The following is a 72,089-nucleotide window of genomic DNA, read 5'->3' as shown; positions in this document are numbered from 1 at the left end:
CAAACACAAGGCTGTATACACTATAGGACATTTCTGGAGTAGTTTGTACAGTATAACATACAGTACATTAATTTTGCATATAATTTTAAATTCCACAAAGGTGGGTGTGTAGTGGATGGGGATGGGTGGACAGTGTTATTTTAAGTACAGTATTGGGGGTGCTGGATTGTTTGAGGGAGGGGTGCCCTAAATCTGCAATTTGATTAGGGCCCCGTGAGGTCTACCGTAGAGAACTAAACCTACAGTATAGTGCAAAACAAGGTGAATATAGATACTATGCTCAGTGCGCATTAATAGGAGCAGCTTGGTGATGTATCAAAGTGACCTAGAGGTAACTCTCTAAAAAATACCTCCAACCCAGCAAGTGGGATAAACATGCAAAGAAAATATGGTACCAATACGTACAACCTTGCGCATCAAATGGAGATCAGAGAGCCACTGTAGTCAGTAGTCCTCATGTATGAATTTCCCCAGAAAAAAACAAGGAAAAGTGCATATAGTGAAGCACAGTTTCACAATGTACATGGAAGTTTTTTCTAATTAAAAAACATTTATTGTGCACATATAAAACATTGATCCACACACAATTATAAGTGTGATAGCAGCAGCAAGGATAACACAAAGTGCAATGTGTCTATCAGAATATATTCTTGGAAGCCTTGATAAAGACCCGATGTACAGGGGAGAAACGCGTTGGCTATATATATTTGACCATTGGCGGTAGATCCTGGACTTCTTATCGGACGGAAGGTGAAGGAGCCGCTGCAGTTGCTGTGGACTTTATACCTTATATGCCTTCTTTTCTTCTAAATCTGGTAATTGTCCATTTGGACTCCCTGTGTGGATATCTTAATTGCTGCTAGACACATTGCACTTTGTGTTATCCTTGCTGCTGCTATCACAATTATAATTGTGTGTGGATCGATGTTTTATATGTGCACAATAAATGTTTTTTAATTAGAAAAGACTTCCATGTACATTGTGAAACTGTGCTTCACTATATGCACTTTTCCTTGTTTTTTTTCTGGGGAAATTCATACATGAGGACTACTGACTACAGTGGCTCTCTGATCTCCATTTGATGCGCAAGTTTGTACGTATTGGTACCATATTTTCTTTAAACCTACAGTATACCTCAGAGTACTGAACTGTACTGTGCAGTACCTTCTCTACTGTAATTTAAATAAAACACCACATGTGCAGTGTACATTATTGTAAAGTGTATCTCATGCCCCGCCTTTACCTTTTCTATCCATTCACTGTATTGTGTTTGTTCACATGGGTTCGAGGTACAGTACTGCACAGTAAACTGACAGTGCACTATTTTTTTACAGCAACGCCTGTAGAAGAGGTAGACCTCCAAGGTACAGTACTGTAATTATTAATAACTTTCAGTATTAAGATCCCTCATGGCTGTTTACAGTATCAACTGGGAATAATCTTCAGACTTCTGCAATGCTTGCTGAATCCAGTACAGTACAGTACAGTATGTTAAAATCTACTACACTAAAGTACAGTATTTTAATGTACTGTATTCGCCATTCACCAGGTCAAAATCCAGTAAATACTGTAAGGTTGCCATTCATGTATAACTACAGTACCCCCAACATTGCCTAGGATTTTGACTTCTAAAATACTATAGCCCTAGTAATGTACAGTACTGTGTATTTTTTCCAGTGGGGAGTGGTAGGGCATTGTGGGGATTTCCTTGTTGCATTTCATATGTACTGTATGGTTATTCATGACAGGGTTTGGGGAGGCACAGTAAGAGGAGGGTGGGACAAGCTGCCTCAGTAGCCCTCTCCTATCTGTAATTACAGTACAAAGTATTAATGTGCTGTATATTGTATTATGCTAAACTACCCCAATATTTGCAGCCATGCAATGCTTTTGTACCTACTGTATGCTGGGGTGTAGGGCCAGACATGCTGGGCGTCCTCACGCATGTCTGTGAAACTGATTGTAGAACTGATCGTAGATGTGCTAAATGTAGCACATCTACAGTACATCTACGATCTGATCTGAAATAGGCCACAGGTGCGATGTGCACCTTGTGAAATTTAAACCATGTGGGGGTGAATGCTTCTGTTTGATCACTCCTGGGGACAATGTGAATGCTGTGGCCAATGTGTTCGATACAGTAACTACTGTACAGGGGCCAATGTGTTTTATTATTTTTCACCATTGACAGGCCTCCAGGAGGGTGAGGGCCAAACATGGTCTAAAGGACCCCCCAGCACTCCCGCTACTACCACCACCCGACCACCCACCCACCCACTTCATGATGACGGCACATCTGTACCATCAATAAGTAAGCATTCCTGCACTGTACATTGCTGTACATGTACTGTACACGGAAAAATACTGTAAAGTATAGGAAAAGTCTACATTACTGTGTATGGACACCTCTGTCCAGTAAGAACTTTACTGTCCTGAAAGAATCCAGCAGGACCATTGTTAGGTGTGGGTGAGCCATTGATAAACTTGTGGAGAAAGCCAGAGGAAACAGTAGTCATTTTAGGGGAGACTAACTTAAAAGAGGCAGGTGCGATCAGGTTAGGGTTAGGCTGCAAGGGTGGGGGGTTTAACATTGACAGTAGATGCTACGATAACTGGTGAGGGTTAGTATTACAGTGTAAGGAGAAGAGGGAGTTTAGGGATAGGCTGCAGGGAAGAGGGGTTTGGGTTAGTCACCGCCAGGGATGGATAAGTGTAGGCATCGCTGGTGGAGGTTAAGGTTAGTCTATGGCGTGGAGGGTTAGGGCTAAGCTGTGGAGGGGTTTTTAGGGTTAGGCTGCAGGATTGTCACCATTGAGTTGCCTAGTATTGTACAGTACTGTATTCTACTGGACTGTATACTGTATTATGATTTACTACTACCCCAAAATTCCCTCTGAGTGACACTAACAATACTGTAGAAATGTACTGTACATCCCAAAATGACAAAAAATGTTTTGTTTGTTTTTTGCAGTCCCACCACAGCCAGAATCCGGCAATCCACCTCCTCCCGGTAAGACATTTTTTGTTACATTAAGGTTCATTTCACCACTGTTTCTCAACCTTATCTGTATCTAGATCTTATCTGTATCTTATCTGTATCTGTACAGTACTCAACCTGTATTACTGTACTAATATAGTACATTGTTTTTTATTTTCACAGAACTCCGAAGACTAATTTCATTGGCAAACACCCTGTTTGACTACATTTATCGTTCTTTGTAAAAAAATATTTATTATTACTGTACAGAGTTTGTTGTTGTTCATTTAGTGTATTACAGTACATCTTTATCCCAGCCAAAAGTGTTTGTTTATTTTTTGGTTTCACATCACACCTGATGAACCTCTTCAACTGTGCCCAGACTAATTCAATAGGATTCCTGTCCAGTGACCTACAGTACACTAATATACAGTATATTAGCATACTGTACAGTACAGTAATACAATCAGTACAAAGTCAACTACAGTATATACTGTAAATACTGTACATACCATACTGTATTGTACAATAATTAGTGACTACAGTAGATTAGAATGAAGCTCTGGCGGTGTACATTGCCAATGTACTGTATTTGGCGGTGTGTGGTGCCAATTTATTCCTCTCTTTCATGAATTTTGCATTTCTTACACCCAACAAACTGCATTTGGCTCAGTGTACAGTAGTTCAGTGCATGGTGTGAAGAAGATAATAGAAATACAGTATCGTTAGTACAGTAGTAGTATTTGGATGTTCACAACATGTCACAACAATGTTTAACAAAGTGTCTCTCTAAATCTGACGTTTCAGATACAGCCTACAGTACAGTACAGTATACTGTAGATGTCTGAAATTGAGTACTGCCAGGCAGGGGCGAAAGTAAAACTTTGATTAGCCCCATAGCAAAACCTTGAAAGCCCACCCTGCTGGTGTTAATATCAAATCCCATGCAGGAGAGAGAGGAACAAGAAAGAGAAGGGGGAGAGAGAGAGGGTTTCATGTTAAAAAAGAGTCAGGAGCGAGAGAGATGGTGTCTTTGTAGGAGGGGCCGGGTGTGGGCCGGGTATCTATTACACTTTCCAAGGGTGGACCTTCTGCTCCCCTTTGGATGCCCCGGGTTCCCCTCGGGGGTGGCTCTGGCTCGCTAGACTGGAATGGCTGGGAGTCCTGGATGGTACCTGTAAAGGAGACAACAACCTACATACGCACGGATTGAGAGGAAGGGAGGAGGTACACCCACGGACGAGCTCAATAATAGGTCATCATTGGCACTTGTGGCCTCAGACTGGATGCCCATGAGGTGCAGAAGCACCCGGTGCAACCACGGACGGAAACGCCCACGAACAGGGGGAGGGGTGGGGAATGGGGTGACAAATTTACGTAACACACACGGCATACAGGTTTGCTCACCTGACTCTATCTTGCCCACTTGCATGACGAGCGATCACACTTCTGGTACCTAGGACAGGAATACGCAAGAGAAAGCGCTGCGGGCGGAGGCACACACAAGCGAGCAGCTCTGTCACTGACTGGAACTTTGCACAGCTAACAGCTTACCTGCAAGGGGAGCCTGACTGGGAAGTAATGCGTGGAGGCGGACCTCGACTGGGTACCTGCTGCCTAGCGCCTAAGCGATGCCTGCGGCCTGACCAATCTACAGCCCCCTAACCACTATGAGGTGGAATATCGCAGAACGCTATGCGCACAGGAAATACTGTACAATGCAGAAACATACAGTGACATATGTACAATACTGTACCTACAGTCTATAAGAATACAGTGACACACAATACCTACTTTAGGAGAATAGAGTGAAACACAATACCTGCAGGCTATGACAATACAGTGAGACAATACCTACTCTAGGAGAACAGAGTGACACACAATACCTGCAGCCTATGACAATAAAGTGAGACAATACCTACTCTAGGAGAATACAGTGAAACACAATACCTACACTGAGAGGGAGCCTCACTGAGGGCTTACCTGGACCACCGGACAGCAGGGTCAGAAGTAGTGTCAAATGCAGCAGCAGCCGAACTCTGGACAGCAGGGATCCCAGGGCAAAGTGCTGCAGAAGCCCGAGGAGGAGGAGCAGCAGCAGGATGGTGTCATGGAGAAATATGAGCGAGGGAGAGAAAGAGTAACATGGGGAGAGAGGGGGTGGTAGAGAGAAACAGTTTCAGGGAAAATAGAGAGAGAGGGTGGGAGAGAGATACAGTTTCAGGGGAGAGACAATGTCAAGTAGAGAGATACCAAAGACTGTTATACTGTATATGGTAACATCACAGTCTTATGTTCTTCAACTCAGCTCTTCTTCCTTCTTCTCAGACCCTTCTCAGTGTGAGTACTGTACTGTACGGAGTGCTGAGAGATGGATATTTAAGGTACTGCAGGGAGGAATATACAGTATGTGATGTCGACACTGAAGGGAGGGAGATGTGTTGTGAGGTGGACAGTGAAGGGAACATTGAGTCAAGTGAGAGGTACTGAAGAAACTACATAGCAGTGGCATGACCATTTCGTTCAATGACGACAGGCAACACTCTGTCCAGATGGTTTATGTAATTATTACACTGGGCAGGTGTCAGTACTTCTTCCCAAAAGTTCTTTATCCCAGCCATAAGTTCTTGTTTATATCTTGGTTTCACATCACACCTGATGAATCTCTTCCATTGTGCCCAGACCATTTCTATAGGATTCATGTCCAATGACCTACAGTATACAATAGTACATAAAAATAAATTATTAGCATACTGCACGGTATAGTAATTCAATCAATACAAAGTCAACTATAATAAATGCATATTGCACAATAATTAGTGGATACTGTTACTGTACATTAGGATAATACTCACTCTGGCGGTGTGCGTTGCCAATTTATTCCTCTCTCTTCCATGAATTTTGCAGAAGCAGAATGTTTAGGGTCGTTATCTTGGAAAACTCTGTGTCTAGATGGATAGTATTGTCTGATAAATGGCATCAAACACTTATCTACTATGTGATCTTGGAAGATCTTATCTATAATCCCTACAGAGATAAGAAATGTTTGTCACTAACAAGAACACATTGCAGTATTGTATTGTATACTGTCATTTACAATACAGGAATGAAAAAATATTATTTGTTCTGCATTGTTTAGAACTAACACTGTACAGTACCTTCAAAAATGCACATAGGTCCAGCATCCATGCGAGATATACCTGCCCATACGTGGACCTTTAATGGAAATTTTGCACGTGGTTTCAATGAGATAAAGTTACGTTTGCGGAAGGACATTCTTGAGAACCTCTCCATAGAAACAGAAGTTTCATCTGTGAAAATTACACCATGAAATTTTTCACCACTGTCATTCCACCGTTGAGCTTGTTCAACTCGCTTTTCTTTATTAACATCTCTGTTCATGGGATTTATCCTGTGCAAATAAAAATGTGGACAATGCAGTCACTCAGTGTATTGTTAAAGACTTACAGTATTACTAAATTAATTAGGGTTGGTGTACAGTATTTTACAGTACCTTGTCTGACCATAACTCCATCCCATTTCTCTCCGCATCCGTTTGATACTGGAACATGAGATGTCCAGATTATATTCTGAATGAAGAATGCGTCTTATTTGTCCAGCAGTACGCTCATCATTCGCACAAGTTAATTCTTCAACAATCTTTTTGACTCTCCTACAGTAATACACAAAAATTATTGTACAGTATACAGTAATTATAGAATTATAATTATCCCAGTGTCCCCACAGCAAGCGGCACTGGGGAGTGGGAAGAGCAGCACTCCAGGTGGTCATTACATGTACTGTAACTTGCGCTACAGGAACAGTTCATGTAACTGTCACTACTGGAACAGTACATGTAACTGACACTATAGGAAGCATTAGGTGTACAGTAACTGGCACTACAGGGGGTCATTACGTGTAACTGGCACTACACAAGGCATTATGTGTAAATGGCACTATAGGAAGCATTACGTATAACTGGCACCATACTGGTGGCATTACGTGTAACTGGCACTATACTGAGTCATTACATGTAACTGGCACTACAGTATACTTGGGGCATTACGTGTAACTGGCACTACAGTATACTGGGGGCATTACATGTAACTGGCACTATACTGGGGGCATTACTTGTAAAGAGCACTACTGTGTTCATTATGTGCAAGGCTGCCAATTGTGTGTGTAGGGTGGTGTGATAATGTGGTATACTGTATATATTTATAATGTAATAACATAATACTGTATACTGTATACATTAGTTGTGAGGCCCCACCCACTTTTCTAGAACCATGTGCACCTTCGACTCACACATTGGGGAGATTGGAGGGCACTTCAAAAAATCTTGCTCAGAGTGCTAGTAGGCCTGGAGTTGCCTGAGTACTTTGGGGTCTGTCATTTAATCACATTATACAGTACTGTATACACATACACAATGTCATCAGTAGCAGCCCCCCCCCCATGTACTCTAATGTACTGTACTGTTCTGTATCTGAAGTTCCTAAAAAAGTGAGCTGAGGTTTGCGTTCTTGTGCTGCTGAGCATGTACTGGAGAAGCCAGTGCCTCCCCAGCCATTGACCTCACCGGACATCACTGATCTACTGTACAATGAATCTGTCAAGTACAGTACTGTATCTACAGTCTTCTACTGTACTTACCATGTGCATTTAGAAGGAGTTCTATATCTGCGGCACATCCTCATAAAAGCATGATTGCGCACAGTCTGTAAATGAACTACAACACCACTTTCTTTAAGCCAAGCCTGGAGCTGTCGTGTTGTCTTGTTTTCTTTTTTCATCTTTGCAATTATCTGGCTCATAGATTTGCTGATTTTTACTGTCATGTTTCACGTCAGGAACTATGGAGACAAGATAATGTACAGTAAATATTGGCCTGTACTGTAATTTTTGGCACTCCATTATATATATTTTTTACAATATACTGTACAGTAGAGTACAGAACTGTGTTCAGTATTATGGATGTTAAAACAATTAGAATCGGTGTTGCAGTTTCTTGCACACAGTGCTAAAATGTCTACTTGCGGCACTGCAAATTACTGTACATACTGTACAGTAGATGTGCATCTATAGACATGGCTAGTGTACAAGGAAGGAATACACGGACATACGGTACAGTGCGGGGCTTAGCTACTGTAACAGGAGAGAAGAGAGGCATGTTCTGGGACAAAATGGACATTTTGTCTTCCTACGAACCTGCACATGGCTTGCTCTTAGGACCTGCTAGGGTCAGTAGCGGCTCTTGCCACGGGCAAGCAGGCTTTTTACCCAGGAGCACCGCTGCCCTGAGGGTGCCACCGCCATGGCAAGAGCAGCTACTTCTGACCCCCTCTCCCTGGCTACAGCAGGCGCCGTGGGCTGTGTGGATGCCGGCTGCAGCCAGCGTTGCTGACTGACTGACTACAGAGGGCACTGCTACAGGGGGAACAGCTACTGGGGACAAATCAATTGCGGGCACAGCTACTGGGGACACAGCTACAAGGAGCACTACTACAGGGGGCACATACTAGGGGCACATCTACAGGGGGCACAACTACTAGGGGCACAACTACAGGGGGCACATACTGGGGACACTGCTACAGGGGGAACAGCTACAGGGAAAAATCAACTGGGAACACAAGGGGCACAGCTACAGGGGGCAAATGTACTGGGGGAAAAGCAACAGGGGGCACAACTACTGGGGGCAAAGCAACAGGGGGCACAACTACTGGGACACAGCAATAGGGGGAAAAGCAACAGGGGCACAACTACTTAGGACAAATCTGGGGGCATAACTGTGGCCATGCCCCTCCCCTATGAAGCCATTCCCCATGTTTTTTGCCTAACTGTTTTCCTTGGGGGGGAAGAGGGGGTGGGAGGGTGCCAGTGGAAACTTTCGCACTGGGCGCCACAAGGTGTGGAACCAGCCCTGCACGTATGCTCCCACAGTGCCAGATAAACGTACTGTACAGTATGCCCCCAAAGTGCCAGACACACATACTGTACAGTATTCCACCATGTTTATTTTACTATTAAAGGCAGAATTTTTAGGTACAGTAAATTCACATTTAGAGGTGGCAGCTACTGTATCCCCTACAGCATACTGTACAGAATGCTGTGTTCCTGGACTTCCCTCTTAATTAATGCTAGCAATCACCTTTGGTGAAACACCTTCATATTCAAATAACTACAGTATCATTCCAGGAATAAAGCATTTTGTCCCTCCAGTGGAGAGGGTCATGTTGGGAGGTACAGTCTGATACAGTGCAGTAGCAGCAGGGGGCTTAGGGGTCTATTTACTAAGCCTTGGATGGAGATAAAGTGGTAGGAGATAAAGTGTAACATGTACTAAGCAGTGATAAAAGTGGAGAAGTGAGCCAGTGGAGAAATTGCCCATGGCAACCAATCAGCATTAACATAACATTAATAAGTTGCATACTATAAAAGTATACAGAGCAGCTGATTGGTTGCCATAGGCACCTTCTCCACTGGCTTTCTTCTCCACTTTTATCACTGCTTAGTAGATGTTCCCCAAAGTACCAGCCAATCAGATCCTACAGTAACTGCCATGTAACTGGATGTAGCATTAGTGTATACTGTAAATGCAGAAATCAGTGGCATACTGTATAATGTACAAATGACCTGTACTTACTGTGCCTACTATACCAGTGAGATGATCCTTCAGTAGAAAAAGTTTGTGGTAGATAAAGTAGAATACAGCAACAACTTGATTTTGAAGTCAGCAGAAGCGGCAGAATGTATCTCAAGGGCTTGTATGGGTGATACGGCCGAAGAGATGAATCCAGTAGCAAGTCTACACTGTAAGATGCAGAATCACAGAATGGATAGCTTCTTGTGTCTACAAAGTGGCTTTATACAGTATGAGGTGTCTATAAAGTGTGTGGCCACTCTGTCTGCGGTGCCACCAAGTCTGTAATACCAATTATCAAAAAGAAAAACTCATTTGTGTGAGCTCTTAGTGGCTGACACCTTAGACAATGCTGCTAACTGCCATTGTGTGCATTGCCGGTGGGTCTGCCCTGCTATTGGTCGAACACAATGCAAATGCACCTGTATCAGAATTTGGAAAATAATGTCATCCTTTGTCATACAGTATTTGATAGCAAGTTAACATGGAGTGTTTATGCTAATGCTACCGGAAATTTGTACACAACATAACGACAATATCCATAGCTAGCGTGATCGGGCAGCAGTGTGCCTGGAGACCACCTGCTAGTCATACTGTGCATTCATGAGATACTGTAGGTACCCAGTTGCACTTTGCATTCAATATTTCTGCCCATTTAAAGCAAATAGACAGAAAGAATGTCTGAAATAGAAATGCTGTTTATGCTAATGTGACCCTGCATTTTGTACACAACATAACGAGTAGATGAATTGAGTGAACAGGGCTGCAGTGTGGCCTTGTATTTAGTAGAAGCTGACTTTTTTTATATAATGAGAAGTAATAACTTAAAAACACCAAATAACTTTATTGTATTAAAAAAGATTAAATAAATAAATTAAAATAAAATAATAAATGGGCGAGGAACTCAGTATCGAACCCGGGACTACAAGTATTGCAGGCGGCAGCTGTTCTCGTTAGGCCACAGCCGATCATGGTAGAGGCAGGCCCTCCGGGTGTATATGTGATGTGTAGTATTTGAGTGCTTAAAAAAAAAAGCTAGCTGCTTTCACTAATGCTAGCCGGCAATTTGTACACAACATAACGACAATATCCATAGCTAGCATAATCGGGCAGCAGTGTGCCTGGAGACCACCTGGTAGTCATACTGTGCATTCATGAGATACTGTAGGTACCCAGTTGCACTTTGTATTCAATATTTCTGCCCATTTGAAGCAAATAGACCAGAAAGGATGTCTGTAATAGAAATGCTGTTTATGCTAATGCTATACGGCAATTTGTACACAACATAACGACAATATCCATAGCTAGCGTGATCTGGCAGCAGTGTGCCTGGAGACCATCTGGTAGTCATACTGTACATTCATGAGATATTGTAGGTACCCAGTTGCACTTTGCATTCAATATTTCTGCCCATTTGAAGCAAATAGACAGAATGTCTGAAATAGAAATGCTGTTTATGCTAATGTGATCCTGCATTTTGTACACAACATAACGAGTAGATGAATAGAGTGAACAGGGCAGCAGTGTGGCCTTATATTTAGTAGAAGCGGACTTTTTATATATAATGAGAAGTAGAAACTTAAAACACCAAATAACTTTATTGTATTAAAAAAATTAAATAAATAAATTAAGATAAAATAATAAATGGGCGACGAACTCAGTATCGAACCCAGGACTACAAGTATTGTCGGTGGCCGCTGCTCTCGTTAGGCCACAGCCGACCATGGTAGAGGCAGGCCCTCCGGGTGTATATGTGATGTGTTGTATATGAGTGCTTTAAAAAAAAAAAAGCTAGCTGCTTATGCTAATGCTAGCCGACAATATCCATAGCTATCGTGATCGGGCAGCAGTGTGCCTGGAGACCATCTGGTAGTCATACTGTACATTCATGAGATACTGTAGGTAACCAGTTGCACTGGGTTGAAACAAAAGAAACACAAAGCTTCAGTAGTCCGAAATACAGTAGGATTGCTGCTTATGCTAATGTTAGCCATCATTTTGTACACAACGTAACGACTAGAGGAATTGAGTGAACAGGGCAGCAGCGTGGCCTTGTATTTAGTAGAAGCAGACTTTTTTTTATATACCGAGAAGTAGCAATACCCCAAAATACTTTATTGTATTAAAACAGAATATCTAAATACAAAAAAAATGGTCAACGAATTGGCCACAACATTAACACTGTCCCTAACAATGATCAAGCACAAATGGGTATCGAACCCACGAGTGCAAGCATTGCAGGTGGATGCTGTTCTCGTTAGGCCACAGCCGACCACGTTACAGGCAGGCCGTCTGGGTGTATATGTGATGTGTTGTATCTGAGCGCTTAAAAAAAAAAGAGTCAGAAATAAGCTACCTGGCAATTTGTACACACTATAACTACAATATCCATAGCTAGCGTGATCGAGTGGCAGTGTGGCTGGAGACCATCTGGTAGTGACTGAAACACAAAGCTAGCTTGAAATAATTCCCATATAAAGGGAAGTGATTAATGGTTCGTCATTGTCACAATAAATGTCAACCAATCAGCAGGCAGCGCTATGAAGGGTCCGTTGGCTATTTGTGGCATGCACTGTAGAGTTTAGGAAAAGCGACATCTGGTGGACAGAAAGTAGAATGCATGTTAAAATTATTACGTGACGTCACATTTACAACGCAACTTATAACGGGAGGTATAGCGCAAGGAGCTGGCGCGAGTTGCATGGCGCCTGCTATACGGTACGCAGCAACGATATATCAGGACACATCTGTATCTGTAATGGGTGCAGTGTGTGCGGTGCACACGGGCCCCTGGGTCCAGAGGAGGCCCACACTGCACACACTGCAACCATTTCTTCTATACTCACCTTTCTGGCATCCATCAGTGACTGTGTGTGGGCCCCCTCCTCTCCCATGGCAGACATTTTTTGGAGTCCTGTGCATGCGCTATAGACTCTGGCACCGTGTCAGAGTCTCAGCACTGAGAGTGCTAACAGCAGCAGTGACAGCTACAAGAGAGGAGGGGGCCCACACATGGAGTCTGCACATGGGTCCCCTCTTCTCTATAAATGCTGATGATGATGGCTACAGGTGCAGCACATATTTTCAGGAAATTTCAGATACACTATTTTTCAGGAGACTTCCCAATGTTTTCTCTTACAACAAGCAAACTTTAAACAGGACTTTACAGCTAAGCTTTTGATAAACTACAATAGCAAAATTTCACAGTCAGGAAATTCCAATCTGTTATTAGCTACACAGCTGACTACTGTACTTTCCCAACTTGATTAATTTTTCAGAAAACCAGAGCATAAAAGTAACATACTGTAGCAGAAAATAACATAGCAGAAAAAATGGAGAAGCCATTTTTATGAAATACCATCACATTATAGGTACTATTCCCTCACCTCCACATTACTTTTTACACTTATTCTCTTAGCTTATCAAGGCTTACATTAATTGCTGCATTTGCACAAGCAGGTTAATGTTGTTGATTTAACATAAAAAAATAAATTAAGGATTTTTTGGATCTGCAAGGTAATATCAGTGCTAATCCTTCCATTTACCACCGCCCTGTCAGATATGAATGTACACATTAGATTTTGTACATTTTAATGCTGCTGGTGTCCTTAGCTACATAGACCTAGGGCTGGTCTTTCACTTTCATATATTTACTTTTTACAATTATAGTTGTATTGTTCAGTTGCAAGAAAGATCTACTCCTGGCTAAGGTCAAGAAAACTCCAACTGTACCTTTATGTATGTTATGTTATGTTATGTTATGTGTCAATACAGGCAGTGTGCAACAAAGGAACTAGGGGTATTTATCTGTTAAGCCCAGGAAAACCATGCATTTGGAGGATAGTAAATGTGTGTCTTGCTTGCTTGTTTAATTTCAATGCAGTTTGCCAGCCTGGGGCAGTTGAAAGCATGTGATTAATCAACCAGAGCAGCTGTGAAGAGCTACCTTTTAAAAGCAAGGTAGGAGTGTGATTTAACTGTCAGTCTTGAAAAGGGAGGAGGAATAAAAGGCTGTCTGGGGTAATTTATGATGATGACCAATGCTGAGAAAGCTAGCTGGTGACTAGGGAGTAGATTTTTGTTAGTGACATGGCCATGGACATTTTACTGTGTAAAGGTTGCTGGTCTCCGGTCATCCTGACTAAATAAAGCTGTAATGGAGAAATTCAGAGACAGTGTGTGCTTCCACTACACAGCTTCTTATAACAGTTGGAAGTCCATCATGTGAATGCAGTCAATGGGCCAAATGTAATAGGGTGAGAATTTCAAAAAGTGAGAGATTTGGTAAGGTTTTGCAGTTTTTTTTAAAGTGGCAATCATTTACACAGCAAGATCAACCTGGTTTTGCAGTGTAAATGATTTCCACTTTTTAAAAAAACCTGAAAAGCCTTGCCAAATCTCTCACTTTCTGAAACGCTCACTTTATTACATTTGGCTTATATCTTTTTTTTTATTAGCCATAAATATGTACTCAGTGATTGCACAAACATATATTTATTATCCATATACCCTAACAAAAATACTGTAATCAGGTAAGATAAATGCAATCATATTATTGATTTTATATTCATTAGATTATAATAAACACTTCATATATTTGACAATATGTTTTAGAAAGAAAAGACACCATGAATGGATGGATGGATGGATGGATGGATGGATGGATGAATGAATCAGTCATTTTATAGAAATTTATGATTAACTAGATGATACTAAAAGTATATTTTTCACAGTAGCAAGTAAATTTAGATTGAAAAAATATATGTAAATAAGATCATTCATACAGTATATAATATGTTTCCTCTGGGTTTATTTCCTTTGTAATACTATAACCCAGCGGAAACATTTGTTTTCTATAAAAAAAATACATGCCCAGTCTCAGTTAATCCAATTAAAGGTCAAGATAAACCTGGACCTATCTGTATATTCTAGAAGCACTGTCCTTTCATAAACAAGTATTGCTCTCCATAAAGCATTTGATATTTATTATCCCTGCTCATTAAATATATATTTATACTGCAAGCTAACTCTTCAAATAAATAAACAGCTTTAGATGATGAACTATAGTACATGCTTCGATATAGGCAGATACAAGTTCAATCAACTGCATGCAATCCTGCCCAACAAAACAGGAGCTTATACTGTATAAATCTTTGCACTATAAGTCGGACACAGACGTGGTTGCACCGGGTTCAGTATGATTTCCTGATGGACGGGATGACGTCAGTCAGAATACCAACAGTGGCATCCCATCCATCAGAGTCCCAACAGCCCCCCCATTAAGCCCCATATCCCTCACCTGTTTCCTACCCTAACCCTCCTTTGTGGGTGCATAACCATAACCTTTCTCGGTGGTTCCTAACAATAACCCTCCCCGCTTGGTGCCTAACCCTCTCTTTCCCACTGCCTAAACCTAACCTTTCCCACTTAGTGTCTAACCCTAACATCCCCTGCTAAGTGCCTAACCCTAACACTCCCTCCCTGGTTCCTAACCCTAACCTTCCCATCCCTGAACCCTAACCCCCGTCTAATGGCTAAACCTACCCATCCTGCTGCCATGTTACACCCACTCAGCCACAAGTAGAGATAAGTCAGTTATTGCTCTAAATTCCATCTGTATGCCCCAACATGTACCGTTAAATAAAATTTATGAGATCTGTCCACAGATGGAATTAAATGCAACTTTGAATCAACCCTAAGTTACCTTTGTGTAAAAAAGAATACATTAACACTGCTTACGTTTCATCTTAAGTATTGTAATTTTTAATAATTATGTTAGATTGTGTAGATAAGTCCCTATGAAGCACCTCTGAATAATGAGTACACACACTCTATAACAGAATGATCCTTGTTGAGCTTTAACCAAGGTATAACTGTTTTGGTATACCTTATGAGTGTGATTTAAACCACAACTTCTAGTCTAATAACATAAATAGTTTATTAATTAACTTATGCTGCTACCTCAAAAAAGGGCCCCTTACCAATATGGGCCTATGGAAATTAGTATGAGAAAAGGTTTTATTTGAGGAGCGCTCTAATTAGAAAAGTCTCAATTGTTTGTTAAACAATTGGAAACGGCAGCACCTCTGAATAATGAATACATATTTTTAATTTATAATTATGTATGTATGTATGTATGTATGTATGTATATATTGCAAATAGAAGCAGCACTCCTGAAGCTCAAATACCTTTCCCGGTGCCTCTCCCTAGGAGCCCTCTGCGGAGCTCCAATGTACATCTATCGTATGTAGGCGGCACCCGGTATAAACACTCTAAACAGCGCAGGTAAGTTATCAACGTTTCGAAGCTTTAATACTGCCTCTTCGTCAGGATACAAATTAACACAAACCAAACGTACCTTTTAAAGACCATCACACGACCACGTGTAGCAGCCGCGGCGCGCGTCCCCAGCATGAAGACGCCCACTGATGACGTCATCACCTGGCGGCCGGTTGCCATGGCTGCAAATACAACAAACAGTGCTACCGCTGTCAATCCAGAAGGGAGCATAAAGGACTCATAGATACATTGTAATCACAAATATATATATACGAACAGTGTAACATCACATGATATTTACAAATACATAATGTCCCTCTCGCTGCAATGCTCCAGACGCCATAGTACACAATCACCATGGCAACTGCAGCAGCCCAGAATCCAGAGAGACCACATTCAAATGCACAGCCAAAGCATTTCTTTTTTTTTCAAATGTGTTTATTCAGTTTTCACAAAATTTCCAAATCACATACTTTTAACCGATAACATATTTTTAACAGCACTGCTTTGTGATATACTTTGAAATTATTACAGTTATGAACATATCGCCAACCTGTTCTTAAAAACAGCGTGTAGTCAATCATGACAATAATTAGGTAAGGTACCATTTTGAAACCTCTTCCGGAGGTGAACTCCTCTGGATCCCTGGAGTTGGTATTATATGGTATATTCACAAGCAGTATGATCAAACATAAAGTAAATATGGACACACATAAACTGCAAAGTGGGAAGAGGAGGAAAGGAAAAGAGGGGGAAAAGGGGGGAAAAGAGGAGGGGGGATTAACTGGGGGGGGGGGGGGGATTTCCTGTATACCTAATAGTTGTGGCATAGAAGTACCATTCCTGAGCATGAGTTTTCTCTGGAACGTAGGGGTCAGGATAACCTTCCGTAATATATAGAATAAAACTGAGCCTGGATAGGAGTATCAGTAAGGCTAGTTCACCTTGGAAAATTGTGTCTGGAACTTAGCTTTTCTAGCTCTCCCTCATCATTCCTAGGAGTCATTTCTGAGTAGATTCTATATATGCACCCCATTTTTTATAAAATCTTACAGACCCATTACAATATTCAGATATTACGTCATATTTATCGAAAGCCATATACTTTTCTAGTAGGTTGATCACTTCTCTTAATGTAGGGGACCTGTGTTTGATCCAAGAATTTAAGATGACTTTTTTACCTACAGTGACTATCATAGTTAATATCGGGGTGAGGTGTCGTCTTTGAACTCCGAGGTCCCAAACGTCAAAATTGGCAAATAAAAGTGGGAGAGGGTGTAATTTCAAGTGCATGTTAAAAGAGGTGTTAATATGATATAACACTTTGTTCCAGAATTTTTTCACGTGACCACAGGTCCAGATGTTGTGTATGAATGTCGCTGATGACATCCTACATTTAGGGCAACTACCATCTTCTTCTTGTACATAGTGACTCCGTTGTCCCTGGGAGATGTATGCCCTGTGTGTGGTTTTCACGTGCACTTCCTGAAGTACCGAGGAACGTACTATCTTTAGCACTGAGTGATAATATTTAAATATGGTGTCATTCTGTATGAGTATGGGAATGTCTGATGTCCACGGTCTCATAATTTGATTCCATGTAGATTCCCTATTGAGTTGTAATAAAGTTTCATAAGTGATCCTTGGTTTGTATTTGTTTTGTGTATATTTATGAAAAATATGTTCTAATGGGTCTAGTGGTGTACATTGGTTAGGCAGGTTAGGAAGTGTGAGAGCATAATGTACCAATTGGGCATAAGCATAGTAACCCGAGTCTGGGAGGCCGTATGTGGTCTGTAATCGAATAAATGGGATAATGTGGCCCCCTGGGTCGAAAACCTGGGACATAGCTTTCAGGCCCTTTTGTCTAAAACGATGGAATGCCGCGTTTTCAATGCCCGGGCTAAACATAGGGTTGCCCCATATTGGTAACCATTGGGAGTAGCGGGGGTCTCTATCCAGTGAAGTGTGTAGAAAACGCCAGGCCACGTGAGTATCTCTGAGAAAAATTTTATTATATACCCGTTTGTCTATGGCCGATTTGGGAGTATGTAGTAGGGCCCCTGGAGAAAATGGAGTGAATAGAGCACATTCCACTTCATAATTGGTGTATTGGCTGCGTTCTAGTAGCCAGTCCATGGCATATCGGAAGTGTATGGCTTGTGTGTATAGTGATAGATCAGGGAAACCTAAACCGCCATCTTTCTTGGGTAAATGTAATTTTTTGAGAGCTATTTTTGGTTTTTTAGATTGCCAGATGAATTTTGTGCAGGCACTATTGAGGGACTTGATATCTGCTTTATTTATTTTAATGGGTAAAAGTTGCATAATATAGGTTAATTTAGGAAGAAGAATTGATTTTATAACTTCCACTCTGCCCAGTAGGGATAAGGGTAGGTCATGCCATTGTTTAAGATATTTTTCCAGGGATGACAGAATCGGTCGGAAATTTAGTTTATACAGATCTGTAAGGGTATGGGGGATCTGGACGCCTAGATATTTTATATGGGGGACAGCCAATTTGATCGATGCCACATCATCCGCTTGGGGTAAAATAGGTGGTGGGCCCTTAAGTATTAGTAATTCAGATTTGCTAATATTTATTTTGTATCCAGAAAAGGAGCTAAATTTTGATATAATCGAGATGGCCGTTGGGATTGAGTGTTCAGGATGTGATAAGAAGAGCAGCATATCATCAGCAAATAATGAAAGTCTGAGGTCATTTGAGCCTATCTGTATGCCCTGGTAAAGGGGGGATTGTCTTAGGGCTATTGCCAGGGGTTCTAATGCGATTGCAAAGAGTAATGGGGATAGAGGGCATCCCTGTCTAGTGCCTCTCAGAATGGGGAAGGGGTCAGATAGCGTGCCATTGCATAATATGTTAGATGCAGAATCCATGTATAATGTTTGAAGGAAATGCGTGAATTGTGTTGGGAAGCCAAATTTGGAGAGGGAATTAAATAGGTGGTCCCAGTGTACCATGTCAAAGGCTTTCTCTGCGTCTAGAGATAGTATTGCTCTCCCTGAGTTTGACATGGCACACTGGGAATCACTCACCGCCGCCAGAACCTTCCGAATATTTGTGACTGGGTTCCCACCTTGGATAAAGCCCGTCTGGTCAGTGTGTATTAAGGTCGGCAGAAGGGGCTTCAATCTATCTGCTAAGATCTTGGTCATGATTTTGTAGTCTAAATTGAGAAGTGAGATGGGGCGGTAGGAGCCTGGATCGGAGAGGTCCCTTCCCGGTTTCGGCAGGAGTCTTAAAAGTGCTCTGTTAAAATAATTGGGAAGTGCGTTAGTGAAGAGGATTTTGTTGTATACTTTAGTTAGGATTGGTACAATGTAATCTGCTAGCAGTTTGTAATAATCTGCCGTGAGACCATCTGGGCCCGGCGCTTTTCCCTTCTTAAGATGCGCTATACCATCTCTTACTTCTTGTTGGGATATCTCAGAGATTAAAGTTAGGCCTTTATCTTTGGGTAACTGGGGTAGTGAGAGGTTTTCCCAAAACTCAGTCTCCTGGTCCTTATCAGAGTGTGGGGCCGAGTATAGGTTTTGATAATAAGCGAGCAACACTTGCGCTATCTGAGCATTATCAGTGGTGAGCCCCCCATTTGCCGTTTTTAGAGGGTGAATCGTTGAGGGGGGACGGATACCCTGGAGCATATTCGTAGGAGCTTGCTTGACTTATTCCCAAATTTGTGGAATTTGGCATCTCTGGAAAAGGAGTAAGACATCTCCATTTTAATAAATATTTGCTCATGCGTCGATTTGGCCTTTTGGTAAGCAGATCTATGTTGTGGAGTGGGATTGGCAGCAAAGGCTAGGAATGTCTTAGAGACTAGATCATGTGCTTCCAAATATTGCTTGGTTAGCTGCTTTTTGAGTGTAGAAGAGTGCGAGATAATCTCGCCCCTTATAGTGGCTTTGGAAGCCTGCCAGAAAAGGATGGGGTGTGTTTGTTTAGTGTCTTCGTTGTTTGTATCATATGTGACCCATGCATCTAAGACTGCTTGCTTCAGTTTGGATGAGGTAGCTAATGTAGATGGGCATCTCCAGTTGATATAACTGCCTCTATCTCGGGAAAGTTGGATTTGTATCCAAATCAGCGCGTGGTCTGATAAATGAATTGGCTCCATGTCAGCCAGGAGCGTTTTTGATAAAAGTTTGGTGGATACTAAGAGATAATCAATGCGGGACATTGTGTGTTTGGCAGCAGATAGGCAGGAGAAATTTCTATCCGTAGGGTGTAATATACGCCACAGATCCAGCAGCTGCAGTTGTTTTGCTAGTTCTGGGACCCCTAAAGTTGGTAATTTTCTCCTGCCTGATTGCGATTGTTGTCTATCTAGGTGTGTGTTTGAGATCAAGTTGAAATCACCTCCTAGCAGAATAAACATGTGAATTCGTGGTGTAAGAATGGTTATGATCTTAACAAAGAACTCTCTTTCATAAATATTTGGTGCATAAACATTCATGCAATAAAATAGTTGTTGCTCAATCTTTAGAGTACAGGCGACATATCTACCAAGGGGGTCTGAAATTACGTCAGACACTTCCGCAGGAAATTGGCGTCTCGTCAGTATAGCCACCCCTCTTGCTTTAGAGTTATAGGAGGCCGAAGCTAGCACCACCCAGCCTAGCATATTAAGTTTCAAAGTTTCAGGGGGGGTCAGGTGGGTTTCCTGTAAATACACTAGGTCTAAATGTAATTTACGGAGATAGATTAATAGGCGCTTACGTTTTTGGGGCGAGTTTATGCCACCTACATTCCAGCAGCCCACTTTAAGTAACTGTGTCATCTAGAATAAGAAGTGGCGTAAAGCAATACATCAGGTAGTAAGTTAAAAACATTCTCAGGTAATATAGGATGTAAGGAAGGGAGTGAGAGAGGGGAGGAAGGGTTAACTGGGGAAGAGAAAACTTACTAATAAACTTACATTCAATCATTCTTTATGAGGAGACATCCTCATCAAACTGTTAGAAGATGAAATCTATGATCGCGTACACAAAGCAATGTAACGTGTGTACTCCTAAGCCGGGGCTCCTCACGTGAAAGCCTTGTGAGAGCTACCAGCCTAATGTAAACAGCTCCATATCCATAAGTCAGGGGAGGGGGGGGGGGGGGGGAGGGGATTTTAGGGATGCATATCTGACATTACAGCATATCATAGTAAGATCTGATAAATGCTTAAATAGCAAACATTCTTGTATATAACATTAACGGTAAAATATCTTGGTATTGCATAAATCATTCACATTCAGACATGTGTGATCTTGAGCGAGCGGTTTCAGCATATTCTTGGAGATAAGCTTTTGCGTCAGCAGGACTCAGGAAATCTAGGAAGGATGTCCCATCATATATACGCAGGCGTGCCGGGTATAGAAGAGCGAATTTACATCCGTCTTGCACTAATTGTGAACAAATAGGAGCAAAGTCTTTTCTTGCCCTGGATAACTCCGCGGAGTAGTCCTGAAAAATGAGGATTCTGTTTCCATTCCATGTCAGGTTTCTGCATCTGCGTGATGCCGCCCAGAGTAATTCCTTGTGTAAATAGTTGAGGCTTTTAAATATAACAGCGCGTGGGCGTGCTCCCTCATGTTGTCGCTGCGGTCCAAGTCTGTGTGCTCGTTCTATTATTAAATCTTGGCACCTGTCAGATATTTTTAGCAAGGATGGCAGGGTGTTTCGGATAAAATCAAAGAGCGCTTGACCCTTGACCTCTTCAGGTAGACCCACAATTCTTAAATTTTGCCTACGTGAACGGTTCTCCAAATCCTGCATCTTATTGTGTAGCTGGTGTATTTCGTTTGCCTGAGCAGAAACTTGTTGTTTTAAAGAACTGACGTCTGCAAAAGTCTCCCCCAGCCTGTGTTCAGTATTCAAAACCCTCTGTGATAGTGAAGCCAGTTGTTGATTAATCTGAGCAGTCTGGGTCTTCAGGAGGGGATCCATGGCCATTCTAACTGCCTGCACCATATCTCCATATGTAACAGGACTATCCATATGTGGGATAACCCTGTCTGCTGTGTCAGTTAGTGTGGGGGAGCAGGGGGGAGACTCACCCTCTGAGATGTTCTGTGTTCTGTTCCCAGGAGAGCTGACATGCTGAGGGACAGCAGAGGGGGAGTCTGCAGTGACTCTGCTGGCGTCCGGCGCCATCTTGGGATCTGCCCGGCGTTTCTCTTTGTCTTTGGTACCGCGGTTTTTATAGGACGGCATGGCGGTAAGATATTTGTCCATGTAATGGACACTTTCCCCTATATTCGGTGGTGGCTGGTAGTGGTTTGGAGGCGACTAGCGCCGTGAAAACAGGTGTGAAGGGGCCCGGTCAGCGGAGCTGAGGTGATCAGCAGCCGTTCATCTCGCTGCCGGAACCGGAAGTGCAGCCAAAGCATTTCATTAAATGTAAACATCATACAAAAACGTCTAATACCTGCAAATATCAGAGGTTACAAAAACATATGGTAATACCACTCACCGCCAGATCAACCCTTCACAGAGGGTAGAACATACTGATAATTAGGCCTTATAGAAAACAATGCAACCCCAAAGTCTCATTAAGACCTTTGGGGGCCATAGTACCCAGCCGAAAAATCCAACTGGATTCACAGCGTAATAGTTTAAGGCTCCTGTCCCCACCCCTCAAAAACAGGCTAAACTATGTCCAACTTGAGCAAAGTGCCTAGCAACCGGTTGCTCACTGTGCCCAGAGATAATGGCAGCTTTTATAGAGGACCGATGTGTAGATATCCTCTCCCGAAGTGTTCTCTCAGTCTTGCCGACATAGCACAGCCCGCACGGGCAGGTGATCAAATATACAATTTACCTTGTAGTACAGGAAACCCAATGTCTTATATAGTATTTCTTTCCATTATGCGGATGACAAAAATAAGGGCTAACTGTCAAAGCTTTACTGGTTGTACAATTTAGGCAACGATAACAGCCCATTTTTCTTCCAAGGAAGCCTACTTGTTCGCTCTGGGTGTGTTGTATTTTGGTGATGTCAGTTTTCATCACCCAGTCCCTAATATTTCTCCCTCTTGTATAACATGGCATAATAGATGCGCCAGTCAACACAAGATTTGAGTCCGTGGTGACTACCAGCCACCATTTTTTCGCTGCTTTCCATATCCCCTCACTGGCAACATTGTAATGATTGACCCATGGCACTCGCATACCTTGATCATTACTGACTTTTTAGATAATAATTGGCTTCTAGTGTGATTGAGGGCCTTGGCCTTTGCTAAAAACAGCAAATCCCAGTCATATCCCCTTACTAAAAACTTATTAATCATTACATCAATTTGCTCAGTGGCCTTTGAAATGTCAGTACAAATACGCACTGCCCTAATAAACTGCAAATATGGCAAGCCAAATTTCATCGTTTTAGGGTGACAACTGCCAGCGTGAAGCATGGTATTACGTTCTGTCGGTTTACCATATACCTCTGTAGTTATTCTACCTTCATCAATTGACACTTTAACATCTAAAAAGTTGACCGTATAAGGATCAATATGATACGTGAACTTAACAGGGTGTTCAGTGGAATTATACTGTACCATCAATGACTTGGAAAGATCATCTGTATTGTTCCATATGACAAACAGGTCGTCTATGTATCTAACGTAGAACGCAATATTCTCAGCAAACAATGGATTATTAAGAAGATGTCCTGTTCAGTAATAAACATATACGCATTGGTGTACGATGGGGCCACATTAGACCCCATCGCACAGCCAGATTGTTGAAGGAAAAATTTTCCATCAAAAAGAAAAAAATTACAGGTTAACACCATCTCCAGTAAATCCACAACAAGCTCAACATAATTGTAATTTTTTCAAAAATGACGTAGTGTCAAGCAAATATCTTGGATGATTCACAATGCATGGCTGTAACAAAGCATCTAGATACGTAGCTATTGGCTGAAACAGACTACCACGGGCCGCGATGATGGGACGCCCGGGCGGTTTGACAAGAGATTTATGTATTTTTGGTAATGAATATAATAATGGTACTACTGGATGCACCTGTGTCAAAGCCGTCTTGAGCGCACCATCAATCACTCCGTCATTGACAGCCTGTTGTAAACGATTACCTAGACGCTTAGCAAAGATATCGGTAGGGTTACCATTCAATAATCTATATACTTTGGTGTCACTTAATTGATTATCAAGTTCAGCACGATAATCTACCAAATCTTGAATGACAATCGCCCCGCCCTTATCAGTGGGGTGTATGATAATATCTGAACATCGTGATAACCCCATCAATGCATCAAATTCAATCTTACTCAAATTCTTATGTATGGAAAAATCAGACACTTTTGGAATAACCTCAGATGACACCGTAGTGTCCAACAGCCTGTTAAAAGTCTTAATAGCCGCATTATTGGATAGTGGATCAAATTGTGATTTCTTCTTTAGTTTCTTTCACTGTACGGGGATTTTACAACTACCCTGCTCACCAGGGTCTAATTTCGGTCCCTTAAAGAACTCCTGCAGTTTTAATTGACGATTTAAACAATATTTTTCCACTTCCCACTGTAATCCATCAAACTTGACAGTTGGAACATACGTCAGTCCCTTGTTAAGTACACTAATCTCAGCGTCAGATAACTGAAATGATGACAAATTAAAAATTATTTCCTCCATATGTATGTATGTATGTATGTATGTATATATATATATATATATATATATCATGTGCACGGACCAGAGGCAGAGCTGACAGAGACAATGGAGCTACCTGCCACCGGGATCCTGCCATGAAGCGAGCACTGATCCTCCATTGTCTCCGGCTTCGTGTGCAGACCAGTGACATGTGGGTCGAGCGTAGTGCCATCAGAATCAGCAGCCTCCCGCTCTGTGAGCCAGACTAGTTGGTGTTCTAATGACTGTTCGCGAACGTGATGTACAGTAGAATCCGTCTGTGATCCTGAATGAGGTGCCAAATCGCAGTACTGGCAGCGAGAAGATCAGATCACCCAAAACCTTAGCAGGGAGTCAAGAACGAGGACAGCAGTGAGGCCATGGAGTTATCCAGGAACATAATGAGGCAGCCCCATACAAGATAAATGCAGGCAGGTACTGAGGATCGGGAGAGCATGGAGGAGATGAGGGGGACATTTGTGAATCGGATAGCCAGAGTGGAGAGAGAGTCACATGAAAGAGAAAGGATCAGGGAGATGAGAGAGAAAGAAGATGAAAGGAGAATAATGAAAATAAAAGGGTGAGAAAATAGGCAGGATGATTGGCAACAGGAGAGAGAGGAATGGGTAGATAGTAAGGTAAGAAAAGGAAAAGAATTCTGAAGAACATTTTGTTTAACCCTGTTTTTCAGACATTTACTAGTTACATAGCCAGTGTTATTGTGTTGGGTTTGGAATTGGTTAGGCTTCCACTATGTTTAAATAATAAGATGACAAGCTAATAGCTGCACTGTGCATTATAGGGTCTAAACCAATTCTGAGTGGCACTGAATTTTAAAACAATTAAACTAGAATCCAAAATTTAAAATTTGTAATAAGAGTAAATCTCATTACCTTGCACTTGGGAATTAATGCTATGTTTGGATATCCGAGCACTCTGTCTCATTCTAATACTGTACTGTTACCACTGGCACCCCTGCATTGAGGATAATGCTGGCACCCCCTTTATGGCACCCCATGTATTGAGTACACCGCCGGCACCTGCTATATATATATATATATATATATATATATATCCATCCGCCTTCTGACTTCCTCTCTGGGATGATGATTGACTCTCAGCAGCAACAACAGTGGCAGCAGTAGGTGTAGCACTCAAGGATCCTCCAGGGGAATCCCGGATAGGAGAGGAATCGGCAGTCATCCCAGTGACATGGCCTGCAGGACTACTTCTGATTCTGGCTGAGGAGGTTATTGACGATGAGGGAGTTGGTGGTGTGGATTCTAGGAGCTTGGATACAACAGGAAAAAAAGGATTTAGGTGTCAGTGGACTGCTTACTCTATTACCCAAAGTTTCTGAACTTGACAATGACATATGATGAATGCACTGCAGGTGACATATAAGGGAGGATGTTCCTAGGTTGTTAACGTTCTTACCCCTACTTATTATTGATTTACAAAGGCAACACATGGCTTGACACCTGTCATGGAGAAATAGTTCCACACTGAAGAGGTGGATTTTTTGGTATTTTGCCCAGGCATGAAAATGGGCTTTTTCATCCCATGGCCAACAACTGTCTCTACTGGTACCTTATCCATACAAACCACATCACCATCAGAAACCTCAATGTCCTTTCAGAGCCAGCTACACCAATATCCTCCTCATCCTGGTGTACTTCTACAGTGACATCCTCAATCTCAATAACTGAACTGGCAGTGCTCCTCCCAGCACTTGCAGAGGGCGTGCAAATGGTGGTAGGAGCCTCCTCTTTCCATACAGTCTTGGGAAGGTCAGGCCTAGACATCACAACCGCAGACACACTTGGACTCTCCTTGGGGGTTTGTGATATATCTGAGTCTGAATGCACAGTTGTTTTTTCCTGTGCTTAAAAGCTTTATTTTTAAATTTTTTGAGAGGGAGAAGGCCTTTCATCTTCATGATAAGCTGAACCACCAGTCATGAACACAGGCCAAGGCCATAGCCTTTCCTTTCCACTTCGTGTCGTGAATGGCATATTGCCAATTTTACATTTCTCATCAGATAATTTCTTCTTTTTTTTGGTTATTAATTTTTCCTTCTTGGATTTTACATGCCCTCTATGATATTGGGCATTGGCCATAGCAGACGACGTTGATGGAATTGCATCATCAATGTCATGACTGGTGACAGCAGCTTCAGCACTAGTACTAGTAAGTGGTTGCTGATCTTTCACTATCTTTTCCTCTAAATTTTTGTCCTCCATTTCACAGGACAGTTCCCCTTTATTATTACAGCACACAGAATAGTGCCCCTTTATTTTTACAGCAAATAGAACAGTGTTCCCTTATTTTTACAGCAGCCCTGTATTTTTACAGCATACAAGACAGGACCACAGCGTTACTTTATTTTTACAGCAGCCCTGTGTTTTTACAGCATACAGGACAGAACCACAGCGTTCCTTATTTTTACAGCACTACTGTATTTTGACAGCATACAGGACAGGGCAGCAGCAATCCTTTATTTCTGCAGTACACAGAACAGTGCCCCTTTATTTTTACAGCACACAGAACAGTGCCCCTGTAAGGCACAAGACTGTAGCACCCCTGTACAGAGCCCCAAACAGCACAGGACACCACAGAACAGCAACCCTGTATGGCACAGGACAGCAGCTCCCATAACAGCACAGTACACCAGCACGGGACACCACACCAGAAAAGCACAGGACAGCAGCACCCCTGTATGACCATCCACAGACAGACAGAGGTCTGTCTCCCTCACTCTCCAAGTCCAGAGAGAAAATGGTGGTGACACGCGGCTCCTTATATATAGAATACAAAACCTGCGAGATCTGACAGTGGGATGATGACGTTTTGCCTCGATCTGAGATCTTGGTCTGCTGGGAAGTCCCGAGCCGGACTCTGATCTGGACTTGGATCTTTAAGTCCACATCACTAATATAAATAAATATATATATATATATACACACACACACATACACACACTAAAATTCCAGAGTGCACTGATGTATGTATGTTGATGCAGGAATAGGTGTGACCCGGTCTGAATTTTTTTATAGAGAGTTCTTCTGTCTCTTTAGCTTTAATGGGATACTCTGCTTTGAGACCTGTAATAATCCCTCTCACCAAGAAATCACCTAGACAGATTGAAACGATGCATCAGTAAAAGATACCATACATTTTATTCTAAAATGTTACAAAATTTGACAGTACAATGGCCCTCATTCCGAGTTGATCGCTCGCTAGCTGCTTTTAGCAGCAGTGCAAACGCTAAGCCGCCGCCCTCTGGGAGTGTATCTTAGCTTGGCAGAAGTGCGACCGAAAGGATCGCAGAATGGCATCTACATTTTATCAAGCAGTTTCTGAATAGCTGCAGACCTACTCCTACCTTGTGATCACTTCAGACTATTTAGTTCCTGTTTTGAAGTCACAAACACGCCCTGCATTCGGCCAGCCAATCCCCCTTTTTACCAGGCATGCCTGCATTTGTATCTGACACACCTGTGTTTTTCAGCACACTCCCGGAAAATGATCAGTTACCTCCCAGAAATGCCCCATTCCTGTCAATCACTCAGCGGCCAACAATGCGACTGAAAAGCGTTGCTAAACCTTGTGTGAAACTGCATCGGATTTTGTGAAAGTACATCGCGCGTGTGCACTGCGCCCCATACGCATGCGCAGAAATGCCTCTTTATTACCTAATCGCCGATCAACTCGGAATGAGGGCCAATGTTTGTACATAAAAATCACAGATTTGTAATAAAATCTCACGCACAAGAAACAAAGTAAGAGAGGTGTTTACAAAATTCCCCCCTCACCTTCAAAAAGGTGCGAGCTCTAGTGCGGGTGCTCATACAGTTGGGTGGTGCATCAACATACATACATCAGCGCACTCTGGAATTTTAGTTTGTATCTATGTTTTTTGGTTCCCGCTGACAGGGGATCTTCCTGTGGTGATGCTACAATTCTAGCGTGAGATAAGGGTATTTCTTTGTTATATTATATATATATATATATATATATATATATATATATGTGAAATAGTGGTGGTATGGCGCCACAGGTTTATGTGGGTAAAAAAATATATATAGGGTTATCACAATAGACCCAACCGTAGACACTCCTTTATAGATATAAGGTGTCAGCTAGCCTCCAAGCAGATTAGGCAGGGATAAGCTGCCTAAGATTAGGAGATGAAAAAAAAGGGGGATGGGGGCACCAGCGACCAACGGTGTCAAATGGTTTTTTGAATAAAATATGAAGAAGTGGCTGGATACGTTCAGATAAAAATATAAAATTCAATTTAATTCATAAAAGAAAAGGGTGGGATAAAAGTTTACAAGCATAGGGCATAGTTTGAGAATACACCATAAAAGATTCTTTAAAAAATACGGATACACAAAATATGAGAATAAAAAACATCAATATTCTAAAAAGATAAAAACGCAATGCTTATCTTTTAAAAGGGAGGGTCAATTCAGAGGTACACCCAACGCGTTTCGTCCATCAGACTTCATCAACTTTTATCCCACCCTTTTCTTTTATGAATTAAATTGAATTTTATATTTTTATCTGAACGTATCCAGCCACTTCTTCATATTTTATTCAAAAAACCATTTGACACCGTTGGTCGCTGGCGCCCCCATCCCCCCTTTTTTTCATATATATATATGTGTGTGTGTGTGTGTAAATAAAAAGCTGTGCATTTAAACAAACTTTCCTTTAAGAATATCAGTCCATTGTCAGTGTCCTGTGTCCCGTTCCTTCTGATGTACGCTGCCGCTTCCTCCGTTAGGAATCAGAGCCACTGATTCCAATGGATATGTAACGAAAGAAAGATGGAGGGCGCAGGTATAAATAAAAAGGTTTACAATTCCATTTATTAAGAAACAATGCTCACATACATCTCAGCTTAAAATGGTGAACTCGATCCTCCATACAACGGCCAAGCCTCGGAAACCGCTGCCTCCCGTACTCGCTTGTACGTTTGATTTCAGGAACCGCCGGTGCCGCTCGTTCTTTCACCGGGACCCAGGCAAAGTTCAAACAGTATGTCTCTTGCTCCACCAGCCACGCCCAATGCGTTTCGTCGATGGACTTCGTCAGGGGGTGTGGCTATGATCCGTCTCATCATTAATTTATACCTCATCAAACACCTGTATTTCATTAACAATTTGGCTAGTGCAATCTACATGGATTGTGTGGCGAGCGAAGCGAGCCCACGAGAGGATGCATTTCAACAAATTGGGTTAAAAAATGTTTAAAAACACAAAATAACAGCCACAATTTTTCTGTGTTGATCTTTTGACCCTATAGACCCTTTTTACTGTCGACCTTTTGACCATGTCGACCTTTTGACTATAGACTTTTTGGTCCTATCGACCTTTTACTTTCAACCTAATGACAGTCTCTTTTTAATGTGTATCTTCTTTATCACACCCAGATGGTCTGGGGGTAAGTCTGTATTTATATGTCACTTGAGTGCTGTGTCACTATTGTAATGTTCTGAAGAAGGGGTGTGTTACCCTGAAACATTGACTGCTATTACACACTTATTCAGTATATTACACAGTATTACAATGTATATATATATATATATATATATATATATATATATATATATATTCCATAGACCAAAAACCTTACGATTTCACATGTCCCATTAAGGCTTCTTACACATGATCTGGCATTTCAGAAACCTGTTGTAACTCTTCCACTCAAACTCCAAAAAGCAATGAAATTCCGATCATTAAGGCTGACGCCTTAATGGACATGTTCCTTGCGCAATACAGATATGGTATGCCATCACAGCCTGTGGGTAAGTGCAGATTCAGCACTCTCACAGAGTGAGATTGCTGTCACTCACACAATGGTGGAGCTGCTAATTCACAGATTTGTGTGCTCATTGGAATACACACATGCAGTCTATGCAACTGAAGGTCTGTGCGGAAGACAAAGCTGCTCGGATGAGGTAAGAGTGTTGCTGATTGGAGGGAGGAGACAGAGCAGTGTGGATGGGGGAACAGAAGTGTGTGGATAGAGGGAACACTAAGCAGCACTGATGGGGGGACAAAGAAACACAGTGGGTAATTCAGACTGCAGCAATCGCAGTCTGAATTAGTTTGTGGGGTGCGTACGCGCAATGGCCGCACTGCGCGTGCGTACACCGGGAGCCCAGTGAGATGCTATCATCATCTCACTGGCTGCAATCACCCTGCCTGATTGACAGGCAGAGGCGGTTGCGGGGAAGGAGGGTGGCGTGCCAACGGTGTTAGAATGCCATTGGCGGGGCAAGGTCTGCACAACGGAGGCATTTCTGGACCATGTGGGGGGGGGGGGGCTGCGGCGGTTATCCCCCTGCCAAGAGCGCAGGAGCTGCGCTGCCAGGGAGCTACTTGTCAGGTACAAAATCATCGCCGCAGTGCAATGCTTTTATACCTGGGGGGGAGGGGGGGAGGGCCTGACAAGCGGGGAGGATTAGCCCTGTGCGTCCCCCCGCTTGTTGTAGAATAGCACATCTACGATCAACTCTGAATTATCCCCACAGATGGCGGGAGGTAAGACAGAGTACAACAGATGGGGGGAAAACAATGGCACAGATGGTGGGGAGACAGAGCTGTGTGGATGGGTGGACAGTGCTGTGTGGATGAGTGGAAAAGAGCAGAACAGATGGAAGAAACGGCATGGATGAGGAAGGCAGAGCAGCATGGATGAGGGGAATACAGTCCCAACATCGGAGGGGATAAGTATTTTTACCTTCCCTTGGGTTGTGGCAGCTAGGCCTAATCCTTGGGGGGAACGGGGGTTGCCCTATCCAACCCACCCAATAGTGACCCACAAAACTTACCTTCAGGATGTCAGCTACATGAATAGGGTAAGAGTGGTGTGGATAGGGGGTAGATTAAGCAACAAGTATGGGAAGGGAGACAGTGGTGCGGTTGGGGGAAACGATGCAGATGGGTTGAAAACACTGGCCCGGATGGGTAGAAAACTGGTGCAGATGGGAGACAAGACAGTGTGCAATGTATTGGAGGAGGCAGAGTGACGTTGAAGAGGGAAACACTGAGCAGCACAGAGAGAAGGAAATGGTGGTACAGACAAGGCACAGGTGCGGAAAGACAGATGGTACAGATAAGTTATACAGACTAGCACAGATGGGAGTACACAGCAGTAGGGATTGGGGAAGACAGAGTAGCATGGGGATGTATAGGGGAAGTAAGTGTAGATGCATAGACCGTAGATGGGGTATTAAAGTTTTAGCAATTAACCAAGATGTTTGAGGGAGCTAAATGTGTATACTAAGTGAGATGGATGTATGGAGTGAGAAGGCTGTTGTAACAAGGTGGGATTGTTGTGGTGACCGAATGGGACGGTTGTGGGCACTGTGTGGGATGGGAGCACCACATAACTGCTCAGACCTTCAGTTGCATAGACTGCATGGCCAATATTTACTAATATTCGTGTTTGAGTCGGTTTGTGTAGTGTTTAAACTCGTCTTGTATCGGGTGCATTTTTATGCAACTTTTTGAAACTATATACGCCAAGTTACGAAGCAGTTGACTTTATGGTTTTTGTGTTTTCCAATGTCGATGCCAGTCGTTTTTTCTGGCACATTTGCGGCCATCATTGTCGTTTGCGTACGTGTTTTTGTTGTTTTTGCTGGGTTTTTTTCTAAGTTAAACGCGGCAGGGTTTTTTTTTTTTCCGTGGCCACATTTTCACTTAAATTCGCCCCAAACCGTCCGCACCTTGTGGGTTTAGTTAGTGGTGAGGAGGGAGGTTGTGCTGTGGAGGTTGGTGAGTGGTTGATTTGGTGAGGAGTTTTTTGGCCGATTTCTGAGTGTAGTATTGTGTTTGAAAGTAGTCTTGTCATTCTTGTAGTCGGTCCAAGTATTTTTTATTTATAGTCCCTTGTCAGTGTGTGTGTGTGTGTGTGTGTGTGTGTGTGTGTGTGTGTGTGTGTGTGTGTGTGTGTGTGATTTGTTGTAGTGGAGGAGTGTGTTGTTTGTCTTTTTTTTTCTCTGTTAAGTGTTTAGACACACAATTATGTGTGACTCAGAGGTGGGTGAGGTGGAGGGTGTGAGTGAGGGGAGGAGGTTGGTCAGGTGGAGGAGGTGACTGTGAGTGAGGTTAGTGAGGTGGAGGAGGTGGGTGAGGTTGCTGCAGCAGCCTCAAGTGACAGTGATATTGACAGTCAGAGTGCTCCGCAGCCACGCACCACTACTAAGACTGGGCGGAATGTCAAGTTTAGTTATGCAGAAAATGTGGCATTGGTGCGGGAGCTCATGAAGTATCAGCGGCAGCTATTTGGGCCTGAGTCCGCCAAGGTGCCAACACGGAAGAAGACGGTGTTGTGGGCAAAAGTTGTTGCTGCTGTCAATAGTGAGGGGGTGGTCAAGCGGACGGAGGACACGTGCCGCAAACGGTACTATGACATAAAGCGACGTGTCAAGTCCAAAATGGCCAAGGAGGCAAAGACGGCTCGAAAAAACGGTGGTGGCCAGCCCTATATTGCAAGATATCTGGAGTATGAGGAGCCCATGCGGAGTGTAATACCTCCTGAAGTAGTCTCTGCAACCCATGTCCGGGATTCAGATAGGCCCAGGAAGAATGGTGAGCATGTGTATTTGCATTAACAATCTATGGGTTTTTTTTATATTTTTTTCAAATGTGTGTCATGTGATGTTGCATATTACTCCCATCTTCAAGTGTGTGTCAGCAAATACATTGTTTTTGGTAATGTTTTCTACAAAAGCCAATGTAACATCTGACTTTATTGTATGTCATGTGTTTTTTTACGCTATATTTTCCATGTGTAGTTTGGACTTGGTGTGTCATTGAATTGTCCAGCAATAATGTATTCCTTTTGCACATTTTTACGCTATATTTTCCATGTGTAGTTTGGACTTGGTGTGTCATTGAATTGTCCAGCAATAATGTATTCCTTTTGTCATTGAATTGTTCAGCAATAATGTATTCCTTTTGCACTATGTTTTAGATGTAGGTTATCCATGTGCAATGTTGCTAAAACAGTGGTTGTCATGTTAGAGGCTGGAGTAGTGGAAAGTGGTTTGGAAACCACTTACATGTGTAATGTCATTATTACTGAATGTATTAATTTTTATAAAAAACCCACTATTTGTTTGTTCAGTTTGAGTCTGTATTTGTACCCTGACACAACACTGCAGTCTCATTTTTTTTGTGGTTTTATTTTTGGTTGCCTCATATAGTGGTAATGTGTGTTTGGAGTGCCACATCACAGAGCAATTTCTATATTGCATATGTAATATTTTTCCTTTCATTACAAAATTAAGATATGTGTGTTTTTGGTTGTTAATGTATGTATTTTGATTTGTGTCCTATGTCTGTGTCCTGTACATGTTTTCCTGTGTTGCACTTTCCATAGTGCATATGGCTATTGGACAATCTCTATTGTTTTATGTAGTGTTTTTTTGGTTTACGGTCCTTATGTTTGTTTTAAATAAAAAACAAGCATTTTTTAATGAATTAATGTTTATAAGCATAATGGGTGGATGTATCAACAATAGCATGATTACATGATTTCTTATTTTAGTTTTACAGTGTTGGAAAAAAGCAGTACTGGTCGTCCTACAGTAACTCCCATGACATCTGATGATGATGATGACGCTGCGGAAGCAGGTAAAGTGTCCATTGTAGTGTAGGGTATGTTTGTAAAAGAATGGCCATAACAAAATTTAACTTTCAATAATAGGTCCATCAAAAGAAGTCTGGAGCAGCAGAAGTGGGACTTCTGTAACACACCACCAAAAAAAACATGTGGCAGCAAAGAAAGCAAGGTCTGATGTCCAGGGCCAAACACAGCAGGATACCCCGCCACAAAGATTATCGACAGTATGTTCGGTCCCCCCGCTCCAAATTTTGGACACACCTCCAAGATGAGAACCACACTCCCCTCATCTTGATTGTGAGTATCAAACTAAAAAAAAAAATCAGATCGTAATAAATTTTTCACTTAAACGCATTAAGTCAAAACATATAAAAATATGATATACTTACCGAAGTCACTAAAACAAGAAATTGAATCCTAGCAAAATGGACTTGTCCTGTAAATATATGTATGTCCACTTCATCCATACAGTAGCACATTGTGTGTAAGATGCTGCAACAGAAACTCATGTGTAATTTTGTGAAATAGTAAGGTTGTCTCACAAATTTTAACATGTGTGTTTGACCTAACATTGCCAAATACATATAAACACATTCCTATGTTTGTTTATGAAAAACTATAAGGTAACACATTATGGATTACAATGAGTTTTTATGGTGGAGTATGTCTGATCTACAATAAAAATAATGTGTTTGCTTTCACAATGAAGTAACCAGACACATTAGCCACAAACCGGCATATGTATGTTTTTACGTTATGAGTGATGATGTTGCTAGGCAGGATATCTGAAAGCAACAGTCAATGACATGTGTTCCATGTTTAGTGATTTTTTCGAATTTTTCAAACATATGCATAACTAACGGATATTTTTTTAACAATAACAGCTTCTTTTCCTGGTAACAGCATCCCTCCGCAACAACAGCAACACATTGACATGGATGAGACAATCATGTTAGAAATGCAGCCATTAAGCCAAGGAATCAGCCCCCCAGCACCTGTGAGTACACCACCACAGCAAAGCACACCACCACCACAACACAGCCCAACAACACCAGTAACACAAGGCCCTGATCACGTGTTTTGGAACATTTGGGCTAGACGGCAGGCCACTAATGAAGATTGCCTGCATAGGCAGACACAAATGTTTGCAAGCCTACCATGTCACCTCAGAAGATTAAACAGAAATATGAGTAGACAAAATGAACAAACCACAAGAATTGGCAATACCATGGAACTCATGTGTGCAGACATTACACAGGTCATGGGCAACTTACAGCGCATAATGGAAGAACAGCACAGACTAATGGAAGAACAGCACAGACAACAGCAAAGCTATATGAACATTTTTCAAAACAATCAAAAGATAAATGAAACTTTATTCCGAATTGTAGACAATCAAAATGCTGCTACACATGAACTCAATGCCACCCTCACTAACCTCAATGAAACACTCAGATCCATGCACCAACAGCAAACAAGCAGCAGTTCTGGTACGACTACTCCAAATATCACGCCAGTGTCATCACCACCAAGACGCTCCACCAGAGCACGCCAACATGACAGTGCTAAAGGCAAAGGGCAGAACAAGCAGACACCCACAAGAAAATAACAAATAAACCTCACATTTTAAATTTCAGAGAAGTAAATCAAAATACTTAGTAAGTGTATGTTTGTCAAAATAGATATAACACTTAGCTCCTTGACAATTTGTACAACATCATAAATTATAAGTGGTACAAACAACAACAGGAAATTTGTACGCACATTCATTCTTTACCATCTTTGGATGTTTTTTGAGGAGGGACATGTTTGAGCTGCACATAGATGTTAGCAGGAAGTAAACAGACCACTTGATTTTTTTCTAATCATTACTCTTTCTAGATTCTAATCAATCTCAGATCCTGCAGACACAATGGTGGTCATTCCGAGTTGTTCGCTCGCAAGCTGCTTTTAGCAGCATTGCACACGCTAAGCCGCCGCCTACTGGGAGTGAATCTTAGCATAGTAAAATTGCGAATGAAAGATTAGCAGAATTGCGAATAGACACTTCTTAGCAGTTTCTGAGTAGCTCCAGACTTACTCGGCAACTGCGATCAGTTCAGTCAGTTTCGTTCCTGGTTTGACGTCACAAACACACCCAGCGTTCGCCCAGGCACTCCCCCATTTCTTCAGCCACTCCCGCGTATTTCCCTGAAACGGCAGCGTTTTTTCACACACACCCATAAAACGGCCAGTTTCCGCCCAGAAACACCCACTTCCTGTCAATCACATTACGATCACCAGAACGAAGAAAAAAGCTTGTAATACCATGAGTAAAATACCTAACTGCATAGCAAATTTACTTGGCGCAGTCGCAGTGCGAACATTGCACATGCGCAATTAGCGGAAAATCGCTGCGATGCGAAGAAAATTACCGAGCGAACAACTCGGAATGAGGGCCAATAATTGGCAGTAAGCCAGAATGTCTTAAGCAGGAAGTAAACAGAACACTTGATTTTTTTCTAATCATTACTCTTTCTAGATTCCAATCATTCTCAGATCCTGCAGACACAATAATTGGCAACCAGCCAGAATGTCTTTAGCAGGAAGTAAACAGACCACTTGATTTTTTTCTAATCATTACTCTTTCTAGATTCAAATCAGTCTCAGATCCTGCAGACACAATAATTGGCAGCCAGGCATAATCATCCATGACCAATGCAACTTACAATGTGAATTAAAACTGGTTTACATTTCTTCTGTAGACGACTTTACATGAAAAACACAATAGAGTTGTGTAAAAGTGTCCTAATATGTTTGTGTAAATTTTTAAATTTTAATGACCAAAATGAATGACATTATTGTTGTGGCATGTTTGTGTGTGTAAAAAATTAGTAATCATATCTAAAAACCTGAGGCACAACCCACAAAATTAAAAATATTTTAACTTTTAACACTAATGTGTGTAATAATGGATATATGTTGAAAAATGTATATTGACTTTTAAAACTCCAAATTTACTCCACCAAACATAAGCCAATAAATTATTTTGGATGAGACAAGTTTGTGTCCCTTTTATAGGCATGATAAGTCAGGTGTGAATGATTTGTAAGTGTCAACACATGTAAACATGGCTGAAAAAAGCAGCTCTATTTTTTTGCTGATTTTTTAACGATTCGCAAAAAAATACGACCGCAATTGAGCACTCAGAGACTAACACCCAAATACGAATGAATAGTGAATACCCGTGTTGTAGGAAATAACAGCCGCGTTTGACCGATGGTCTATTCATTCGTATTTCTGAAGTTTGTCATTCAAACCATTACGAATAGTCCAAACACTGCCGAGATTGGTGCTTAGTGAATTCCCGTGTTGGGACTTAGAAAAAAAAAAACACAAATCGGACAAACTCGATTTTTTAGTAAATATTGGCCCATGTGTGTATTCCAATGAGCACACAAATCTGTGACTTAGCAGCTCCACCATTGTGTGAGTGACAGCAATCTCACTCTGTGAGAGTGCTGAATCTGCACTTACCCACAGGCTGTGATGGCATACCATATCTGTATTGCGCAAGGAACATGTCCATTAAGGCATCAGCCTTAATGATCGGAATTTCATTGCTTTTTGGAGTTTGAGTGGAAGAGTTGTAGCAGGTTTCTGAAATGCCAGATCATGTGTAAGAAGCCTTAATGGGACATGTGAAATCGTAAGGTTTTTTGTCTATGGAATTTCATCGCTTTTTAAAAAAAAAAAAAAAATTAATTCAGAAATGTAAAAATGTCACTGTAAGAATAAACATTTGATTTTTTAAATGTTTAATGAAAATGTTCGTATAACATCACTGTTCTGTGCAAAATGCAAAAATTATTTTATTTACCAAACAGAATTGTTATACTTTTAACTTTGGTCAAAATACTTTGCTGCCTTTGCGAATGATGCAGGGAGGGGGAAGGCGGCAGCAGCCTGTGACTTAGGCTGGAGGCATGTGTGAAATGCATTGCATGTATGTGTGAGGTGCCGTGCGTGTATGTGTGTGTGTCAGGTGCTGTGCTTTTATATATATATATATATATATATATACATACATACATAAATGTGTGCTTGTCAGGTGCTGTGTGTATATATATATATATATACACGTGTGTGTGTGTGTGTGTTTCAGGTACCGCGCGTATATATGTGTGTGTTTCAGGTGCCGCGCGTATATATATCTCTGTGTCAGGTGCCGCGCGTATATATATATATATATATATATGTGTGTGTCAGGTGCCGCGCATATATATGTGTGTGTCAGGTGCCGCGCGTATATATGTATGTGTCAGGTGCCGCGCGTATATATGTGTGTGTCAGTTGGCGCGCATAAAAATGTGTGTTTCAGGGGCCGTGCGTGTATGTCAGGTGCCGCGCATGTACATGTGTGTGTGTGTTTGTTAAATGCTACGTCTGTGAATATATGTGCATGTGTGCCAAGTGCTGCGTAAATGCTATGTGGGTGTGTGTTTCAGGTGCTGCATGTATGTGTGTGTGTGTCAGGTGCTGTGTTTATATGTGCGAGTGTGTCAGGTGCCGCGTGTATGTGTGTGTGTGTGTCAGGTGCCGCATGTATATGTGTGTGTCAGGTGCCGCGTGTATATGTGTGTCAGGTGCTGTGTGTATGTGTGTGTGTCATGTGCTGCGTGTTTATGTGTGTGTGTCAGGTGCTGCGTGTTTGTGTGTGTGTGTAAGGTGCTGCGTGTTTATGTGAGTGTGTGTCAGGTGCTGGGTGTTTATGTGTGTGTGTCAGGTGCTGCGTGTTTGTGTGTGTGTTAGGTGCTGCGTGTTTTTGCGTGTGTGTCAGGTGCTGCATGTTTATGTGTATGTGTCAGGTGCTGCGTGTTTGTGTGTTTGTGTCAGGTGCTGTGTTTTTGTGTGTGTGTCAGGTGCAGTGCATGTACATACACGTGTGTGTCGGGTGCCGCGCGTGTACGAACACGTGTGTGTGGCGCCGTGCGTGAACGTACACGTGTTTGTGTTTGGGGTTGGGTGCGGTCAGGTGCCGCGTGCGTGTGTGTGTGTCTGGTGTCACGCGTGTACGTACACGTGTGTGTGTGTCTGGTGTCGCGCGTGTACATACACGAGCGTGTCAAGTGTCGCGTGTGTACGTACACATGTGTGTGTCTGGTGTCACGCGTGTATGTACATGTGTGTGTCTGGTGTCACGCGTGTACGTACGCGTGTGTGTGTGTGTCAGGTGTCGCACGTGTGTGTGTGTCAGGTGTCACGCGTGTACGTACACATGTATGTCATGTGTTGAGCGTGTACGTACACGTATGTGTCAGGTGTCGCACGTGAACGTACACGTGTGTGTGTGTCTGGTGTCGCACGTGTACATACACATGTGTGTGTCTGGTGTCGCTTGTGTACGTACACGTGTGTGTCTGGTGTCGTGCATGTACGTACACGTACGCGTGTGTGTGTGTGTCAGGTGTCGCGCGTGTACGTAGAAGTGTGTGTGTGTGTGTGTGTCAGGTGTTGCGCGTGTACATAGACGTGTGTGTGTGTCAGGTTTTGCGCGTGTACGTAGATGTGTGTGTGTGTGTCAGGTGTCGCGCGTGTATGTACTGTGCGTGTGTCAGGTGACATTCGTTTACGTACACGTGTGCGTGTGTCAGGTGTCGTGCGTGCACGTACATGTGTGTGTGTGTCAGGTGTCGCGCGCTTGTGTGTCAGGTGTCGTGCGTGTACGTATGCGCGCACGTGTGTGTGTGTCAGGTGTTGCACGTGTACGTACACGTGTGTGTCAGGTGTTGTGCGCGTGTCAGGTGTCGTGTGTGTACGTACGCGCGTGTGTCAGGTGTCGCGTGTGTATGTACACGTGTGTGTGTCAGGTGTCGCGCGTGTAAGTACACGTGTGTGTCTGGTGTCACTTGTGTACGTACACGTGTGTGTGTGTGTATCCAGTGTCACGCGTGTACGTACACATGTGTGTTTGTCAGGTGTCGCTCAAGTACGTACGCGTGTGTGTGTGTTAGGTGTCACACGTGTACGTACACGTGTGTGTTTTTCAGGTGTCGCGCATGTACATACACGTGTGTGTGTCAGGTGTCGCACGTGTACGTACACGTGTCAGGTGTCGCACGTGTACGAACATGTGTGTGTGTGTCAGGTGTCGCGCGTGTACGTACATGTGTGTGTCAGATGTCGCACGTGTACATACGCGTGTATGTGTCAGATGTCGTGCATGCGTGTGTGTGTGCGTGTGTGAGGTGCTGCTTGTGTATGCACATGTGTGTGTCATGTGCCGAGCGTGTACGTACGTTTGTGAAAGGAGCCGCACGTGTACGTTTGTGTGTCTGTAGCCGTGCGCTTACATACGTGTGTGTGTCAGGAGCCGCGGGCGTTCGTCCCTGTGTGTGTCAGGAGCCGCGGGCGTACGTACCTGTGTGTGTCAGGAGCTGCGCGCGTACGTACCTGTGTGTGTTAGGATCCCCACGCATACGTACGTCTGCGAGTGTATATGTGTGTTAGGTGCTGTGCATGTATATGCATGTGTAAAATGCCATGTGTGTGCGTGTATCAGTTGCTGCATGTGTATATTAGCATGTCTGATGTTGTGCTTGTGTGTGTATATGTGTGTCAGGTGCTGCCTTTGTGTGTGTCAGGTGTTGCACATGTATATGTGTGTCAGGTGCTGCATGTGTTAAAGGTGCCCCCCCTACACACACACACACACATACCGAGCTCTATGGATCTGCTCTCACTCCTGAGGAGCGCTGTCTTCCACAGATGCTGGCAGGTTGTCATTCCCCTGCCTGTCACCGGCTCTACTGTAATCATTCTTCCAGGACTCCTGTCAGCATGCACTGCTTGTCTGACTGCAGATCAGTAGTTCCCCTCACACCACTACATAAAAAGATGCATTACTTTCAGAGGGCACTGGAGCACAATACTTCTAGGAAGGGTGAGTGCCGAACCGTCTGGATAATATATATATATATATATATATATATATATATATAGAGCAGAAGAAATTAGGTGGCACTCACAGACTTGTAGCTTGTGGAATCAAACTTCACGCAGTGAAGATGTTTAATGAAAAAACAGTGACGTTTCGGGGACGTATCCCCTTCCTCAGACAGTGAGACAATGCAACAACCGTGAATAAATACCCTAAAATGACCCCACTTACCCCCATGTTCACGACTCCCAGCTGCGTGGACCACGGCGCATCTGCGTGGACCACGGCTGCGTCCCCCGACCCGCACTTCCGGCTTCGACGTCACCGCCTGGCGGTGACGTCGAAGCCGGAAGTGCGGGTCGGGGGACGCCGAGGCGCGCCGTGGTCCACGCAGCTGGGAGTTGTGAACATGGGGGTAAGTGGGGTCATTTTAGGGTATTTATTCACTGTTGTTGCATTGTCTCACTGTCTGAGGAAGGGGATACGTCCCCGAAACGTCACTGTTTTTTCATTAAACATCTTCACTGCGTGAAGTTTGATTCCACAAGCTACAAGTCTGTGAGTACCACCTAATTTCTTCTGCTATATATAGGTGGGCCGGCAAGGTCCACAAGGAAGGGCACCACAGCAAGCTGTTTTGGATGAGTGCCGGGGCAGTTGTTTGGGTATATATATATATATATATATTGTGGAAAGCAACATTCAGCGCACAGGGGACTGTACTAAAGGGGGCAACAAGCAAGGTGCAGGGGACTAGATGGGGGGGGGGGGGAGGCGGCACGCAGGGCACAGGACTGTGTGGGGGATCGACACTCAGGGCACGGGACTATACAGGGGGACAACAAATAGGGTGCAGGGGACTGTATAAGGGGTGACACACAGGGTGCAGGGGACTGTTAGGGAGCGGTGACACGCAAGGTGCAGGGTACTGTACGGAGGCAACATGTAGGGCACATGGACTTACGGGGGGGGGCACGCAGAGGACTGTAAGGGTGGGGGCGACATGCAGGGTGCAGGGGACTTACAGAGGAGCAACACATGGAGCACACGGGACTGTATGGGGGGGCGACACGCAGGACGCAGGGGACTATACAGTGGAGCAACACGCAGGGCACAGGGGATTGTACAGGGTGCAACACGCAGGTGCAGGGGACAGTACTGAAGGGGTCGACACACAGGGTGCAGGGGTCTGTACAGTGAGAGCAACACACAGGGTACTGTAAGTGGGACACCATGCATGGCGGAGAGGACTGTACAGGTGGGGGTGACAGGCAGGGTTCAGGGGACTGTACAGGCGGGGGGGGCAACACGCACGGGAATGTACATGGGTAGGACGACATGCAGGATGCATGGGACTGCACAGGAGTAATTGTGTGACTTAAAGGGCGCAGGGGTCAGTACCGGGGGTAAAGCAATACGCAGGGGACTGTACTGAAGGGGGCGACATGCAGGGCGCTGGGGATTGACGGGTGGTGACACGCGGGGTGCAGTGGACAGTACCAGGGGAAAGCATCACACAGGACACAGTACCGGGGGAAAGTGACACTCAGGGTGTAGGGTACTGTACTGAAGGGGCGACTGTACGGGGGAGCAGCATGCAGGGTGCAGGGGACTTTGTGGGGGGTGACATGCAGGGTGCATGAGACTGTACATGGGGGCAACACGGAGGGCGCGGGGGATTTTACAGTGAGGGGGGAAACTCAGGGCACATGGAGACTATACGGGGAGGTGACACGCAGAGCACGGGGACTGTACGGGAGGTGACACACAGGGCTCAGAGTACTGTACAGGGGGGATGCCAAGCAGCGCACAGGGGACAGTACCGGAGGAAAGCAACACACAGTGTGCAGGGGACTGTACTGAAGGGGGCGATACACAGGGTGTAGGGGACTGACTGTACAGGGGTGGGCAACACGCAGGGCACAGGGGACTGTACGGTGGGGGGTGACACACATAGGGCGCAGGGGACTGTACCAGGGGAAAGTGACACGCAGGGCACAGGGGACTGTACGGGGGCGACAGGCAAGGTACGGAGTACTGTATGGGAGGGGGGCAACATGCTGGGGACTGTACAGGGGTAGGGTGACATTCAGGACGCAGGGGACTGTACGTGTGTGTGGGGGTGGCACGCAGGGGACATGGTGGGGTGGTGGTGGGGCGGGGGAGCCAGGCACACAAAATGAGGGGGGGAATGGGGGAGCCAAGCACACAGCACGGGGGTGGAGCGGAAGAGCCAAGCACCCAGCATGGGGGGGTGGAGGGGGGGGGGTCGAGCCAAGCACACAGCACGGGGTGGGGGTGGAGCAAGGGTGCCAAGCACACAGCATAGGGGGGTGGAGCGGGAGTGATGAGCACACAGCATGGGGGGGTGGAGCCGAGCACACAGCATGGGGGGTGGGTGGAGCGGGAGTGGTGAGGGAGTGTCTAGTACACAGCACGGGGGGGGGGTGGAGTGGGAGTGCCGAGCACACAGCACGTGGGGGGGAGCGAGGCACACATAACGGAGGGGGGGTGCGGGGAGCCAGGCACACAGAATGGAGGGGGGAGCTGGCACACAGAATGGGGGGAGTTGAGGGGAGGAGCGGGGGAGCCGGGCACACAGAACAGGGGGGGTGGTAGAGCGGGGAAGCCGGGCACACAGCAGGGGGGGAGCGAGGCACACAGAACGGAGGGGGGAGCTGGCACACAGCACGGGCAGGAGCACACAGCACGGGGGGGAGCAGGGGTGCCGAACACACAGCACTGGGGGGTGGAGCAGGGATGCAGAGCACACAGCACGGCGGGGTGGAGCGGGGGTGCCGGGCACACAGCACGAGGGGATGGAGCCAAGCACACAGCACGGGGGGGTTGGTGGAGTGGGGGTGTCGAGCACACGGCACGGGGGTGTGGGGCAGGGGTGCCGGGCACACAGCAGGGGGGGAGCGAGGCACACAGAACGGAGGGGGGAGCCGGGCATACAGAATGGAGGGGGTAGCTGGCACACAGCACGAGCAGGATCACACAGCACGGGGGGGTGGGGTGGAGCAGGGGTGCCGAACACACAGCACGAGGGGGTGGAGCAGAGCACACAGCATGGGGTGGGGGTGGAGCAGAGGAACCAGGCACACAGCACGGGGGAAGCAGGGGAGCCGAGAACAAAGCACAGGGGGAGGAGCGGGGGAGCTGGGCACACTGAACGGGGGGGAGTAGAGAAGGGAAGCCGGGCACACAGCACACAGCAGGAAGGGGGGTGTGAAGCACACAGATTGGAGGGGGGAGCGGGGGAGCCGGGCACACAGAATGGAGGGGGGAGCCAGGCACACAGCACAGGGGTTGCGGGGGAGCAGAGAACACCTCACAGGGGGAGGAGCGGGGGAGCCGGGCACACAGAATGGGGAGAGTTGGGGGGAGGAACAGGGGAGTCGGGCACACAGAACAGGAGGGGGGTATGGCGGGGAAGCCGGGCACACAGCAGGGGGGGGGAGCGAGGCACACAGAACAGAGGGGGGAGCGGGGGAGCCGAGCACACAGAATGGAGGGGGGAGCTGGCACCCAGCACACAGAATGGGGGGGAGGGGGTAGAGCGGGGAAGCCGGGCAGACAACACGTGGGGGGGGAGCGAGGCACACAGAACGGAGGGGAGAGCTGGCACACAGCACGGGGAGGAGCACATAGCACGGGGGGGTGGAGCAGGGGTGTAGAACACACAGCAGGGGGGGAGCGAGGCACACAGCACGGAGGGGGAGCCGGGCACACAGAGTGGAGGGGGAAGCTGGCACACAGCACGGAAAGGAGCTCACAGCATGGGGGGGGGCGGAGCGAGGCACACAGCACTGGGGGGGTGGAGCAGGAGTGCCGGGCACACAGTAGGGGGGGGGCGAGGCACACAGAACGGAGGGGGGAGCCCGGCACACAGAATAGAGGGGGGAGCTGGCACACAGCACGGGGAGGAGCACACAGCACGGGGGGTGGAGTGGGGGTGCCGAGCACACAGCACGAGGGGGGGTGGAGCGGGGGTGTCGAGCACACAGCATGGGGTGGTGGAGCAGGGGTGCCGGGCACACAGCAGGGGGGGAGCGAGGCACACAGAATGGAGGGGGGAGCTGGCACACAGCATGGGCAGGAGCACACAGCATGGGGGGGTGGAGCGGGGTTGCCGAACACACAGCACTGGGTGGTGGAGCAGTGCTGCTGAGCACATAGCACGGGGGGGTGCAGCGGGGGTGCCGAGCACACAGCATGAGGGGATGGAGCTGAGTACACAGCACGGGGGGGGTGGATCAGGGGTGCCGATCACACAGCACGTGGTGGTGGAGCGGAGGAACCAGGCACACAGCATGGGGAGAAGCAGGGTAGCCGAGAACAAAGCACAGGTGGAGGAGCGGGGGAGCCGGGCACACAGAACGGGGGGGAGTAGAGCAAGGAAGCCGGGCACACAGCAGGAAGGGGGGAGCGAAGCACACAGAACGGAGGGGGGAGTGGTGGAGCCGGGCACACAGAATGGGTGGGGAGGCAGGGCACACAGCACGGGGGGAGCAGAGAACACAGCACAGGGGGAGGAGCGGGGGAGCCGAGCACACAGAATGGGAGGAGTTGGGGGGAGGAGCGGGGGAGTCGGGCCCACAGAACAGGAGGGGGGTATAGCGGGGAAGCCGGGCACACAGCAGGGGGGGTAGCGAGGCACACAGAACGTAGGGGGGAGCGGGGGAGCCGGGCACACAGATCGGGGTTGAGCCGGGCATACAGAATGGGGGAATAGCCATGCACACAGAAAGGGGGGGCGGGCACACAGAACTGGGGGGGCACAGGACTGGGTGAAAGCGACATGCAGGGCACAGGACATGGTTGGGTAGTGGTGGAGCAGGGGAGCCAGGCACACAGCACGGGGGTGGGGCGGGAGAGCCAAGCACATAGCACGGGGGTGGAGCGGGCATGCCGTGCACACAGCCCGGGGGGTGGAGCAGGGGGTTGCCGAGCACACAGCATGGTGGGGTGGAGCGGAGGAGCCGAGCACACAGCACGGGGGGTGGAACGGGAGTGGCGAGTACACAGCACGGGGCGTGGAGCGGGAGTGTCGAGCACACAGCACGGGGGGGGTGGAGTGGGGTTGCCAAACACAAGGCACGGGCGGGTGGAGCGGGGGTGCTGAGCACACAGCACGAGGGGGTGGAGCCGAGCACACAGCACGGGGGGTGGGTGGAGCGGGGGTGTCGAGCACACAGCACGGGGGGGGTGGAGCAGGGGTACCGAGCACACAGCACGTGGGGGTGGAGCGGAGGAACCAGGCACACAGCACGGGGGGAAGCGGGGGAGCCGAGAACAAAGCACAGGGGGAGGAACGGGGGTGAGTAGAGCAGGGAAGCCGGGCACACGGCAGGGGGAAAGCGAAGCACACAGAACGGATGGGGGAGCTGGGCACACAGAATGGAGGGGGAAACCGGGCACGAGGCGTGGAAGAGCCAGGCACATAGCATGGGGGAGCAGAGAACACATCATAGGGGGAGGAGCGGGGGAGCCAGGCACACAGAATGGGGGGAGGAGAGGGGGAGCCGGGCACACAGAACAGGAGGGGGAGCGAGGCACACAGAACGGAGGGGGGAGCCGGGCAAACAGAATGGAGGGGGGAGCTGGCACACAGCATGGGGAGGAGCGGGGGAGCGATGCACACAGCACGGGGGAGGAGCGGGTGACCTGGGCACACAATATGGGGGGATAGCCGGGCACACAGAATGGAAGGGGGAGCCGGGCACACAGAACGGGGGGGAGCCAGGCACACAGAATGGGGGGATATCCAGGCACACAGAATGGGGGGGGGGGCACACAGACTGGGGGGGCACAGGACTGGGTGAAAGTGACACGCAGGGCACAGGGGAATGTACGAGGGCCAACAGGCAGAGTACAGAGTACTGTATGGGTGGGGGGTCAACACGCTGGGGAATGTACAGGGGTAGGGTGACATTCAGGACGCAGGGGACTGTACGTGTGTGTGGGGGTGGTACGCAGGGGACAGTACTGGGGAAAAGCGATGCACAAGGCACAGGACATAGCGGGGTGGTGGTGGAACGGGGGAGCCAGGCACACAGAAAGTGGGGGTGGAGCGGGGGAGCCAAGCACACAGCACAGGTGTGGGGCGGGAGAGCCAAGCACATAGCATGGGGGGAAGGGGGAGCCGAGCACACAGCATGGGGGGGTGGAGCAGGGGTGCCGGGCACACAGTAGGGGGGGAGCGAGGCACACAGAATGGAGGGGGGAGCTGGCACACAGCATGGGCAGGAGCACACAGCATGGGGGGGTGGAGCGGGGTTGCCGAACACACAGCACTGGGTGGTGGAGCAGGGTTGCTAAGCACACAGCACGGGGGGGGGGGGGGTGCAGCGGGGGTGCCGAGCACACAGCATGAGGGGATGGAGCTGAGCACACAGCACGATGGGGGGTGGAGCAGGGGTGCCGATCACACAGCACGTGGTGGTGGAGCGGAGGAACCAGGCACACAGCACGGGGAGAAGCAGGGAAGCAGAGAACAAAGCACTGGGTGGAGGAGCCGGGCACACAGAACGGGGGGAGGTAGAGCAAGGAAGCCGGGCACACAGCAGGAAGGGGGAAGCGAAGCACACAGAACGGAGGGGGGAGTGGTGGAGCCGGGCACACAGAATGGGTGGGGGGGCCGGGCACACAGCACGGGGGGAGCAGAGAACACAGCACAGGGGGAGGAGCGGGGGAGCCGAGCACACAGAATGGGAGGAGTTGGGGGAGGAGCGGGGGAGTCGGGCCCACAGAACAGGAGGGGGGTATAGCAGGGAAGCCGGGCACACAGCAGGGGGGGTAGCGAGGCACACAGAATGGAGGGGGGAGCGGGGGAGCCGGGCACACAGAATGGAGGAGGGAGCTGGCACACAGCACGGGGAGGAGCGGGGGAGCCATGCACACAGCACGGGGGAGGAGCGGGGGAGCCGGGCACACAGATCGGGGTTGAGCCGGGCATACAGAATGGGGGAATAGGCAGGCACACAGAAAGGGGGGGCGGGCTCACAGAACTGGGGGGGGCACAGGACTGGGTGAAAGCGACATGCAGGGCACAGGACATGGTGGGGTGGTGGTGGAGCAGGGGAACCAGGCACACAGCACGGGGGTGGGGCGGGAGAGCCAAGCACATAGCATGGGGGTGGAGCGGGCATGCCGTGCACACAGCACGGGGGGTGGAGCGGGTGTGCAGAGCACACAGCACAGGGAGAGGAGCAGGGGGGTGCCGAGCACACAGCATGGTGGGTGGAGCGGATGAGCCGAGCACACAGCACGGGGGGTGGAACGGGAGTGGCGAGTACACAGCACGGGGCGTGGAGCGGGAGTGTCGAGCACACAGCACGGGGGGGTGTAGTGGGGTTGCCAAACACACAGCACGGGCGGGTGGAGCGGGGGTGCTGAGCATACAGCACGATGGGGTGGAGCCGAGCACACAGCACGGGGGGTGGGGTGGAGCGGGGGTGTCGAGCACACAGCACGGGGGGGTGGAGCAGGGGTGCCGAGCACACAGCACGTGGGGGTGGAGCGGAGGAACCAGGCACACAGCACGGGGGGAAGCGGGGGAGCCGAGAACAAAGCACAGGGGGAGGAATGGGGGAGAGTAGAGCAGGGAAGCCGGGCACACGGCAGGGGGAAAGCGAAGCACACAGAACGGATGGGGGAGCTGGGCACACAGAATGGAGGGGGGAACCGGGCACGAGGCGTGGGGGAGCCAGGCACATAGCATGGGGGAGCAGAGAACACATCACAGGGGGAGGAGCGGGGGAGCTGGGCACACAGAATGGGGGGAGGAGCGGGGGAGCCGGGCACACAGAACAGGAGGGGGAGCGAGGCACACAGAACGGAGGGGGGAGCCGGGCAAACAGAATGGAGGGGGGAGCTGGCACACAGCATGGGGAGGAGCGGGGGAGCCATGCACACAGCACGGGGGAGGAGCGGGTGACCTGGGCACACAATATGGGGGGATAGCCAGGCACATAGAATGGGGGGGGGAGCCGGGCACACAGAACGGGGGGAGCCAGGCACACAGAATGGGGGGATATCCAGGCACACAGAATGGGGGGGGCGGGCACACAGACTGGGGGGACACAGGACTGGGTGAAAGTGACATGCAGGGCACAGGGGAATGTACAAGGGCCAACAGGCAGAGTACAGAGTACTGTATGGGTGGGGGGGCAACACGCTGGGAAATGTACAGGGGTAGGGTGACATTCAGGACGCAGGGGACTGTACGTGTGTGTGGGGGTGGTACGCAGGGGACAGTACCGGGGAAAAGCGATGCGCAAGGCACAGGACATAGCGGGGTGGTGGTGGAACGGGGGAGCCAGGCACACAGAAAGGGGGGGTGGAGCGGGGGAGCCAAGCACACAGCACAGGTGTGGGGCGGGAGAGCCAAGCACATAGCACGGGGGGGAGCGGGGGAGCCGAGCACACAGCATGGGGGTGGAGCGGGGGTGCCGAGCACACAGCACGGGGTGGTGGAGCAGAGTAGCCGAGCACGCAGCACGGGGGGGAGGAGCGGAGAAGCCGGGTACACAGCACGGGGGAGTGGAGCGGAGGAGCCAGGCACACAGCACGGGAGGGAGTGGGGGAGCCGAGAACACACCACGGGGGGAAGCCGGGCACACGGAACAGGAAGGGGGTAAAGCGGGGAAGCCAGGCAAACAGCAGAGGGGGGGAGGGGGAGCAAGGCATACAGAATGGAGGGGGGAGCCGATCACACAGAACCGAGGGGGGAGCCGGGCACACAGCATGGGGGAGGCACAGGGGTGCCAGGCACACATCACGGGGGAAAGCGGGGGAGCAGAGAATACAGCACAGGGGGAGGAGCGGGGGAGCCAGGCATATAGAACGGGGGGAGTTGGGGGGGGGATCGGGGGAGCCGGGCACACAGCACGGGGGAGGAGCAGGGGAGCGAGGCACAGCACAGGGGGAGGAGCCAGGTACACAGCACGGGGGAATAGCGGGGGAGTCGGGCACACAGCGCGGGGGATGAGCAGGGGAGCCGGGCACACAGCACGGGGGAGGAGTGGGGGAGCCGGACACACAGCATGGGTGGGGAGCCAGGCACACAGAACTGGGGGGGAGCCCGGGCACACAGTAAGACAGTGGGGCATATGTACATGGGGTCACAGTGGGTCATGAACACTGGGTAGCAGTGGTGGGTCATGCACATGGGGTGACAGTGGGTTATGCACAGGGTCTGCCAGTCACTATATTACTGTGCCCAAACCCCTGCTAGCCCTCTCACCTCATTTAGCACTGACCTGAATGGCCTTTATCAAGTGGAAGCATCTGTATCTACATTATATAGCAACGGTTGTCCAGCACAGCTTACGGTGGTCGGCGGCATTTGAGCATGGTGGGTGGTCGGGGGACCGGCCACGCTGCAGTGAATTCCAGACACACTAAGCGCCGGCTTTCATGCAGCGGCCGGCTCCCAGGACACCGAGATGGGGGTGGAAGATTGGCACGTCTGAGCCAGCCAAGGGGGAAGTGATCTGGCGTACCAGTCCGCCCATGGCAGTGGGGAGTCCCTGGTCATGATTAGTGCGGCTGGTGAAGCTCACCGTGCTCCCCGCCGGGGATCTGACATCACACTTTTGTGATAGTCCCCAACGGCAACAGGCACACCAGGGGCAAACGCAGGATTTTCATGGGGGGTTTTCCAGATATGTAGTATACACACATATATTTATCTTACATGTTGACATCCCTTGGTGTTTGTTAACGACAATAAAGGTATTCTATTCTATTCTATTCTACACCAAATAGAGAATGGTGCCACACTGAGTTTATTACTCCTTCACCACCTACGTTTTGCAACTGAACATGTTGTCAGGGATACGATACAATGATACAGAGCAACATTATAATTACCTGATACAGTGCAGCTGACTTATCGCCCGCCATCAGACACTCACTGAGACATGCCGGCTGGAAACCCAGTCTGACTTCCAGTGGCGTCATCAGATCGTGTCCCCCAGTGGCATCTGTCAGGAAAAACTACGAGTTCAGTTCTCAAATGTAAGAGAAATAAACGCACTTTTAATGCTAATCTGAGTACCGCCATTCTGAATTTATAATATTGGGGGTATATCATCCCATGCAGGGCGTCGGTGCAGATTACTCCTTTATGGCTAAGAAAGAGTGCCGGATATATCGATATATACCTCCCAACTTCTCAATCCGGTGAAGAGTGATATCTGTGAGCGGCAAGTGCCGTGGTTGCAAGTCACACCCCCTTTTTGCCAGTGGGGGCATGGACAGCGCTGTGTGAGCTACTGCCCATGCCCCTTGTCCTTCTTTGCCGGTCACCCCCACTTCCTCCATAGACAGCACAGGCACACTGATCACCCCCCTCCCTCTACAGACAGGCGACAGTACAAGCACACTGATTTCCTCCCCTCCCTCCAGACAGCACAGACACACTGATCCCTCCCGACAGCCCGGGCACACTGATCCCTCCCGACAGCCTGGGCACACTGATCCCTATCTCCAGACAGCACAGGCACACTGATCCCCCTTCCCTTTCTTCCTCCAGACAGCACAGACACACTGATCCCCCTAATCCCTCCAGACAGCACAGGCACACTGATCCCCCTACTCCCTCCAGACAGCACAGGCCCACTGATCCCCTACTCCCTCCAGACAGCACAGACATACTGATCCCCCTACTCCCTCCAGATAGCACAGGCACACTGATCCCCCTACTCCCTCCAGACAGCACAGGCACACTGATCCCCCTACTCCCTCCAGACATCACAGACACACTGATCCCCCTACTCCCTCCAGACAGCACAGGCACACTGATCCCCCTACTCCCTCCAGACAGCACAGGCACACTGATCCCCCTACTCCCTCCAGACAGCACAGACACACTGATCCCCCTACTCCCTCCAGACAACACAGGCACACTGATCCCCCTACTCCCTCCAGACAACACAGGCACACTGATCTCCTCCCCCCTTTCCCTCCCTCCAATCCCGACAACACAGACACACTGATCTCCTCCCCCCTCTGCCTCCCTCCAGTCCCGACAACACAGGCACACTGATGATCAGATGCCCTCACTTCCTCCAGGTAGCACAAGCACGCTCCTCCATACACAGATTCCTCACCAGCACCTGTATTATAGAAAACAGGTGCCTGCCCACTGCTGCATACAGGAGGACACAGCAGCTTTCAGACCTGAGGAGCAGAGCTGAGAGAAGGTGCACGGAGGGACCCGCAGCTGCCGGAATTCCCTGTTATACTAATTATGATTTAGTGACTCATAGTACAACGAAGCCAGCAGCGGCCAGTAACAATAAGGGACGCAGAGAAATTAAGCAGTACTATGGCCGGAGGAGACTGGCCAGGCTGCCTAATTTCTCCGCTTCCCTCATTGTTACTGCCCGCAGCTGGATTCGGTGCACTATGAGTCACTAAATCATCATTAGTATAACGGGGAATGCCGGCGGCTGCGGTTCCCTCCGTGCACCTTCTCTCCCCGCTCCGCAAGTCTGAACTGCCGCTGTGTGGACTGTAACTTAGCATGCTGGCGGCTGCGGGTCCCATCTAAGTTAACCAAGGGGTCTGGGCTGGCTTCAAAGTCGGACATGTTTGTATACCCATATGAAGCCTCTCTGCATACACCCCTTGCTGGCGGCCACTGCGCAGGCGCAACAAATTGAAAAGCCCTATCTTTAAAATGGGGCATATTTTCCTAAATTAAAAAAAACTATAACTTTCTGAAAAACCTTAACCCCAAAAGGCACTACACTGGGACATGCTCTATCTAATAAAACAAACCCCAAGTCTTAATTCGTCCTCTATCCTGAGTTATGCCTTCCCAAAAAACTTTCCATAGACTATATGGGAAAACCATCCTCAAAAGCCAAACAGGAAGTCGCAGAAAAAAACTGACAGTTGAAACTTTAGGTTACTCCCAATTCCTCATTTATATTTTCCCCTGAAATTTGGCATGCAGCATCGGGTGACGATTCTACGCGCCCATGCCAAATTTCAGCTCAGTATGTCCAATCACTTTTGATGTGTAGCCCCTCAAACACCAAGCCCCCATCTCAGAAGTTCCCTATGGGAGAATTCCGTTTGTTCGATTCAGCCTTAATATAAGGGCACGACCGTGCCCTTATAATATATATATGAGATTAATTCATAGAATAATTAAATGTTTTCTCTGTTTTGTTCTGAAAATAATAATTCAAAACTAATTATATTCAGCATAATTCTAATTTTGTTTAGTCAACTTGTTATGTGAAATCCTTTTGAACTACTTAATGGAGATTTGTACTGTACATAAATACTTTCATAGTTTGTTAATACAGTTCAAACCCACCATAACTGCAAGAAAATTAGATCAAAATTATACTTTTTGGTTTTGAGTGCAAGAACAAATGTACATATACACATCAGGCATAATAAACTCCATCTGATCACAGAGAAATATGACACCATTACCACCTCAGTAGAATACAATCTCCAACCATAAAATTATTTCTATTGGTAACTTGAAGTCAGAAAGAGACCATAATCAATTACACCCATCACAGAGTTCTGCTAGAACTTGATACTATGGGGGTGGGCTGGGGGGCGTGGACTAGACAATATTAGGTGGCATTTTTTTATTGATGGGAAAACTTAATGTCATGGTCAACCAAATATGTTCCATGCATTATAAATGCATTTTTTATGACCATCTAAATTACGAGACATAATACAGAAATTCTGTACAGTACACCAATCAACCTGCACTGTGAAAGTTTTTCAAATCAAGAGACTAAACAAAAAAAGACTAGAAAACATTTGCTGATCCATCAAATGTGGAGAAATGAGCGGCCATTTTAGTGCTAAAAAATACCAAGGGTCGCCTCAAATCAAATGTAATGAAATTGTATAGAACTTTTTCTGGCGCTAGTTGCAGGTGGGTCATTAAGTGCAAACATTCCCATGTAAGGTAAAAATTATATATATATTTATTTATTTGAATTTATTGGATACCGTAAAAAAATGTACAAATGAAAACCGTTGTGCACAGCTTAAGATGATTAAACATGCATTTAACATGAAAAAGTACATTGAAACATAGATGAGAAGAATTATTTAAATGTAAAAATGAAAATAAAACTAAAATAAAAATGAATACATGTGCCAAAAATGGTATTCATAGGAAAAGTGCTGATGGGCATATTTATTAAACCAATTTTGCGAGGATTATTACAAAACGTAAGTATTCCCTGGGTGTATGTAGATGGCACCAAAGCAGACATTGTACCTTTTTCTAATTGCAATAGCAGCCCACATAGAAATTGCGATGCAATCGCAATTTATGCTTCATCAAGAGGGGGAGGCAGTGGTCAGCATGCTGGGCGTCTCCCAGCATGCTAGCAAAAGGATTGCAAATTCTGCTATTTAGCAGAATTTGCAATCCTTACTGAATTAGGCCCTAAATCTTGACTAAAACAATGCAAAATAAAAAGAGTAAACTACATGTCACTTAAAACCAACTACAATTGTAAGTAAGCGACTGAGACTGAAAATCTGATCACCATTAACACTGCATTATTCAAGCATGCAGTGATTGCTCCTATTCTAAACAAACAGAATTGTGATCCTGTCATCCAGTTTAACCTCCTACCTCTCAGCTCCCATGCCTCTCCACGCTACTTGAAAGACTTGCTTACACCTGCCTCACTTTCTTCACTAACACAACGTATTGCATGAATTACAGTCAACTTTCCATTTCCAAGAATCCTCAGAGACTGCACTGACATAAGTGGTGTATGTTTCAATCACTGAAAAGTCTAAAAGCCATTACTCACTTCTAATTATGCTGCATTTAAGACTGTTTACCACTTTCTTCTGATACAAACACTACAATTCCTAGTCTTCAGTCCTTATCCTGGTTCTCCTCTTAAACAGTATATCAAATTGCTTTTTCAGTGTTTATTTCTCTGGATCCTCCTCCACTATGTTTCATCTATCAGTTGTAGTACCAGAAAGCTAAAGCTAATGTTTTCCAAAACATAATATTTTCACTGGCAAATAGCTGAAATATTTATCACTGATGATAATATTACAAACCTACCCCTCAAGCTCACTGCCTAGGTTTCATCCTTTTCTCTGAAATGTCCTTTGATCCACACATTTAATCTGTTTCCAACTCCTTTCATTTACATGTAAAAAAAATATCCATAATATGCCTATACCTTTCACACTGCAAGAGATACTCGCAATACACACACAAGGTCAAAGTTCACATAGCAATTACTTGCAACTGGACATGCAATTAAATTTCTGCAATCCCCTAGAGCACATGGAGTACAGTACACTGAGTGAATGCACAAATGTGCTGTTGCAATTGTTGAATTGTATCAAGAAATGTGGCAGATAAGTGAAGAGTGTCCATGGGAGTGTCTATAAGGATGCACCAATCAGTATTTTGGGTACAGTGCCAAGCCCTTCCATTTTAAGCTCCACTCTCTTGTAATTGTAAGCTACCTCCATCACAGTCCATGCTGCTGTGTTAAGTTCTCCCTTCTCTTGAGTCTGGTAATATGACCAGTGCAAGATGGAGGCTTTCAATATGATAAATTAGTAAGACTAAAAAATACAATGCCCATACAGATTTCATTAAAGTTATAAAATTATAAGGAGTAAAACAGAAAAGCAAAAAGACATATTTTGGCCACATACACCTAGGAAATTCATAGGAAATTGTGATGACAGTTCTATGAAGCATTTGGTAAAGTCCTAGATCATTTTCCCACCTTGACACTATCATTTAGAAATAGGGCAATTTCTAAAATCAATTAGTTTGGTAGGGGAAACAATATATCTTAATTACTCTATGACAAAGTGCTTTAGATATTTAACTAAAGTAGTGGTTTCTAGACTTTGTATCTGGTGTACCATGGCACACCACAGCACACTCACAGGGGTCCTGTGAGTAGGTGGTCTAGTCCCTAATCAAATTATTTTGGTTAGCATCTTTGCAGGCTGGACCACATACCATCACTCTAAGGCTTTACTGTTTAGTGTGCACCTTTGCATTCCTACCCAGTCCTATACCTTTTCTATACTCTCCTCCGTTTGGCTTTCTTCACAGATTCCTGTGCTCAAGGAAGGCAGAAGCAACATAAGTAGGTTCTATTCATCTCCCCCTGATGCACCTTGACAGTATTTCCACTGTGTTTGTCACATACTCTCTTTATCCTCCACATATGTATGTCTGTCTCTTTTACCACTTTTGTACTAGTCGCTCTGTATCCAATTGTGTATATGTATTTGTCTCGCAAACTCCCCATACTGTATGTGCCTCTCTATGCCCCCCTTTGTGTCTGTATGTCCCATCGTCCCATTCCATCATTGTCCCCAATCTAATTTTCTCCCATCTTTTTCTAAGCACTAAGAATGCTGATAGCCAAAACAGTTACATATGTGTCCACCTATTCTCAAATGCCACCAAATATCCCTGTTTTGTTATCCTATAAAAATGAGACTTAGCCATGCATTCATCCTTTGTGCTCAACAGTTTACTCAATTTGTTATTATTTTTTTTGCAAGGACCCCTCTAGTACTCTAACAGTAGGAAGGAGTAGTGTTGTTGAGAGCCCCTTAGTTAAGGATGAGTAATTTGAATTGGAGTTTGGTGGAAAAGGAAAGCGAAAAAATGTAAGAGTATTTTGGTTGATCTGGAATTACCGGCCCATGATCTCAGAATGTTTTTGCATATCTAACCTTTTATGCTTGAGAATAAAATCTTGCCAGAGCATTGACTCATTAAACTAAACCTTATTAAAACTAAAGATTTATCCACTGGATCTACTGTCTGTTTTGTCGAAATCCTGAGATGGCTACTTCTCTAGAGGATCGGATACCTATCTTGCGAGATGGTTCTAAGTGGTATAGGTCCAGAAGAGACAGCAGGTCGCAGCCAATAACCTTCTCAGCTGACCACATGATCTGCTGCAATCTGAATTTGTCCTTGTCATTGGAAGCAGTGTACCAGACAGTGATCGATGAGTCGAGAATGGACTCGATGTCTGTGTAGAACTGGACCATCATTTTCTGCGGCGGAATGATTTTATTCAGCTGCCCAGGAAGAACATCTTTATGCTACATCTTCTTAATGATGGAGGTGATGTTCTCCCACCTAAAATATTTAGAGATTATAGCCCCCAGTAATCTACACAGAGCTAACTAGGAAGTCATACATGATGTCAGCACTGGGCTCTTCCTGAAATCTACTACCATCTCCACAGTTTTTGAGCATTCATCTCCAGGCATTCTGGCTGCACCAAGAAGCCAAGTAATCAACGTCCCTTCTGTAGGCAAACTCATCCCCATTGGAAAATAATCCAATTAGGGTTGTGTCATCTGCAAACTTGAAGCTTTTGTCTAATGGGTTGCTAGAGTATCAGCTGTTTGTGTGCTCTTTCCCCTGCTCTTCTCTCTGTACACTATCATGAGAAGCTCCAGTGCTGATGGTCTGGGGCTCCGAGACTAATTTACTGAGTCTCATATATTGCTTCCAATCTGTCAGGAAATCAGTGAGCCACCTTCAGATGAGCTCAGGCATGCTCAGCTGGGATAGTCTGTCTTGGAGAAGTACTGTGGCAATGGTGTTGAATGCAGAGCTGAAGTCCACATACAAGATCCTGGCATAGGTATTGGGAGAGTCTTGATGCTGTTGAATGAAATGGAGTCCAATATTAACTGTGCATCTACTGACCTGTTGGATCTGTAGGTGAACTACAGTGGATCAAGAAGGGAGTTGGTGGTTTCTCATAGGTGGGTCAGGAAGAGGCGCTCAAAGTATTCATTACCACAGAGGTCAGAGTGACTGGTCTGTACTTATTATGGCCTGTGATATTGAAATTTTAAGAAACTTGGATAATGGTAGATGTTTTGAAGCAGGCAGGTATAGCACCCTACAATCAACCAGTGAAGCGTTGAAGATGTTTTTGAACACCGTAGAAAACTGATCCACACAATGCCTCAGCATAGAGTGGGAGACAACATCTGGTCCAGCTGTGGGTTCTGTCTCTTAAAAGTTTAACATCTCTATCCTGAAGGGAGATAAGGGTAATGGGGGAGAGGAGATGGCCTTATGATTCCATAATGTGGAAAGGGGTATTGTTTCTGTCCAGACTGGAAAGAAAGTGTGTGATACTGTAGCTGTGGGGATAGGCCGAGTATGTGGATTAAAGTCAGGACAGTTCCATTGTCAAGTCTGCAATAGAACTTATTCAGGTTGTTTGCCAATATGAGATAATTCATAGACTGGAGGTGATTTGATTTTTGTAGTTTATAATCTCCCTAAGTCTCTTACAGACTGATGAGGAGTCATTGGCTGAAAATTATTGTTCCAGCTTCTCAGTGTACTGTCTTTTGGCCTTCATAATCATCTTGTCAAACATGTATTTTGCCAATAAAAATATGTGCCTGTCTCCACTTTTGAATGCAATCTCCTTTTCCAAACAAAGCTGCCTGAGTCTTGTTATGAACCAGAGTTTGTCATTGTTGTAACACACCCTAGTGAATTTTGGAATAGAAGTACCTTCACAAAAATGGGTGCACAGTATGAGTTCACAGCCTCTGAATATTCATTCAGGTTATTGGAGACAGTCCTAAACATTTCCCAGTATGTGTTTTCAAGGCAGTCATGAAGTCTCTTCACAGCTTCTCTGTTTCTCCAATTTTTGGATCTCCTCCTGACAGGCTTAGAAAGTTTAAGGTTCTGCCTATATGCCTGGATCAAATGAATAAAATCATGGCCAGACAGTCTTAGAGCTGCTTAAAGGCACCATGTCCTAACCTTTACTGATATTGCTGTAACACTGACCCAAAATTCTCTACTCCCTGGTCAGATATTTAATTAGCTGTTTATATTTGAGAAGATTGAAAGTTAAATTTCCATTGATAAAGTTCCCAAGGACAATAAGTGGGAAGTCTGGGTTCCCTATCGCCACTCCTAATATTTGGACGGCAAGCTGGCATTGCGCTTGCAGGTGGAACTAAACAAAGGCCAATATGAAGGAAGCAAATTCATGGGGGGGATAATACAGTCTACAAATAGCGTGAAACATGCATCTGTTTTAAACTACAATTACTGGAAGCCATCAGAACTTCTCCTTGTGACATTCCCAGGAATGGCAGAGCCAGAGGAGGTCCGTCCTAGGAAGGAGGCATTTAATAAGGTAATTTTGCTAATGCTGAGTGGTGTGTTTATTGAATGGGGGAACAGAGTGTTTTAGGGTAATTAATGAAGTAGGAGTTCTGTGAGGTGATTATTGAAAGGAGGGTGACTGAGGCGATTCCAGCCAACCACCCCATTCTCCGCCATTTGGGCCTCAAGGTCCTTGCAAGGGCAGCAAGGCCCTTTGGACCTATTTGGATATTGCCCTATTGTTGCTGGTTGAGAAGAGGCCCACATAGCAGTTCAAGCTTTAGGGCCCCAAAAATGTAGATCCACCACTGTTTCCTGCAGCTTGCTTCAGTCATGCTACAGCACTCAATTCCATAATTTCCTGTAATCTGCTTCCACTAGTATTTCCAGCAGCCTGCTTCAGTTGTGCTCTTAACAACCATTTCCAATGTACTGCAGTCTGCTCCAAGATATTATTAAAATACTGTTACAATCACAGACTATCACCTGATTCCAATATCTGTAATACCCATTCTGCAGCATCATAGCTAATGACCTGCAAGAGGAATAGCATTATTAAGCCAACCAGCTACACTCACATTGTATATACAGCTAGCCCAAGGGGCCCCAACAGAAATCAAATAAACCTTGCTGCCATGACAACTGGTATCAAGTATGATAGATCAATGGTCCTCATTCCAAGTTGATCGCACATAGAAACTTTTTGCTACTCGTGCGATCAACTTGACGCCGCCTATGGGGGAGTGTATTTTAGCATAGCAGGGCTGCGATCACTTGTGCAGCCCTGCTATGCTAAAAAAAGTTTCCTGCAAAACAAGACAAGGGTCAGACTTACTTACCTTGTGCAACGGATCCAGTAACGAAGGTCCCGGAATTGACGTCAGACATTCGCCCTCCAAATGCCTGGACACGCCTGCGCTCACCTCCCCACACCTGGAACATGGTCAGTTGACACCTCAGAATGGCTCCTGTCTGTCAGTTTTCTTGTGATCACTTTTCCCGCTGGCGGCATCGCAATGTGGCCGCCGTGCATGTGCAGTTCTGACCCGTTCACACCGATGTGACAAACTGCAGCGTGCGAATGGGTTGAAATGACCCCCAATATGTATTATAGAATAATAGATACAGTATTAACATGGGTTCAGTATGATATACCGGCAGCCGAGATGCTGGCCGTCAGTATACCAACAACAGGATCCTGGCCGTCAGAATGCTAGCAGTGGGGTGAGTGCAAAGCGTGTCCTTGCAGGCTGCTGCACTCGCCACGCTGTGGGCTGGGTGGCTCGCTGTGCTCGCCATAGGTTCCATTCCCACTCTATGGGTGTCGTGGACACCCACGAGTGATAATACCCTGTTAGCTGAGATTCCGGCTGTCGGCATTGTCAGCGTTGTCAGCAATTCAGGATCCCAGCATCTGTATCCTGACCGACGGGATCCCGACCATCGGCAACTTAACTGCATCCCATTAACATGTTGTGATTTATTTTTCTTCACCATTGTTGGATCTAAAGAATCTTATGGTGACTAGCCAAAACAGACTGTGAATGAAATATGTTTTCAAAATGGAAGGTGTATTAGTTGTGTACTGTGTCGTTGATCATCTTTTGTACCCCCCACCTCCTGTTGTAATCCTGGTGCATTTTCTTCTTTTACTTTCATGGGCGGAAGCTGCATTTCACATCTGTGGCCTACTCACAACAGATCATAAAATGTAGACATTTGTCTCTATCTGGATAAGGCAACCAACCAAGTTTGTGTTTCAGACAAATATCAGTGCTCAACAGATTAAGCTGGAGCTTGCAAAAAGGCTTTAAGATGGGTACACATGACAACTGATCGAGAAAACTCTCCTGATCATCCATTCTGGGTGCCCTCAGCATGACCCACATTTCAACTTATGCAAGCACCGTACATGCAGTGTAGACTATAGCACAGTATACATGGTGCTTTTACGGGCTTGTATGGGATCAGATGGTTGAAGTTTTAAATATTAAACAGCAATAGGATTCGACCATCTGGTCCCCACCATTGCAGGAGCATTACAAGCCAATTATCAACAAATGCTCCTGCATCGGCACTGTATACACACATATACAATTGTCGGCCCATTTGGAGATTTTGGAAATAACCAGGGTCTTTGTGATTGGCACCTGAAGATTACAGGTTATCTTTTTCTTTTTCGTTTTTTAATACAATAAAGTGGAGGATTCTTAACTTTTAGGAATTTGTTATTGAATATAAACTATATTTTGACATTTTGGAACCACTGCAATTTTACTATATAAAACACATTTATCAGGAAGAATATGCTTCAGATATATAACACATTTTATATATACTGTACATATAGCCACTGTTAATGTAATTACAGAAATGAGCTGTAATTAAAGCAAAAAAGGCCACACTGTGTTTTACTGCAGTTGAATTTATAAAATGAAATCAGTGAAAGAAAGTTGGATTACATTTAATCTGCTTTTGTTTAAATATGAATGTTTTTAATCTTCCAATAGCTTTCTTTATTGTAGTGTGTGAAATGGTTTCATTGTTGAAGCCTTTTAAATTCTTTGAGACACAACAATAAAATATCACTAAATGCATGTTTATTGAAATCCTAGCTACTTTATTTTGACTGTAGTCATAAGTAAGGAATTTTGTATCTCCAATTTTGAAGCAGTCAAATGTAAAAAAAGTTAGAAATATTCACAGTTGGTAAAAAACAATATTTCTGAAATACTGATTTCATTTTGAAAGAAGCTATAATTGCAAACAAAGAATATTTTTAAAAAGCATAAAATCTGAAGCTTGTACTCAATATTGCAGACTATTTAGTTCACTAAAAAAATAGGCTAAACTAATTAGAAACACACATATGTAGCACTGCTTATCGTGACTACATCATGCTGGTATGTGCACTCCTAGCGTGTCTATGCATGCGCCAGGCTGCATCTTTTGCTGCTCCATTCACTGTGAATGGAGCAGATGCGCATCTTAGACGTGCATGTGGTCACGGCAAACGAGGTGTGGATGCACCTAGATATAGCCACAATGAGTGTGACTACATCTATAGCATTTACTGTGAATAATGTAAAGTCATATACTAAATTATTTATTAGCTACTGTGAGTAGCTAGTATCTAGTGCAAACTAGTGAGTAGCTAGTAGCTATTGCAAACACATTCAATTGGTCAAGACTTTACTGTGATGCCTATATAAATGACAAAATCATGTGCAATACAGTGGTTGTAGGATATACAACATTTGTAGGCAATTCCATGTGCACAACATACCTGAGCTATACAACATTCTACCACCTGACTAGGATGAACCAGGAGGTAGAACATGAGGAGCATCAGCAGGAGAATGAGGTACCCCGCAACCTGCACAGGCCTAGGTTTCTTAGGCGCTGGCAAACCTCAATAATGTGTCTGATAAAATTGTCATACAGATTTTCAAGTTTTTATGTAACAATGATTTCCATATAATACATAATACAGCCCATTATGAAGAGTGGTGTACAATGGAATATTCCTTGGACTCTCCCACTCACCCTTATGTTGTATATTGAAAAGGATATGCAAAGTTTAATAAACCAAGCACTTCAGTGACAAGAACTGCCACTTTTTTGGCTGAAGTGCTTATGTTTTTTGTGCTCCCACAAAAGACCACATCTAACAATTACAGTACCAATGGGTTTAAGGAAGCTAACAGTGTTTTATTCATAGTCACATTTGGAACATGCCAGACTGCTTATCAGCCATATAATCACTCTCCTCACTATTGTTACTATCATTATCATCACAACAGTAACTCATCGTCACCGGAATCCAACATAACAGAAAAAGTTTCTGTTTCATGTAATTGGCAACACAGGTCTCGCTCATAGAATTTGTAATTCATCTTAATGAATATGAGTTTTTCCACATTTCTTTTTCAAAAGTTTCCTAAAAACTCTAAGTACATACTGGTGGGTGGGCTGCTTAAGTTCAGTATACCAAAGCAAGATTGTACATGGGTCTCCCAATTGCCATTTTTCTTCATAATATTCAAAGGGACTGTGCTAATTTGTACATTGTCATTACAATAATCTTTCACCATTTGATTAATGCTTTCTATATCAGACTGGGTCATGGTAGAGGTATCAGTATTTGTGGGCAATTCTTTGAAGCCTTACCAGATTTTATAATGTTGTTTCACTCTGGTGCAAGAGACCCACTGATTCAAGAGATCCACGTCTCATCATCACCAGTGGGTCTCTTGGAAAAGCTCAGTTGCTTCCTGACGGCAGCAGTTACAGCAGGAAACGTCATTTTGTCATGCCACTTGAGCTGAGAACTTGCTCACAACAAGCTCTTTGCACCTAGGTCATTTGAAAACAAGGATGTGACTTAAAACTTAAACCTAGGATCTAGCATGGGGGTAATTCAGACTGGATTGCTGGAGCAGCAGGGATCGCAGTTTGAATCCCTATGTGGTGCTGCGATCACCTCTGCCTGATTGACAAGCAGAGGTGGTCGTGGGACAGGAAGGGGCATGCCAACGGCATTATAACGCCATTGGTGGGGCGCAGTCTGGACAATAGAGGCGTGTCTGGACTGTTGCAGGGGTGGGCCACGACGGCTGCATGATGTCAAACTCAGCCACTGCGACCTGGGACGTGGTGAGTAACAGCCTGCCAGTGTGCAGGAGCTGCTCTGGCAGGGAGCTACTCAGTGGGTGCAAAAGCATTGACGTTGTGCGATGCTTTTGGACCCTTGCAAGGGGGGTAGGGCCAGACATGGGGAGTGGACTATCCCTGTGCTTGGCGTCCCCCTGCATGTCTGAGAAATTGATTGTAGATGTGCTAAATTTAGCTCATCTACGATCAGATCTGAATTAGGGCCATGGTTGACAAAGTGTAATGGTCCAATATCAAGATGTTGTAAACCTGTGTGTCCTGGTAAAAAAAAAACACCTTGTTCAACAAGTCCAACCTACTTAGCGGAATCACTTTGTTTCAATTCTCCCTTCTCTAGCTAATTATCTAGCTGCTTTCTAAGACGTTTAACTACTTAACGGACTAATGTTTTTTGACAAAACAAAGCAGAAATTGTCATTTTATTATTTAATAAAGTTTTAAAAGTATTTTTAAAAATATATTTAAATATTTTATTTAAAAAAGATATACCTAGGGATTGTTTTGCACCCCACTCCTCACCCCTGTGTCTAATATAACTTCCCACGCCCCATCAGATATATTCCCATTAGTGGCGTAAGATCCCCTACATTTTTAACCCCAGACCGCAGGCAGGCCGCTACTCACAGTGTGACATCATGCAGCTGTTGCGTCCCACCTGCCTCAATGGTCCGGACATGCCTCCATTGTCCAGACTGCACCCCGCCAATGGCATTCTAACACCATTGGTACGCCCCCTCCCACCCTGCGACTGCCTCTGCCTGTCAATCAGGCAGAGGCAATTGCACCAGTGAGATGCTGATAGCATCTCACTGGGCTCCCGGGATGCGCACACGCAGTGTGCCCACTGCACACTGCGCACTCCATAAAGTAATTCAGACTGCAATAGCTGCCGCAGCAGCAATGCAGTCTGAATTACCCCCTATGTTCCCCTTTTATTATAGGCGCATGCACCCCGGGTTGCCGTTAACATACCATTCTGGGGTGTGATTTTAGGAATGATGTCATGGTCACAGACCACAAAATCACTTCCAGGAGGCCACAGCAGCAGAAGAAAGCCCATCTATATGTACACTTGGATGGCTTGATGCTGTTCCTCCAGTCACTGAAGTACTGTATATAGGGTGGAATTCCACCTGGTTACTACATCTTGCTTTGGTTGATGCTATGACAAATTGAACTTTACTTGCAGCAGTTGCAATCTTCTATATGTGGTCGCTGATTGACGAAAAATGTCCATAAATTTCTGAAGTCGCAGCCAGTATATCCTGCATGCTAAAAAAAGAGAATAAACACAACGGCAGACATTAGAAACAGACAAAATTAGCCCTAAAAATAATACAGTGTAGGCGACCACAAATAATGTAGGTTGAACTGGATGGACAAATTGTCTATTTTCAACCTCAGAAACTACTGTATGTTATGTTTTAGAATACTCTGAACAACAAAGTTTATTACGTGTGCAATATATGGTACGTGTTGAAATTCACCGTAATGCTCATAAAATTTAACCTGTGTCATCAGAAATAACAAATCCTTAGGAGAGTTTCAGTGGGTTAAGTTATTTTGATATGACATCCCTGAGTTTTTCCAACAGAATGGCACTGGTATGACTCTTAGTGAAGCCAGTGATACAGAGAGTAGTCTGCGTGTGAATGAGCAGGTGTTGTATGTTAGATGCTGCTGCTGAAGGCGATACACCCAACCAGCGGGCTATAACAGTCATGTTTTCTTAGTTTGACCAGTACCGTTTGTCACTTATTTGTAGTTACGTGGATAGTAAGTACAATGGCCTTATTTAGGCCAAAAATAAAATTTTGTTTAACTTTCCAGTACCAGTGAGGAATTGCTATTCAGGTAAAATGGAACTTGAATTTGGTATCAGTCACAGACAATTGTTTTCACCTTTTTATGGAAAAAAAACCTTCAATAATATGGCTGCTAAGTATATGGGGTTAACGAGAATCCATTCAAAAATAGCATCCCGCACCAACAAAGACCACTTTATAAATGTACACCATCGGTACCAGAGGACATTTCCAGTTCGAGGATTGTGAGTGACACAGAGCACAAACATCCAGGACTAAGGATTCTATTAGGGGATGTGAGGTATCACTACCGCAGTGAAGAATGGGATTCGGGTGTCGGCTTCCGGCCATGGCTAGAGGTAACTTTGGTAAGTGATGTCTTCCAGCGGGTCATGTATGACCACTTCCAGCTTGCTGTCCAGATATGAGGAGAACAATAGGAATTACCAGAGTAGACTAATCCAGTGAGGATGCTCTATATGGGGCTATAGAATATTAGAATATAGGTGATCCATGTCTGGCAATAGGTTTTACCCATCCAATAAAGGATAGGGGTATAATTTTGAGAATTAGGAACAACCCTCCATATTCCTTGAAAAAGACACCAACCAGGTGTTGAAATGCGTTCGCAATGAGGTTCTTGATGAGAGGAGACTTTGGGGGACCGCCATTCGGACAGACAGCTTGTTTCAGGGACACTTGGCATTTTTTATCATCAAAGATCTTGCTGTATATGTCTACCTGCATTGTAAACCATTCTGAATGGTGAGAGACCACCTAAAACCCCCTGTTTGTTATTGAATAGTTTTTTTATATATTGTGATGTGTCAAATAAACAGTGTAACTTTATTGCAAGGTTTCCTTTTTTCCCACATATATAACTTCACTGGGAGAAGGACATTCAATTGGAGGAGTTCCAAGCACTGGTATCCATATTGGGGTGTGCCCGCTCCTTGAAAGACATATGTTATCTACTCTAAACAGTAGACCACAAATATTGATACGAGGCTTACCTATTACAAGTGGTTTACTATATAATCATATATAAACATATTATACTGCATGTTTTTCTTTTGTTTTTGTTTTATTTGAGTGCAAAAACAGAACATAACATGAGCGCCCCTGGACCCATTTGGTGAATTGTTGTAAGGTTTTAAAATGTGAGGTGACACTTTTTCCCATTTGGGACCAAGGGGCAGCTGTTTGGTGCACTGTATTTTATCTACTTTCTGTGCATGAAATTGTTTAAAACTACTAGTCTTCTTGGCCCCCTTCTGGAATGAAAAGTCACTGCCTGCAGCAGTAGCAGGCCTAACATTTCTTCTTGGTAATCCTGGATGGGATGGAATTTGTTAGACTTTGCTGATTCTGGACTGCTTGTTATTACTTTACAGGATATTTTAGCTTTTGATTCATAATTTGCATAATCTCGCTGCAAATGACATAACATGGACAAGGTGTCTAGATGATTAATGTCCCTACCGCTGCTTATTTTTGCCTCACAAAGGTAATAGATGCTTTAAAAAATGTTGTCAGGATTTGTGTAAAATCATTCCACAAGAAATTGGTGGATATATTGGTCTGATGCCCAGGCATTACCATGCCCTTTTTATTATCATCTCTTGGCAAGAACTGCTGCCACTTGTGACTGACTTACTTTGACACAAACAATATCCTCCTTTTATCAACTTTTTATCTAACACATTCATCCTTCACATCTTCATTAGCATCAGATACACAAATATCTCCCTCAACCTGTTGCACTTCCACAGGAACATACTCAATTTCCTTGTCTGACTCTAAGCCATCGCCATTCTTACTTTTACTACTACTCATCCTCACATGTGCAGAGGATTCAAAAATGGTAGAAGGTGGCTCTACAATTACAGTGTCAGAATTAGAAATGTCAGACTCAGACATACCACTCTTGGACACCTTTAGACTCTCCTCGGGTATTTGTGAGGTTTCTAAACAGACTGTCTTCTTTTTTTTATGATTTGCCTGTTTTAAATGTGACATATCTAGACTCAGAGCAAGAAGGTGTTGAATGCATGGTTACAGAAGATGTCTGACTGTGTTCATGTTTTGCAATAGGCCTTTTATTGCATAAAACAGCAGTAGCAGGACCACCTCTTGCAAAGAAAGGCCATGGTCTTAGCCTTTCCTTGCAACTGCATGTGGTTTATGACATGTTGACAATTAAAAAATTTGAGCAGTAAATTTTCCTCTCATAGAGGAAGTGTTTTGTAGACCATTGTGACTCACTGTTTAGATTTGATGTGACCTATCTTACATCTTCTTTCCACTTAATCACTTTTAGTATATGTTGAAGTACTGTGACTGGCAGCAGCTTCAGTACTAGTACTTGGTTGTCTGCTCTTCTATTTACTAATCTATGATTGGTTTTATTGTTTTAAAACTAGGATTGGAAGTGAATGTACAATGAGACAGAGAATGGAAGGATGACTTTTACCTTTACTAAAAGACTGGAGAATTTTGTCGACACCAACAAAAAAATTATTTCTTTCCACTTATGACTTTACAGTAGGTGCCAGTAATGCATGGGTGTTTTAAGAGAGGAGGGGGCCCATGTGCACACTCCAGGTGGGACCCACCCTCTCCATGGTTCAGTAGGCTCCAGCATTCTTCTGGAGTCTATTGCACATGCGCAGGTCTCCAGAAACATGGTGCCCACCATGTACTGGAGACTAATTTCACTACTTTGCATGTGCGGTTGCCATTTTGGCTGTGATTTTTGCCATGGCTATAGCACCTGAAATTGGACTCTGTAAATGTAAGTATTAAAACATGGATGCAGTGTATGCAGTGTGGGCCCCCCTGGACCCAGTGGCCTGGATGCACTGCACACGTTGCACCCATTACATAAATGCCAATGCAGTCACCCTTTTAGACCCCGTAGTCAGCCGGTAATCATTCCCAGGCACCTACTCCTGTCTCTAGCCATCTACTATTATAAACTGCAAAAGCTAAACTAACTCCTAAAGGTACCCCAATGGTGCCATGATGGTGTGAGTTTTTTTACACAGTCTTCCAGAACCGTCCCTCACCCTCACCCTCTGCTCTCCATTGTGAAATGACACCTGACCACGAGGGATGGAATCTTATATAGAATCCAAAACATGCAAGATCCGACTCCAGGAAAATCCAAAGCACATGAGATCCAACTCTGGGAAAATTATGTTTTGCCTCCTTCTGGGATCTGGGACCCAAGCCGGAAAACACTTGGATCCCCTACATTCTGATGTTTTTGTAAAAACTGAATGCATCTTCATATAAGCTTCTTAGGAGGTGTATCTATTGCAGATACTAAGGACAGGTGTAATAAAATATGCTGCAGATGCTGATGAAACTGGCAGTACAATCTAGCTGCTCCTGTTTGACTGTTTGCGTATTGATTGCTCAAGTTGATGTTTTTATTTGCCATTACAATTACTACAGAAAACAGATTACAAATAGATTTATCATGTGTTAAATGATGAATGTGTGTGTGTGGGCGTGGGGGGGGCGGTTGAATTTAATTACACTATGAATGAAAAATGCAACTTTACAAATATGAATAACATTTTCAATACATTATTCTCTCTTGTGCATATAACACTTCATTACATTATATTGTGTGAAAACAGAAAAAATTACTTTTGCATTCATAACTACCACTATCAAGTCACATCTCTACACTGTGTATGTTCAACTCAACATTCATAAGTATAAGCTTAGCTATTCTTACTCTGCACTGCTTATTCCTTCTGCTTAACAGTGACAACCCCTTGACGTAGCAAAGCATTTTTATTACATGGGTGTTATTGTGACAAATAATGCAAAGCCTTCACTTAACATCAGGCTTTCATTGCTGTCAAGTTTCATGAATTTAATCATCATTGAAAACTTAACATTGTGTGGAAATTGTGCTAGCTTTAAATTCTTCTCACTTTATATAAAGTTCTAATTTCACAGTAATAGTCATTTTTTCAGATTGATTGGATCATTCTGTATTCATAATTAGGGTCTATCTAATCAGCTCTTGGCAGTAGAACAGCAATGAAAAATAAGACCCATGTATTTCAGAGAGAAATGCAAAACAACACTCCTAGAGCTAAGCCTTTATAATGCTAATGATTTTCATTTGTGATTTTAATGACAGAGAGAGTTCAAATATACTGTACTGTACATCTGTAAGTGTAGTCTGAAAGTAAAATATAAAGCTAGCACAATTTCCACAAATAGAAACATACTGTAAATCTCATTAGTACTACTGAAATTCTAGTGTTCTACTTTATGAAAAAATGAAGTGAGCCATCAGATTTATCCACTTTCAGTAAAATAAAAAATAAAAAATAGATTGCCCATGAAAACAAACACAAATAAATGTATGACACAAAAATAAGATAAGAGCTGTGCTTTGCGGTATGGTAACTTCCAGGTTTATGACCTGGGAGTCCTTTCTGCAATGTGTCTGCTGACTGGGAGGTTTCTGATTGGATCCCCCTCAGAGAAAATTGTGAGGATAAGCCCATAGGTTCTATGGTGGTATTGCCGATCTGGTCCAAGCTTCTGTTTGTATCTCATTCCAGTGCTTGGTTTATATGACAAATATAGCCAAACCAATGAAAATGGCATTTTTGGATGTTAGACCGCATTTTTAGCTTTGACGCATCCCGCCCATAATACCTTGTATAATACAACAATGCAATAAAGATGACTGGGCTTGTTTCTCTGAGAACAGAACCCACCCAAACCTCTGGGATCTGAGGGAATCCAAGTAGCGGTTTTCTCACCTTGCTCGGATTACAAAATGAGGCTAAATGTCATGATCCCGGTGTCAGATCTCATGGGTTTTGAATTTGATATAAGTGCTTGCAGCCGTGACTCAGTGCCATTTCGTAGCAGAAGCTGGACATGGAGCACATCCATTAAACTGCCAGGGCATTACAGACAGGAAGCACGTCCACTAGACTGCTAAAGCATGATTATATTAATCCCTTACTGGTGCACGACACAGCCCAGCGTTCCTCCTAAATAATACAGGGCAGCATTATTTATTTTTAATGCCATTAACCATTACATTAACCCTCTATTGGTTCACAGTCACACTGGTGCTGTAACTACCCACAGTGCAGCCCAGAACTCCTAATACAGGGGCAGCATAAATTGACCCTTGGGGTACACTGGTGTGTTGTTGTTTTTTGTCTATACTCACAGTGCTGTCCAGAAATCCTAATACAATGGCAACCTTAACCCTTGGTGCACACTGGTCTTCTTTTTCTTTTTTCTCTTTTGTCATAGCAGTCCATCATTAATCCTCTGTTGATGGACATAGGTGTATGACACCATTACTATAATAAGCATAGTAGTATATAAAAACATAAATATAGAAAAAGAAAACAAAAGTTGTTTTTATTTTTTTTGTTCAACTTGTGTGTGATGTAGGTGCTGTATCTCACTGCATTTGTTCACAACTTCACATATATATAAGCTCTGAGATTGCAGTGACCTGTCATTCATTTAAAATAAGTAAAATACAAATTGCTAATTTATTTGTACAACTGATGTGTGTTGTGCTGTACTTTACTACATTTATTCACAACTTCACATAAATATAAGCGCTGGGTCTGCAGTGGCTTGTCAGTCCTTTTTTCAAATATATTTAAAAGAGGTATTAATTGTTTGTACAACTGGCTTGTGATGTACTTTACCCTATTTGTTTGTGCAACTGCTGTGTACAGTACTGCACCCCACTACTTTTTATTACAACTTCACATAAATATAAGCACTAAGTCCACAGTAACTTGTCAGTCATTTTCAAATAAAAAGTAAAATAAAATTTGTTCACTTGTTTGTACTGCTGGTGTGTGCTGTACTGTACACCTCTATGTTTGTTCACAAGTTCACATAAATAATAGTGCTGTGACTCTGCATTGAATTGTCATCTGTGAAAAAATTAAAAAATAATTGTTCTTTTGTTTGTTTAACTGATACGTGCTGTACCACACTGCAACTTTGTTCATATAAATATAAGCGGTGTAACTCCCTGCAGTGTGAGTTGTCATTTGCAAAAAATGTTAAACAAAATGTGTGTTTTTTCTAGCACAACTTGTGTGTGTTCATCGATATGGATAACAATAAGTTGAGAGAAGAGCAGAAGCAGCAACCAAGTACTCCTGCCGTGGCTGCTGCCAGTAATGATAGTACTACATAATCTAGTAAGGATGGTCCAGGGAGGGCATAAAGTTTAGGAAAGGGCAACTGAAATCAAAATCTTCACACTGTTAGGTTTCACATTAAAAACTGACAAATCAGTGCC

The sequence above is a fragment of the Pseudophryne corroboree genome, chromosome 1, assembly GCF_028390025.1.
Source record: "Pseudophryne corroboree isolate aPseCor3 chromosome 1, aPseCor3.hap2, whole genome shotgun sequence".
Lineage (NCBI taxonomy): Eukaryota > Metazoa > Chordata > Amphibia > Anura > Myobatrachidae > Pseudophryne > Pseudophryne corroboree.
The sequence above is the reverse complement of the archived record's forward strand: the minus strand, read 5'-3'. Positions refer to the sequence as shown.